The following is a 70,955-nucleotide window of genomic DNA, read 5'->3' as shown; positions in this document are numbered from 1 at the left end:
AACTCTAAGTGTTAGTTAATCAATCGTTTTGATGGTAAACACATTGTACGAAATTAATTTCAACGATCTAACCGTCAAACATGTTTTTATATGCTTCAAGATCACATTCACCAAAAATGGCAAAAAACAAACATGAAGATATCAAGTAACAGAAAAAACCATTTCAACGGTTATAAATGAAAACTCACGATTTAACGGTAGTTTTAACTCCGATTTTGATGATTTTATACAGATACATTTCTTACCCCTAAATGAATACAATGAACAAATTCGATCGTCAATTTAAATTATTGACAGAAGTGGATACTACAAAATATTAAGTTATACTTAATGAAAATATAATTAAACTCTAAGTGTTAGTAAATCAATCGTTTTGATGGCAAACGCATTCTAAGAAATTAATTTCAATGATCCAACCATCAAACATGCTTTCATATGCTTCAAGATCCCATATGCCAAAAATGAAAAAAAACAAACATGCAGAGATCCAGTAACATAAAAAACAATTTCATCGGTTATAAAAGAAAATTCACGATTTAATGGTAGTTTTAACTCCGATTTGGATGATTTTTTACAGATAAATTCTTTGCCCCTATATGAATACAATGAACTAATTCGATCATCAATTTAAAGTATTGACAGAAGTGGATACCACAAAATCTTAAGTTATACTTAATGAAAATATAATTAAACTCTAAGTGTTAGTAAATCAATCGTTTTGATGGCAAATGCATTGTACGAAATTAATTTCAACGATCTAACCGTCAAACATGTTTTTATATGCTTCAAGATCCCATACGCCAAAAATGGAAAAAAAAAAAAACAAACATGCAGAGATCCAGAAACAGAAAAAAAAAATTCAACGGTTAAAAGCAAAAAATCACGATTTAACGGTAGTTTTAACTCCGATTTGGATGATTTTTTACAGATACACTCCTTGCACCTATATGAATACAATGAACTAATTCGATCGTCAATTTAAAATATTGACAGAAGTGAATACCACAAAATTTTAAGTTATACTGAATGAAAATATAATTAAACTCTAAGTTTTAGTAAATCAATCGTTTTGATGGTAAATGCATTGTACGAAATTAATTTCAACGATCCAACCGTCAAACATGTTTTTATATGCATCAAGATCTCATACGCCAAAAATGGCAAAAAACGAACATGCCAAGATCAAGTAACAGGAAAAAAAATTTCGACGGTTATAAACGAAAAATCACGATTTAACGGTAGTTTTAACTCTGATTTGGATAATTTTTTATAAATACACTCCTTGCCCCTATATGAATACAATGAATTAATTTGATCGTCAATTTAAAGTATTGACATAAGTGGATACCACAAAATCCTAAGTTATACTTAATGAAAATATAATTAAACTCTAAGTATTAGTAAATCAATCGTTTTTTATGGTAAACGCATTGTACGAAATTAATTTTAACGATCCAACCGTCAAACATGTTTTTATATGCTTCAAGATCCCATACGAAAAAAATGGAAAAAAAACAAACATGCAGAGATCCAGTAACAGAAAAAACAATTTCGACGGTTATAAGCGAAAAATCACGATTTAACTGTAGTTTTAACTCCGATTTGGATGATTTTTTTCAGATACACTCCTTGTCCCTATATGAATACAATGAACTAATTCGATCGTCTATTTAAAGTATTGATAGAAGTGGATACCACAAAATCTTAAGTTATACTTAATGAAAAGATAATTAAACTCTAAGTGTTAGTAAATCAATCATGTTGTTGGTAAACGCATTGTACGAAATTAATTTCAACGATCGAACCGTCAAACTTGTTTTTATATGCTTCAAGATCTCATACGCCAAAAATGGCAAAAAACGAACATGCAGAGATTAAGTAACAGGAAAAACAATTTCGACGGTTATAAACGAAAAATCACGATTTAACGGTAGTTTTAACTCCGATTTGGATGATTTTTTACAGATAAATTCCTTGCCCCTATATGAATAAAATGAACTAATTCGATCATCAATTTAGAGTATTGACAGAAGTGGATACCACAAAATCTTAAGTTATACTTAATGAAAATATAATTAAACTCTAAGTGTTAGTAAATTAATCGTTTTGATGGGAAACGCATTGTACGAAATTAATTTCAACAAGTCAACCGTCGAACTTGTTTTTATATGCTTCGAGATCGCATACGCCAAAAATCTCAAAAAATAAACATGCAAAGATCAAGTAACGGGACAAAATATTTTGACGGTTACAAACAAAAAATCACGATTTAACAATAGTTTGAGCTCCGATTTTGATGATTTTTTTTTTTGACAAAAATATTTTTGATTTAAATTTTAATAAATATTGTATTGAAATTCTAAACAATAAATAATAAACCCCAAAAGTATTCATCATTATATACTATATTGATTGATACCCACCAAAAGTATTCATCAATCTTGAAGGACCAACCAAAAGTATTCATCAAAAGTATTCATCAATCTTGCAGCGATGAGAGTGGTTCATTAAAATAAACAGGAAGACAAACTCCAGACAAGTCCTTCCCAATCATAATCGACCATAAGCCAATATGCTTCTCTTTCGCCTTGGGTTCTGGCAAATCATCCCTCCTTTTCACATATGGTTATTTAATTGTTTTGATCTCCTCAACTCCATGCAATCTACTAGAAAAGAAAGAATCTCTTTCAAATATAAAACAGGAAGCACTTCTTAGAGCATCTGAAGACAAAATAATTCATATCAAATTATGTTTCTTTACTTAATAAAAAAGAAAGATTCTCTATCGTATACCTTTTCCCAAGCTTTCTCATATGTGAAAACAATGAGTTCAACAAAATACTAAGATAATGGAAAGATAACTGACCACTAAATCTCCCATTCCCCTGTCCGTATGACTCACGCTCCTTTGTTTCATCCACTACTGTAGTTTCCAGCTCTATTTTTTTTGTCTGCAAAAGGAAATTTAGATAGGGATTTACTTTCCGACTAGCAAGATTTCCACCACCCCTTATTGCAACACATGTATAAAGAAGCAACTTAGTGATTAAATGCATTGAAATACCTCTAATTGCCTCAATGACTCCAACAACATCACATGTTTACGCTGAAGACCCTTCATCTGATTTTGAAGCTCTGACACTTCTAAGAGCATAATTGACTCGCAATCTTTGATCACCGACTCACCAATTCCCTCCTGTGCTAATCTTAGTCTTAGTTTCTCTGTCGAAACAACTATATCTTCCGAAGGTACCAAATCATTGCTCGTAAACACTCTAGGGAAAAGATCTTTAGCACCGAGCAGTGCCTCAATCCATGTAGCTCGGTCCTCTCTGGTCACACACCTCATGTGAAGAGTTTTAGTTCATGTGAATATGGAAAGTCGTTCATCATCTGATTTGTTGGCACGAATTGAAGAGACATGTAAACCAGATTTTGAATCGCTAAACTTCTTCATATATACTATTGATGAGGTGCTAATAAACAGATTTTGAATCGCTCCCAGAGAAAGGCTAGAGAAAGATGCCTAAATGCAATCAACAAGACTTCAAAGGATCAATCATGGCAACGAGACAACAACAAGAAAGCATCAAAATTTACGTGATTAAAAACCATTGGACCAAAAGTTAAAAAAAAAAAATAAGAAAGGGAAAATTTGAAACAAAAGTAACACCACCAATATATAAATAATCAAATTAGTGCAGAAAAGTTAAACCAAACAGATCGTAATCGAAGACGAACATAAAGGCCAAGAATACCTACATTTTCAATGCTTAAGGTTGACTAGTAGAGACAATCTTGTTTGAGAAAACAGGTGAACTAGGCAACCTAAAACACGATAGATCAAAGTAACTAATGTTTTATGCAAGTTGTGTCACCTTTTTGTTGTTCTTGTACATTTAATTGAGTTCTAGCATCCAGCTTTACATATAATCAACTAAAACCCAAAGCAAAAAAGAAGAGGCCATAATCCCTATTGATCCTTGAGCTGAAATCGCTGGACGATTAATCAGCTTGAGAATCCCAAAACACAACAACCCAAGAGGAAAAACCATTCAAAGAAGGAAACCCCACAAACAAAACAAGGAACAGATAGAGGGAAGTTGAGTGCATACCAGCAAGATGTGAGAGGTGGGTCTTGGTGGGTTTTCTTTTCTCTGTGAGCTTTGGAAACAGAGCGTCAATGGAGAAACAGAAATGTTATATGTGAAAAGGAGCCAATATTATCCTTCATAATCGACCACAAGCCAATATCTTCAAGATTAGTCCCACATTTGAGCTGCTTAAAATAGAAATGTTATATTGCCATAATTTTAGGAAGTGTAAGTGTGGGAGTCTAAATACTATGAAGCTACTATATTTACCTTTTCAATGGCCACTTCAATACGTTTCAGCAGGTCCCTTGCACTGGTTTTCTGTGAACCACGCAAAATGCAGATACCAAAATTTAAAATCTTCTCAACATCATCCCGAGAATCAAGAGATTCGCAAGCAAGTAAAAGCCTTGTGACATATGAAACCAAATCTTCCTCCTACAATAGTATTCAGAATCCAAGCCAATGCTTCCTCCTACAGTGCCAGCCATGTAACATCACAGGGCACAATCAATGTGGGCAGCATGCCCACATATGCTACCATTATGCATCAATGTTTCGCATCGAATGTAATCATAACGTGCACAGGACGAGTTTACAGACTTGCAACAAAGAATGCAACAGCAATCACGGCAGAACTTAGTCTATGTGGACATCTAGACCTGATCCAAATGAAGTGAATCCAAAATGAACATGTCAATTCATAATAAAAGCAAATGATTACATGTTAAAACAAAATGCAGCTTCAAAACTGAATGAGCATAAATACTAGCATATCTGCATAAATATAACCTGATCCAAATGAAGTGAACAAACATAAGTAAATACATAGAACTCTAAATAATTTAGTCTATGTGGACATCTACACCTGATCCAAATGAAGTGAATCCAAAATGAACAGGTTAATTCATAATAAAATCAAATGATTAAATGCTAAAACAAAATGCAGCTTCAAAACCGAATGCGCATAAATACTATCATATTTGCATAAATATAACCTATAACGAGTATAAATAACTTGTACTTCGTTGTTCAGATTGGTAAAAAATGGAGAATACCTTCAAACGATCACGATCAGATTCTTCCCGTGCCTTTTTTAGTTTGACTTTGCCTCTCCTCAGCCCCCTGGTTTTTTCCTTTACAAGTTTATATTAATCCTCATCTGAACTACAGTAATAACTCTCGCTATCCTCACTACTATCATTTTCGGATTTCCATTCGTCCTCATCTTTGTTTGCCTCTTTCGGTGCATTGTATCGCGGCAGATCACCAAGGTCAATTACTTCAAATGGTTCTAGGACAACATTAGTATCCCGTAGTGTTTCTTCACCAATTTCTATCAAAGATGAAAACTGTTGGTCAGCGACGTTGTTGTCGTTGTCATCACGATCTAGTTCTGGAATATCATATAGCCCTCTTCGATCAATCTTCTGAACAACTTTCCAACCATTGCCGGCTTTAGGGTCGTCTAGATAGAATATTTGTTTTGCCATAGTTGCCAAAATGTATGGGTCTCATCGTACCAACATTTGGTAGTGTTTACTGATAGTAAACCATGGTCTCGCTTAACACTCGTTCGGTTATGTGGGTTTGTATCAAACCAAAAACACTTAAACAGTATCACTTGACATCTGTCTTTGTAAAGCAATTGTATTACACTAGTTAGTTTGCCATAAAAATCAATGTCTTCACTATCGTCAGCACCCGGGACGTGGACACCACTATTTTGAGTACACAACTTGTCATCACGTGTTGCCCCCAAGAACTTGATCCCGTTGACATGACAACCTGAGAACAATTCAACGTGAAGCGGTCCTCTCGCCAAGTTATATAATTCTTCATCGTAAGATGGTGAATTCAATTCCTTCAATTTTTCATCTAATATAACATATACAAAAAGTTAACATGTTAGTGTAACCAAATTTAAAGACGGCCATGAACAATTTGGAAAAAAAATGCTCAATTCAATACACATACAACTTACATGTTTGTGAAACCACGAAGGAAACAATTCACGGTGCTTCTTGGCATATAAATGTGAAGGATGTTCCCGCTTCATCAACTGTTCATGTTGTTCAAGGTATGGCAAAGCCTCGTCACAATTGTTGAGTATGAACCAATGCGCTACCTTCATGTCCTTTTTAGTAAACGATTCGCCTTTTACAGGATCGCCGAATGGTCATGCAATTTGGGCAAAAACATACAGTTTCTCTTTTCTGACACCACTGTCATTATTGCGTTGAGGGCGATTGAAAGCTGTCTCAACATCTTGAAGATACATTCCACAAAAAGTAAGTGACTCATATGCGACCCATGCTTCCATAAGTGATCCTTCGGCCTTTGCCTTATTTCAGACAGACTTTTTCAACTCACCAAGATATCTGGACAAATAAAAGGTATGATACAAATTATTCAAAGCGTTCGTTGATCATGAATCTGTTATATATATATAACATATTCATATATATATATGCTTAATTAAGCACCTTTCTATTGGATACATCCATCGACAATTGACTGGTCCGGCAAGCAATGCCTCATCTTGCAAGTGAATGATCACGTGAATCATACTTGTAAAAAAAGTTGGAGGAAATATCTGTTCGAACTTACATAAGACGTTCACAATGTCGCCCTGCAATTGTTTAACATCTGACTTCCGCAAACACCTTGCAGTTAACTGTGAAAAAAATCTCGACAACAACACTATTGGTTTCACCACATCAAGAGGCAATAAGTGTCTAATACCAACCGGTAGAAGGCGTTGGAGTATCACATGACAGTCATGACTCTTTATGTTTGAAAATTTACACCCACTTACGTTCACGCAACGCGAGATATTGGAAGCATACCCATCTTAAAACTTTACAGAAGAAATAAAGCTGAAAAACTCTTTCTTCCCATTCGGCTTAACTATAAAAAAAGGATGGCCTTTCTTCAATGTACCACCAACTTTCTTCATCCACAAGGATGATCTAATGCCCATTCGTTCCAAATCGAGGCGAGCTTCGATTGTGTCCTTCGTTTTTCCTTCAATGTCTAGAATTGTCCTGACCAAAGTATCAAACACATTTTTCTCAATATGCATAACATCAAGATTGTGTCTCAATTTTAACTTTGACCAATATGGGAGCTCAAATAACATACTTTTGGTCTAGGCTTACTAACCCCTTTGCCAAAATGACCAAATTCTAAACGGTTTAACTGATCCAAAATCTCATCTCCGAACCATTCTCTTGGTCTTGGTTGAGTCACTTTTGTGCCGTGGAAAGCTTTACCGTTGTGACGCCACTCGTTGTCCCAAGGGAGCCATCTATGATGACCAAGATAACAAACTTTTCTCACATGCCAAGACGATGTTACGTTCTCCTTGCATATTGGACATGCCAAATAACCTTTAGTCATCCACCCAGAAACCATTGCATACGCGGGGAAATCGTTTACTGTCCACATCACTGCTGCTCGCATGGTGAACATATGCCCAGTAGACTTATCGTATGTACGAACACCGTTTTCCCATAAATCTATTACCTCATCAACCAATGGTAGCAAATAAACATCAATGGACTTTCTTGGATCTTCGGTAATTAATAGAGTCAACATCATGTATTCTTTTTTCATGCACTTCCAAGGTGGCAGATTATAAGGAAACACGACGACCGGCTAAGTGCTGTGGGTTTGGTTTAGAACCCCGAACGGATTAAATCCGTTGGTGGCAAGTCCCAATCTATGTTTCGCGGGTTAGCTGCAAAATCAAGGTACATCCGATCAAATTCTTTCCATGCCTCTCCATCTACAGGATGCCTCATCACATCATCATTTACCCGTCTTTCTTTATGCCATCTCATATCGGTTGCCGTATGCATCGACATGTACAATCGTTGCAACCTAGGCTTTAATGGAAGATAACGCATTACTTTTTGTGGAATCTTGGTTGGCTCATTACATACAGGGCATTTATCCAACTGTATGTTCTCCTTATAGAACAATATACAATTATTTACACATGCGTGAATTTTTTCATACCCCAATCCGAGACCCTTCAACACTTTTTGGGCACTTTTATGATCTTCAGGTAAACAATTGTCCTTTGGAAGCATCCTCTTGATAACTCCCAAGAAGTAATCAAAACACTTGTTTGACAAATGAAACTTGATCTTGCCATGCATCAACTCCACAATTGCCATGAGCACCGAAAAGTTCTCACAACCCGAATATAATTCTTGTTTGGCATTTTTCAATAGTTTTTCATAGTTTTTGAATGCCTCACTGTCCATGGTTGGACGACTGTCATCTCCCCCTTCCTCATTGGTGTTGGTCGAGGCGTATGGATAAACGTCATTTAGAATATCCATAACTTGTTCATTATGATCCACATTAGATTCAACAGTCTCCACTCGTGTCATATATGAAGACGAAGGTTGGTCTAATCGTTCTCCATGATGATACCAAGTAGTATAGGTCTCCATCATCCCATTTCTTACTAAATGAAATCGAACATTTTCGAATGTCTCCCTCATTGAGTTGTTACACCTCCTACACGGACATCGGATATGAGTTGAACCTAGGTTGTGTCTAGTTGCGAATTCAATGAACTCATCTATTCCATCAAAGTACTCAACAGCACATCTATTATGATTCTGTATCCACTGTCTGTCCATTTTGTCTGCAATCCCAATAAAAGAACAAGAATTACAACAACTTCAACTATTGTCTTGTCACCTTATTCCTCCGGTAAGAGCCTTATCCCATTCAGGAATGCACAGTTATGTGCCATAATCTACGATTCCAATGGATGAAATTTCGACGCGGGCAAATTTCGACAGCATCTCCTTACAGTTCTTCAAGTGCACGCCGTAGATACATAATATCCACCGTGTACTCGAAGAACATCAGGAAATGTTACCAAAATTTCCACTATCAAAACCTAATCCGTGAACCGCAAACTACAACACATAACTATGCATTCCCAAACTGTCCAAAAAATGGGACAATTCAAGAATTAATTGGACCACAGTCATGCTTTTGCATCCATGCACGAAATCCAAGTAATTCTCAAACGGGAAACTAAGCTTTTCTTGAAAAAAGTGTACGAAGTTAAGTAGTATTAACTTCGTACAACACAAAACAATTTTGTACGTGATGTACAAAAATATGTGCATACAAATAAATTAAATCACAATAACTAGTGAAACTAAATAAAATAGATACAAAATATTAATACTTCTAAACTATAATGTTGATGGCCTTAGTTTTTATTTGTTTATACTAATTATATCATAGAATATACATATTCTAGTTAGTTGCACTCGAGTAATTTTGGTGGTGAGATAAATGTATTGTTAGAATATGAACACAAGTGTACGCGTTTTTTGGCTAGATATTGGTTTTAAAAAATCTTATTGAAAGATGTTTTGGTTGTCTTCAAGTTTACAAAGGATTGAGACTGAAAATGAATCCTGAATTTCTTACTTGTATTAAAATTGGAAGACGATATTAATTTTCTACAAGGATTTAATAGGAGAATCATAGCCATTGTTTATCTACATAAGTATGGCATGCTCACAAAAATCAACCCCCTCATTATTGAACTAAAACATGTTGTCTTAGCATTGAGAATTTAATAGTGATGATAAGATTAGCTTTGAAGTTCATGCCTTATGTAGGTTTTCTATATAATTCTTAATTACCTGCGGTGCATTGGATTTACCCTCAATTCAACCGTATAGCACAAATTAAGGAAATTTCAAGGGGAAACCAACATTTCTTACAATTTCTTCTATGTAAATATATAAGTTAACCCATATGCAAAATTAATAAAGATTACTAAAGGGCATAGCAAGTAGGCAAAGGTACCTAATAGGTAAAATTAATAAAGATTACTTCAAAATTCAATCTCACAAAACTCAAACCATTACCAAAAAAGGGCATAGCAAGTAGGCAAAGGTACATATACAAAAATCCCATATGCAACATGAAGAAAATACCTTCAAATTCGTTCTTCAATGATAATCGTATACAAAAATTCTGTACAAAACAAATTTAGTAGTTTTAGTTTGAATTCTCAATTCAAAGTTACATATACAAAATCAAATCGCTTACCGGATAGAAAAAGATTGAGGAAGGGAGAGAATTGGAGAAGGTTTTAAAGAGAGATGGGGGAGGGAGGTAGCTGCTGCAACTAGTTTGCAGTTTCTACCTCCCAAACTGATTAAGTGAAGTAAGAAAAGGTCGTTGACTTTGCGCGACGCCACCTACGTCACGCAAAACAGCTTTGCGTGACGCATGTTCACCTACGTCACGCAAAGCTGTTTTGCGTGACGTAGGTTGCGTGTCGCAAAATTGTTTTGCATCACGTAGGTGAACATGCGTCACGCAAAGTTGTTTTGCGTGACGTAGGTGGCCTTGCGTCGTGTAAAGTCGATAAAAAAAGCGGTAAAGCTATCTATATTTGGCGCCAAAATCTTGCGAGACGCACAAAACGTCGTGCAAACGGCCTTTGTGCGACGGCAAGTTGCGCGATGTCGGTCTCCGTCACACAAAACAATTTTGCGTGACGTAAGTGAACTTATGTCGCGCAAAACACTTTTGCGTGACGTCAGTCTCCGTCGTGCAAACTGCCGTATCGCAAAGGTCGTTTGCACGACGTTTTGTGTTTAACGTCGTGCAAACATATTTTACGTGACGAATTTGGCTGCATCACGCAAGTTTTCGTTGAGCAAAGTGTTTTTTCTACTAATGAACCATTAAATGGAATACGCTCAGATCATCGAGCATTTTTCTTATATATGGAACAATATCTCACAGTTTTTGCGCATGTATAGTTGCGTGCCTGAAATGGCATTATATATGGAACCATATTTCACAGTTTTTTAATTTGTTACGACGGAGGGGGAGGGCGTCAGGTAGTCGACAGCCGGCACTCCTCGGTTACGTCGAATCCTTATGAAAATGAATCCAGAACGAAATCGCGCTAAAGCTAGGACATCACCCGTAAGTGGCGCGTTGTGTGGCCCGAGCACGGTGATAAGTGAGCAAGGGTCGCTGTATCTCCGTCGGCACCCGAATGCAGTGTTAAATGAGCAAGGGGGACATAGAAACTTCTTTTCGAACGACTCCACTCAAAGTTGTTTGGGAGCATAAAAGAAGTACTTTGATCCTATTAGACGGGGGAGGGTGAAGAAGCTAGAACGGAAGGGTAGAGTTCAAGAGAGTAGAATGCGTTTAGGAACGTGGAATATAAGAACCTTAACGGGAAAATCTATGGAAGTAGTGGAAGTTATGGTGAGGAGAATGATAAATATTATGTGCCTACAAGAAACTAAGTGGGTTGGTCTTAAGGCAAAGGATCTAGAAAACTCAGGGTTTAAGCTTTGGTATTGTGGCACAAATAGAACGAGAAACGGTGTTGGCATCATCGTGGACAAGACCTTGACACAAGATGTTGTCGATGTCAAGAGGGTAGGAGATAGAATCATGGCAATCAAGATTGTAATAAGACAAGAACTCATCAATGTGATTAGTGCATACGCACCTCAAGTAGGATTGGATACGAGTTCGAAGGAGAAATTTTGGGAAGACCTTGGAGACTTGGTGCAAGGAATTGCTCAGACGGAGAAGTTATTTATAGGAGGAGATTTAAATGGACACGTGGGCAGGGAGACAGGCAACTATGGAGGTTTTCATGGTGGCCATGGTTTTGGGGAGAGAAACAAGGATGGGGAAGCTATCTTGGATTTTGCAATGGCATATGATCTCTTCTTAGCCAACACCTTCTTTAAGAAGAAAGAAGAACATGTGATTACCTACAAGAGTGGGTCGTCAAAAACACAAATAGATTTTCTTGTAATGAGGAAAGGGGATCGTATAACTTGTAAGGATTGCAAAGTTATACCGGGGGAGAGCTTGGCTAATCAACATCGCTTGTTGGTGATGGATGTACATATCAAAAGAGTGAGAAAAAAGAACAAGACTTGGAAGTGCCCAAGGACTAGATGGTGGAATCTAAAAGGAGAAAAACAAGTCATTTTCAAAGAGAAAGTAATCACCCAGTGCGTGTGGGATAGAGAGGGGGAAGCTAGCCAAAGGTGGGATTCCATGGCTAGCTGTATCCGAAAAGTAGCAAAAGAGGTATTAGGAGAGTCCAAGGGCTTTGCGCCATACCAAAAGGAATCTTGGTGGTGGAATGAGGAGGTATAAACAAAAGTGAAGGCTAAGAAGGAATGTTGTAAAGCCTTATACAAGGATAGGACTGATGAAAATGGTGAAAGGTATAGAAGAGCGAAGCAAAAGGCGAAGAAAGCTGTGAGAGAAGCTAAGTTAGCGGCTTATGACGATATGTATAAGTAACTAGATACCAAAGAAGGAGAGTTGGATATCTATAAACTAGCTAGAGCAAGGGAAAAGAAGACAAGGGACCTAAACCAAGTGAGGTGCATCAAGGATGAGGATGGAAAGGTTCTTGCTACAGAGAACGCGGTCAAAGACAGATGGAGAGGTTATTTTCATAATCTTTTCAATGAAGGACATGAAAGGCGTACTTATTTAGGGGAGTTGAGTAACTCAGAAGAGTGTAGAAACTACTCCTTTTATCGTCGAATCAGGAAGGAAGAAGTGGTTGTAGCTTTGAATAAGATGAAGCATAGAAAAGCAGTGGGCCCAGACGATATACCGATCGAAGTGTGGAAAGCCTTGGGAGAGACAAGTATAGCATGGCTCACTGACCTTTTCAATAGGATTTTGAAAACGAAGAAGATGCCAAAGGAGTGGCAAAAGAGCACTTTGGTGCCTATTTACAAAAATAAGGGCGACGTACAAAATTGCATGAACTATAGAGGTATTAAGCTATTGAATCATACAATGAAGCTCTGGGAGAGAGTCATTGAGCATAGATTGAGGCAAGAGACACAGGTTTCGGACAACCAATTCGGGTTCATGCCAGGGTGCTCAACCATGGAGGCAATCTATCTCTTACGAAGATTGATGGAAAGATATAGAGATGGGAAAAAGGATTTACACATGGTCTTTATAGATTTGGAAAAAAAATTATGATAGGGTCCCAAGAGACATTCTTTGGAGGATTTTAGAGAAGAAATGAGTACGAGTAGCATATATCCAAGCTATAAAGGATATGTATGAAGGAGCAAAGACTGCCGTAAGAACTCATGAAGGACAAACCGAAAGCTTCCCCATAACTGTAGGATTACATCAAGGCTGATCCTTAAGTCCTTACCTTTTTGCGTTGGTAATGGATGAGTTAACAGGACATATTCAAGATGATATCCCTTGGTGTATGCTTTTCGCAGACGAGATAGGGTTGATAGATGAAACTCAGGAAGGGGTAAATGCGAAGCTTAACCTTTTGAGAGAAGTGTTGGAATCTAAAGGTCTTCGCCTAAACCGATCAAAGACAGAATATATGGAGTGCAAGTTTAGTGCAAATGGAGGCCAAAATGAGTTAGGGGTGAGGATCGGAGATCAGGAAATACCAAAGAGCGACCGTTTTCGCTACCTAGGATCTATCTTGCAAAAGAACGGAGAATTAGATGGAGATCTCAACCATAGAATACAAGCTGGATGGATGAAGTGGAAGAGTGCATCTGGCGTGTTGTGTGATCGTCGTATGCCACTAAAGCTCAAGGGAAAATTTTATAGGACGGCAATAAGGCCGGCGATGCTGTATGGCATAGAATGTTGGGCAGTGAAGCATCAACATGTACACAAAATGGGTGTAGCGGAGATGAGGATGCTTCGTTGAATGTGTAGGCACACGAGAAAGGATAAGATTAGGAATGAGGATATCCGAGGTCAAGTAGGAGTAGCCGAAATTGTAAGAAAGCTGAGAGAAAATCGGTTACGGTGGTTTGGACATGTGCAAAGAAGGCCTACTGATGCTCCGGTTAGAAGATGCGACTACGGGACAGAGGTTCAGGGCCGAAGGGGTAGAGGAAGACCTAGGAAAACTTTGGAAGAGACTCTAAGAAAAGACTTAAAGTAATTGGATCTAACGGAGGATATGACACAGGACTGAGCACAATGGCGTTCTAAGATTCATATAGCCGACCCCACTCAGTGACTTGGATTTTTCAAGTCTCCAACCGAGAAGTTTTCCTCACTCGGGAAATTAAGGGAACACTACCTCAACCTACCTGCTCCACTCACAAAGCTTCAACATACAAGCTTCAACAAAAGAAAAATTCAAAGAACTTAGTGAAGAAGGCTTTGGTGTATTTAACACAATACGTTGAAATGAAACAAAGCTTATTTATTGATATCTCCGATAATTTGCAAATATGTACATATACATGAGTCAAAATAAACAAACAAGAGGTAGCCTTCACAAAGGTTGCTTAGGAGAAGTCTCAGCAATCGGTAGAACCCCAGAAAGAGAAGGCACCGGAGGGGGATCATTTGGAGCCTCAGTACTGGACAGAACCCTAGAAGAAGGAGGCATCAGAGGTTGATCATTTGGAGCTTCATTATGCGGTATAGCCCTAGAAGATGAAGGCAATAAATACTTTTGGAACAAACCCACAAACCTCTGATGATCATGTAAAATCTGACCATCAGATTCCTTCATCTGGTCAAGCTTCCTCTTCATGTTTGTAGCATAGTCATGTACGAGCCGGTGCAACTGTTTATTCTCATGCTTGAGCCCTCTAACCTCCTGTTTGAGACTCATCACTTCAGCCCCTAATGATTCAACTTGGCGGGTTCGAGCAAATAGGCGTTGGGCCATATTAGACACAGAACCTATTATCTTTGGGAGTGAGAAGGCTCCGGGCCACTACCGCAGCGGTCATATCATTCTTCATCACGGAATCCCCAACGATAAGAGGACCAGTAGGGGATAAGAAGGATGGGTGCCATATGTTGTTTGGATAAGGCGTGGCTGCCTCTTCAACAAGGTTTAAGTCAAAACGACGGTCGGAGGGGCCAGAAATTTTCAAAGGTGTTGAAGAGAGAAGAGGTCGGACAAATCAAAATCTTAGAAATGCAAGAAGGGAGCTTCTATTGGTGGAGATTCAAGTGTGCTTTGGAACTTAATGCCAGCCTCTATAAAATTTTGCACTCGATGGAGCTTCAAAAATCGAAGAGGCGCCTGCTCAAAAATCGAAAAGGCATTTGCTTTCTCAAAAGCTGGGCTGCCCAGAGACCACGAGGGCTGATCTCAGAAATTGAAGAGGCATTTGTTTTCTCAAAAGCTGGGCAGCTCAAAGACCACAAAGGCCGATCACAGAAATCGAAGAGGCGCTTACTTTCTCAAAAGCTGGGTTGCTCAAAGACCACGAGGGCTGATCTCAGAAATCAAAGAGGCACCTGCTTTTTCAGCCTTGTCAGCACCTGTCATATGCACACTCAACTTTGCAGAAATTATGGGCATTCTATCGAAGATTTCTGGTGAAGTAGAAAGCACGTGAATGTTACTGTTCAATCATCCACTTTCCACACGCAACATCAGCTCACGGGTACCACAGATAACTTTGCCAAAGATCTTTGACAAAGTTTAGAGACGTGAAGCTTGCAGCTCCCATTACATCGCTATGACCAAGAAGGGTAAAAGAATAGCAAAGAAACAAGACTAACAAAGTTTAGACACATAAATTTTGAAGGTCTAGCTACCATATTATTACCCACAAGGGTAAAGGAACAGGACCACTGCTGGATAATTGGAAAGTCCCTGTGTGTCAACCTCTGTGCTCCGTGGCAAGGTAGACTAGCAAACAGGCCCAACCTTTACTCACATTCGAGAAAACACTCTTAACAAGATTGCTTGCTTCAAGATCGAAGAGGCACCGCCCTCCAAATCTCGAGAGCCAGACTCCCAACATGATTACTTTCTTAAAAATCGAAGAGACACCGCTCTCCGAATCTCGAGAGTCAGACTTCTAGCAGGATTGCTTTCTTAAAAATTGAAGAGGCACTGTTCTCCGAATCTCGAGAGACAGATCCCCAACAGGATTGCTTGTTCGAAAATCGAAGAGGCACCGCTTTCTCAACTTCGAGAGCCAGATCTTCTTGGATAAAGCTTGTCTGTAATCTTCACACCGTTTTCTCAACTTAGAGAGCCAGATCTCCTTGGATAAAGCTTGTCTATAATCTTCACATGCAACATCAGCTTTCCAGATATCACAGACCACTTTTTCAAAGTGCTCTGACAGAGTTAAAACACGTGAAGCTGGCAGCTCCCACTATCGTGCTATGACTAAGCAGGGTAAAGCAATAGTATTACTACTTGTTGTTAGGGAGACTCCTATATATGTCGACCTCCATCCTCAACGGACAGGCAGACCTGCAAAAATGCTCAACCCTTCCTCATATCTGAGAGGGCACTCCCAACGAAGCCTCTCGAAATACTCAGCTTTCTTTCCCCCCGAGAATACCTCTGCAAACAAGCTACACCAAAGCAAGAATATCTCATATCATCAGGGTTAAAAGCAAGAATATCCTATATCATGCTTTTTCCCTATCTTTTCCTTTAGCCTTGTTCTTACCTGCAAGACAAGGAGAAAGAGAGCAATCAGTCAACACTTGGAATCAAGCTTCCAGTCAGGAACTGACTGCCTGGAACCCCTTACCTGATTACTTACCTGGCATTGCTCTCAAGTATTCATCTTCAACATCTTATGCTTCCAGAGAAGATACCACATATGCCTAAGGAATAGATAGGGCAAGTGAGAAGGATACAAGGAAGCATGTGGAGACAAGCGTAACAGAACACATGCCGATACATCCACTACTTTGTCAACAGCAAAAGTATCTCATATCAGCAGGGTCGAACGTACTCTAGATTTGATGGACTTGTTTTGACCCTCAAATTCTTCAGTCGACCTTATACTCTGGAGGAAACTAGAAAACCCTCCAGCCCAGTTCAAGAATAAGCCTGTGGAAAGTTACTTCTTCAAAAGCAAAAGTATCTCATATCACCTCTTCTCATTTTCTTCTCTTTATCCTTCATGCTGCCTGCAAGATAGGGAGAATGAGAACAATCAGCCGGAACTCGAAATCAAACTTCTGATTTGGGACTGATTGCTTGGAGCTCTGATTGCTTACCTTGTCTGTCACCTTTTTCAGCAGATCCTCTAGCTCGGCGACTTGGGGGACTCCTACTACATGGTTTGTATCGCGCTTGACCAAGCCTGAAACTACAAGTAAGCTTCAAGTGAAATTGATACATTATCTTGTGCATCTCCACCAGTTAAAGATACCACCCCTGGATGGAGGAAGGGTACTTCCAGAGAAGATGCCACATCTACTTATGAGACAGATAAGGCAAGTGAAGACGATACTACACTTCGGTACTTAGAAGTTTCGTGATTACGAGATCATTCTCCCACAATATTTCCTAATGTCATTTGTACTAAATCATTCACTGGTACTCACTAAATGAGAGCTTGAACCTATGTACTGTGTAAACCCTTCACAATTAATGAGAACTCATCTACTCCGTGGACGTAGCCAATCTAGGTGAACCACGTACATCTTGTGTTTGCTTTCCTGTTTCTATCCATTTACATACTTATCCACACTAATGACCGGAGCAATCTAGCGAAGATCACAAACTTAATACTTTCTGTTGTACCAAAGTCCTCACTGCTTTTGTGCATCAACAATCCGTAAGTCCTTACCTTTTTGCGTTGGTAATGGATGAGTTAACAGGACATATTTAAGATGATATTCCTTGGTGTATGCTTTTCGCAAATGATATAGTGTTGATAGATGAAACTCAGGAAGGGGTAAATGCGAAGCTTAACCTTTGGAGAGAAGTGTTGGAATCTAAAGGTCTTTGCCTAAGCCGATCAAAGACAGAATATATGGAGTGCAAGTTCAGTGCAAACGGAGGCCAAAATGAGTTAGGGGTGAGGATCGGAGATCAGGAAATACCAAAGAGCGACCGTTTTCGCTACCTAGGATCTATCTTGCAAAAAAACAGAAAATTTGATGGAGATCTCAACCATATAATACAAGCTTGATGGATGAAGTGGAAGAGTGCATCCGACGTGTTGTGTGACTGTCGTAGGCCACTGAAGCTCAAGGGAAAATTTTATAGGACTGCAATAAGGCCGGTGATGCTGTATGGCACAGAATGTTGGGCGGTGAAGCATCAACACGTAGGTGTAGCGGAGATGAGGATGCTTCGTTGGATGTGTGGGCACACGAGAAAGGATAAGATTAGGAATGAGGATATCAAAGGTAAAGTAGGAGTAGCCGAAATTGAAGGAAAGATGAGAGAAAATCGGTTACGGTGGTTTGGACATGTGCAAAGAAGGCCTACTGACGCTCCAGTTCGAAAATGTGACTACGGGACAGAGGTTCAGGGCCGAAAGGGTAGAGGAAGACCTAGGAAAACTTTGGAAGAGACCCTAAGAAAAGACTTAGAATACTTGGATCTAACGGAGGACATGACACAAAACCGAGCATAATGGCGTTCTAGGATTCATATAGCCGACCCCACTTATTGGGAAAAGACTTTGTTGTTGTTGTTGTTGTTGGTAGATAAGAACTAATTAACTAAATTGTGTTCTAGAAATAAGATAAATCCGAATCTGTTCATTGATTGATGACAGTAGTGGATAACGGTGTTTGTTTCCATGAACAGCAATATTTCGGACAAATGGATATAATCTGTATAAATAGTACTTGATTAATAGCTCATTTTTCATATCTAATTCTCTCTCTCTCTCTCTCTGTCTGTTAAGTGATCTCTTCATTTCTCTCTAATAAGTTATTTTTTGTCTCTCTATCTATCTATCCATCCATTTATCTAGCTCTATAGAGATGGAGATGGCTGACCAGAGAGCAGAAAATAACGTCGTCTCCGGCCAACCGCAGAATATAGTATTGCAGACTTCGATCCCCCAAAGAAACCTAAGACAAAAAAAGTTCGCTGTTGCTTGTGCCGTTTTGGCTTCAATGACGTGTATCATACTAGGTTATGTTAATTGTTCCTTAAAACTCATGTATATCGTTAGTGGTTGTGGTTCTCTAATGATAAACTCATTCTCCACTTCTGTTCTTATTTGATTTTTAATATTATCTTACTATTGCAATCCACCATTCTCAATTCCTACTCTTTTTGTTTGGAAGAAACTTCTCCACTTGCGATGCATGTTAGTTTCAATTTTATTTACAGATATTGGTGTAATGAGTGGAGCGTCTCTATTCATCAAAGAAAACCTCAAGATCAGCGACGTTCAAGTCGAAGTTCTTAACGGTACTTTGAATATATACTCTCTCATTAGCTCCGCCCTGGCTGGTAAAACCTCCGACTGGATTGGACTGCGGTACACCATAGTACTAGCGGGAACAATGATGAGTCAATATTTTATTATATATTTTACCCTATTCTTAGTATTAATTTATTGATTATTTTGGTAGAATTTTGATACTTTGCTTTATATTTTCAACATAGGTTCGACTTCATCTGGAACAAAACATGACCAAACGGACGAATTTTAGAGTGATTCAAATTGGAGGACGTTCATGTGTTCCTTAGCTTGTTCGTGTCAAAATCTCAGAAATTTCTACCAAACGGTTATTTTTTGGAACGAATTTTAGAGTGATTTAAATGAATGAGCAATACGCGTTGCTAGAAAGTGACATTTCTGGGCTTAAATTGCATTTTTGGAGCCCAATATGACCTCAGATTGGTTCGTGGCCTTTTGGAGAAGTGTTCAGAATAGTCCAAGCTTTAAATCCAGCTATTTTGGGCCAGTTTTGGAGCTCATTTGGATCCAAAACGTGGATGTGCAGATTTTTGGGCGAATTTACCAAGTTAATTTAGGATTATGTTTCCTATTTTATTTCAATTTATTAGGTTTCCTAGTTTTATTCTAAGACCTTTTAGGGTTTTATTTTGTATTAGTATAAATAAGATATTTAGCCATTAGGTTAAAAGGTGAGAACGGACGCAACATTGGAGAGGGGAGAGAACGCAATATTTTGGCTTTAGAGAGCTTTTGGATTCAAGTTTACTTTCAAGGTGTTTTTTATCCATGTTATTAATAATATTTTGTTTTATGATTGTTCGTAACTAGTTTTGTTTGCTAGGGCGAGGCCATGAGCTTTAGCAAGAATATGTAGTTTCTTTTCAATTTACTTATGATATTATGCATGCAAGTTTTGAATTATTAATCACTGTGCTTTAAACTATCTAATTGTCTTGATGATTGGCCACCATTAGGATATTTAGAAAAGTAATTTGATGCAATTTTGGCTAATGGCTGTCCCTGAAATTGGCTCTGGCATCTTGTGATTAATATGTGTAACTTCTTAGAATGGATGACACGTTTTAAGAGTTATATGGTTTTTCAAAAGGTTTTCACAAAACTTCATGAGTCTTGCATGTTCACATTCGCTCTGGATGCCACGGACGGGTTGCATGTTAGATATATGTTCTATGTTGGAGGTTCCAAGTAGGGCATACTTTAGGAAAACCTAACCTTCAAAATATGCATGTGTAATTCATAAGTAATTGAAAGAACTACGTAGGATTGTGAAGGTAACGGCGGAACCCTAGTGCTCAAATTTTATTTTCAAAACTATTTTCTTTTGTTTTATTTATTTTCCCAATTTATTTAATTGTTTTTAATTAAAATCGTTTTTAATATTTTAGATCATAAATTCATCTTTTTCTAAACTTTGTTTTCAAATAATTAATTAAGATTTGGTTTTAACATAAATTATTCATTCAATCCCTGTGGAGATCGACCTTGGTTGAGCTGCTATACTACGATAACCTTGTACTCTTGCAAGTATTTTAAAGTGTTTTTATCCCTACTTTTGCAGGTGGTAAAATCCCTATCAAACAATCTTCTTCGTTGGAGCTCTCCTCATGGGCTTCGCCCCCAACTACATCTTCCTCATGTTCGGGAGATTCATTGCCGGAATTGGAGTTGGTTACGCTCTTATGATAGCTTCTATCTACATCGCCGAGATTTCTCCAGCCTCGTTTTGTGGCTTCCTCGCATCTTTCCCTGAGGTTTGTTTCGTTACCACGTTATATTATCATATAATATAGTAAACTTTTTTTGTTATTAGCCAAGGTAATATGTTCACATAAATATAGGTATCTAAGTATCTGTAAAAGTAATGCTAAGGAGACCACATTTATATCACATTATTGTAACTTTAATGTGACAATTTATGTATATAATCAAGATTCAATAAGATAAATGTATTAATTGATGTGGCATTTATACATCATTTGCCACATCAGACGATACACAAATATAGTACAAAAATGTGGTATCCCTAACAATTTTCTTTGTAAAGAATAATGCTCAATAAAAGATTGAGTAATGATAGGCCAACTACATATTTATATCACATTTATGTATCATCTTATGTGGCAAGTAATGTATGCAACTAACATCGAATGTGATAAATTTATTTATTGACGTGACATGTATACATCACTTGTCAATTCATATAGTACACAAATGTGATATAAAAATATTCTCCCTAGATTTTCCTAAAATATTTATTGTTTCGTAAACCTCTCACGTGCATGCATGTGGAGTTTATATTAATAGAATTGATCATTTTGAAAAATGTGTAGGTGTTTGTTAACGTTGGTATATAACTGGGTACGTATCCAATTTTTCCTTAGCCAAGCTCCTAATCCACTTGAACTGGAGGATCATGCTCGGCATCGGCGTAATTCCATCAGTTTTCCTAGCCCTTGGCGTTTTAACCATGCTTGATGTCGATGCAAATTTCCCCTGTCTTCAGTCTTAACGAAAATGTATTTGCAAAACAATCAACACATTTGATTAAAGACCCAAGCCTCACTCGCCCACAAAGTGGGGGGGTTAGATCAACGGATCTCCGATGTCTAAGTTAGTTTCTCTGAGAGAGTAAAGTGTTTAGGGCTTTTTTAGTGTTGCAAAAGCTCACAAAATTTGGTAGAATATGAGGTATTTATAGGGCTAGGGCCTTGCAAAGAGTCATTTCTCGTTGTTCTTCTTCTCCGTGCCACACCAAGGTAAGAAAATTTTGAATTTTCTTCTTCTTGAATTTTTTGGGAGTCTTGGGACTTCAAAAATTGGCTTGGCGAGGGCCGTGGGTGTGGGTAACACATGGCATGGGAGCCTCGGGGCTGCTTGGTGGCGTGGCATGGGTCGGCTAGCCTGGGCCAGGTGGACGGCTCAGCTTGAGCCAAGGGGATTGGCGTGTTGGGGTGCGGGGAAACCGGCTTAGGTCGGGTCTTCAAGGCTGTTGGACACGAGCCCATGCAGGCGAGAAGAGAGGGAGAAAGACCGAAGTGGGCTGGCTATCTTGCGTGCGCGACCTAGGCCAAGAAACCTGGGCCTGCCTTGGGGTGCACTAGGCACGAAAGAAAGAGGGGAAAGGGGCGCGGGCCTCTCCCCATGCCGTATCTTTTCTAGGAGGTGATATGCTCCATGAAATGCATGCCTGCTCAGTGTTCTCCAAATGCAATTCGTGCAATGCTGGGGTTCTCGAACTTGAGTAGGTTCTTTGATCTTGGCTTGACCATAACTGATTTCTGGTACTTCTTTAAGATTGGCAACAAGGAAGGTGTAGGGCAACTGCGGTCTTGCCATAAGCTGCTTGATGCTTCTAGCAAAGGCAATCATGAGTGGGCGAGAGACACATTGGAGGTGAGTGGGGAGTGAGAGTTTGACTCTTCTCCTGAGATTCGTGTCCCAACTACCTTTATCAGTGGTAAGTGAACTGCTTCATTCTTGTCCTGCTTGAATTTTTTGTTGAGCTGCTCCGTGACTTCAATTTGTCCTTCTTACTTTTAGGGATGGCAATTTTAATCGTTAAACCCGATAACCGTGGATAATCGTCCGAATGGAACAGATTTGGGTATGGAAGTTTGGGTATATTATGGATATGGGGAAACACCGTTTATATTATTCAGTTATGGTTTTGGATATGGTTATAGAGGTCCCCAAACCGTATCCATAACCGAATCCGACCCGATTAGTAAATAATATAATTTATATATAGTATAATAGTATTATATATATAGATATATGTATATATATGTATATATGTATATTTATGTATATATATGTATATATGTATTTGTATATCCATTATTCACCGAACCATTACCTTGAGGATACAAAAGTTGCATTTTGTAGGAAAGTAAAGTTTTGAATCAAAATCAATGCGAACTCAATGGTGCTTGTGGGAGATATCAAAGACAAGCCAACATCATCAGTGTTTTTATTTTAATACTCAACAAGATTCATTCATTGGATCATTTTATACATAAAATGTTTAATGACGAAATTAATATCTACTAACTTATAATGTCTCAACTGAACGAATATATTTTTTGTATTGATGAAGATGGATATACCTGTTAACCAATGGGAAATCCGTTACCCGATAGGGAGGGTTATGGATAATACCCGATGGTTAATTTGCGGTTATGGATATGGTTAATTTTTGTGGTTATGGGAATGCATATATCATTTCCGTACCCAAACCAAACCGTTGTCATCCCTACAAGTGGCCCTTTACTAGGGATGACAATTCATACCGTTAAACCTGATAATCGTGGATAATCGGCCGAATGGATTGGATTTGGATATGAAAATTCGGGTATATTTTGGGTATGGGGAAAAACCGTGAATATTATTTTGTTATGGTTTTGGATATGGTTATAAGGGTCCTCAATTTATATTTGTCCCCGAATTCGAACCGAATAATATATAATATTAAAGTATTAAAATACACACACACACACATATGTATATTTATTATTCGCCAAATCCCTTAGTTTGAGTGTAAATATAAAAATTGCATTATGTGAGTTGCCTTTTGTGGGAAAGTTCATAAGTCTTGATATGAATAAAAATCTATGAGAATTCAATGGTACTTATGGGAGATATTAAAGATCAGCCAACATCATCAATGTTTAACTTTAATTTTTATGCTCCACAAAATCCATTCATCAAATCATTTTATACATCAAATATTTAATGACGAAATTAATATTTACTAAATTATCATGCATTAATTGAACAAATATATTTTTTGTATTGTCAAAGATGGATATAACTGTTAACCGAAGGGGAATCCGTTATTCGGTGGGTATGATTATGGATAATACCTGATGGTTAATTTGCGGTTATAGATATCGTTAATTTTCGTGGTTATGGGGATAGATATAGTATTTCCGTCCCCAAACCGAACCATTGCCATCCCTACTTACTTTGCGTAGATTCGAAATTTGGCTCAACTCCAAAGACTTCAGCAGATATGAAGAAAGTGCACGGTGACTTGGGTATTCCTGCTAAGTACCGTAAGTGGTGTTGGCTGCTCAACCCTCTTCGTTGGGAAAATGATGGTCTGCCCTCGAGGGAAGAGATAAAGCGGATAAAGGACGAGGTGTTGGCTCGCCCAATAGTTGCTGTAAAGCCTGCTGCCAATAGTGGTGGAAAGAAGAGGTCTTCTTCACCTGCTTGTGAACCTTCGGTTGAGAAGAAACCAAGGACTTCTTCAGTTGCTTGTAGGAGCTCGTCTGCTGCCGAGAAGCTTATCATTATAACTTCCCCAAGAGGGCGAAGATGACTGTTGAGCCTAAGCCTGTGAAACCTACTGCTCCAAAGGTAACCGCATCCATTGCTAAGTGACTTGCCTAGGGAAAGAGTTTGGTGGTGCCTCTAGTGTTTGGGTTTGTATCGAATCATCCATCATGAGCTAAATCTGGCTCTACTTCTGAGATGATCATCGCTATGAAGAGCAAAAAAGTGGATTTCACTGCTAAAGTGGCGTCAGAGCCTGTTCCTTATTCTGCCGTGACTGACTCGTCTGCTAAGAAGGGGAAATCTGCTCACACGGGAAATTGTGAGAGATCCATTGAGTTTGAGGCTGGAGAGTTTCCCGAGGTTTATGCACTGCTGAAGGCTAACTTGCTTGAGGACGTCGATGCATGCACTAAGTTTGTTGATAGTGTTGGGAAAGTTGTCGTCCACTCAGACTCATTTGCGAAGCGTCCTGCCTATTCGAGGAGATCTTCCCTTATTGATACAATGCATAAAACTTTAATCCTAGCTGCTGAGTTTATGCGCGTTGATCAGGATGCTGTCAAGTGTGCTAAGGAGGCCGAAATGCCTTTTTGAAATAGTCTGATGTCTCTGCCCCCACTTCTTTGCAACTGGAGATCGCTCATCAGGAGGTCGCCCATTTGAATGTTAGGCTTGGTGTGACTCAGGCAATGTTGGAAGCTGCAGAGAAGGAAGTTAGTCATGTTTCTCCGATGGTCAAGGACCTTGAGTGTGTCAATTCAGAGCTACGATCTACTTGCTTTGCCAAGAACGAAAAGTTTATCTTTATGCATGTTGAAATGTCTCATCTTAAGGAGATTGCTAATAAACTTGAGTCCAAGAAAATGGATCTGCAAGGTGCGCTGTCTGCTAGCAAGAACCTGAAAAATGAACTGGATGAGCTGCAAGGTGCTCACACTAGGCTTGTTGAGGAGAATGCGCAGTTGAAGAATGTGAAAGTTGGTCATGAAGTGGTGCTTTCTTCTTGTCAGGCCGATTTCTACAAGCTTGGCTATGTAAACCATCTTCAGGGTAGGCCATCAGATTATGAGTTTTTCGAGAAGGACTTCGAGACTTTTTCCATTTCTTCAGTTGATTTGCTTGATTTCTCGTTTGAGGCTGCCATTGGTAGAGCAGCTGAGGATCTAGCAGTCCAGGCGGGGATGGCTGAGGATGAGCTGATGGAAGCTTTAGCAACTAGGAATGGCACGGCTACTGAAGGCGTGGCAGTTGAGCAATCAGTGGTTGCGCAAGCTACTAAAGAGTAGTCTTTTTGCTTAGACTTAGGAGTTTTTTCTTCTTTTCCTCTTTGTTCTGCTTTGCTTAAACTTTGTTGGCCTTCGTGCTGGTTTATCAATTTGCTAGAAATTTAATAAACAGCTCTCATTGTCTTTTGCTTCATCCTTCTTTTTTGCCATGTTATTTGCGAAGCTTTTCTCCGTAGGATGGGCAGTTGAGTTAGCTACTTCGATTGAGCAGTTGACTCATGCAGTCACTTTAGGCTTCAGTTTTGGCTTTGGGGCTTCTAGAGCTTTGCCTGCTTGAGGCGTTTTGCAAAACTTTGCCGTAGGACGGGCAGTTGAGTGGGCTACTCCGATTGAGCAGTTGACTTAATTGGTCACTTTAGGCTTCAATTTTGGCTTTGGGTAGCTTCATGAGCTTTAGCCCTCCCATGACGTACGGCAAGATTTTTGACTTATAAAGCCATCGGCCTAACTCGTGCTTCTCGTATGAAGCAAATGAGGTCCGTGTAGCTGCTATAGTCATGACACTCGACTTTGTGGCTTCTTAAGCTTTGGCCCTTTCGGGGCGCATTGAAAGACTTTTGACTAATAGAGCCGTCGGCAGGACTCGTGCCTCTCGTAGGAAGCAGAGGAGGTCCGCGTAGCTGTTATAGTCGTGACACTCGACTTTGTGGCTTCTTGAGCTTTGGCCATTCCGGGGTGCGTTGCGAGATTTTTTACTTATAGAGCTGTCGGCCAGACTCGTGCCTCTCGTAGGAAGCAGAGGAGGTCCGCGTAGCTGTTATAGTCGTGACACTCGACTTTGTGGCTTCTTGAGCTTTGGCCATTCCGGGGTGCGTTGCGAGATTTTTTACTTATAGAGCTGTCGGCCAGACTCGTGCCTCTCATAGGAAGCAGAAGAGATCCGCGTAGCTGTTATAATCGTGACACTCGACTTTGTCCCAGTAAAACTTAAACCATAGATCGTCAACCGGAAGTGCTACTTGTAGGTAAGCAGGCAAGTCCGTATAGTCATAGCAGGTGTAAGTCTCAGCTTACAGGCTACCTTGGGCTTGTAGCCATGGGGCCGTCAGTTGGGCGTCTTACTTACATAAGCAGACGACCCACGTGACCACTTCAGGCGTCATCCATGGCTCTTGGAGACGTTTTTTGGCGTGAGGTGTAGGGGAAGTCGCTCATTAGAGACCATATCCTTCCGAGTCGCATCTTTGATCTCGCAAGTTGCTTAACTAGTATTGCAACACTTTGAAATCAAGCCACTCATGAAGATTTGCACGTCGAGGATGAACCATATTGTCACGTGAATTCTTTCATGGGCAGAGGTCCTGCACTTAGCATCTTTTCCGATCAAAGACCCGGGATCCCGCGGAATTGAATCTTTCAGTTGGCTAAGTCTATTCTAAGGGAAAAACTATCGTGGCCAATTCTGGGAGTCGTCCAACGCAGGTAGTCGCTGCATTCAAAGGGACCTAAGTAGTCATACAACCCATCCACGTCTAGATATTCCAGAGTGGCTTACCCTCTCATAGTAGATAGCTTACCCTGAAGGGTGTAGGGGAATTAATTTACCTTCTCGTGCTGGAGAGCTTACCCTGATAGGTGTCGGGGAATTAGTTTACCCTATCACGCTGGATAGCTTACCATGATGGGTGTATAGGAATTAATTTACCTTTTCGCGCTGGAGAGCTTACACTATGTCTGCGGAGCAGCAGGAGTCTTCTGTTTTGTCACAATGTTGGTCAGCTTGTTTATGCATTTGACTCAGGCTTGTCAATAAATCCTTCAATCTTTGTTGAAGATAGAGGCTTTTATTAACTTTGCTCATAGGCAATAATGGCATAACAACTGATAATCCTCAGCATGCGAGGTCTTATTTGTCGAGCTGCTTGAGTCTTTGAACTTTATCTTCTTGAACAGGGTCCAAGGAATGATGGGAGGTCACACGTAGTACTTTCTCAGGTTGTAGGCATTCCACAGCTTGTCGACTTCTTTGTCGCTCATAGTGGTGAAGGTATAGCTGCCTATTCCACTTACCCGGCTGATTTTGTATAAACCTTCCCAGATGGAAGCCATATTTTTGGAGCCTTCCTGTCAGGCAGTGATGAAGGCTTTTCTGAGGACTAAGTCTCCTGACTGGAACTACCAGATATTTGCCCTTTTCCGCCTTGAATCTCTTGACTTAAGTGCGAAGTGACTCATTCAAGTCCTTTTTCATGTTGAAAAGGTGGTCAGACTTCTTACTGATCAAGCGGTAAGACGAATATTCCTTGGAGCATCGTGGCAAAGATTGTGCACATGAGAGTATCATTGTAGGCGTAAAGGGTCATGGCACTTCGGTAGTGCATCAAGTGCATGTCCGGATCTTCATCTTTCCTAAATAAGATGAAATGTGGCAGGTTGAACTTCCACGGTGGCTCCGTCTTATCGATCTTGTCTGTAAATGGTGACCTGCTCAGGTTGGCCACGTCTCTACGGAGGGCATCGTCAGTAGTGTCAATGCGCAGGAATCCACGCAGCTGCTCTGCTACAAGCCTTTGTACTTCATCATGGATTTATGCATGGTGAGGCATTGGAGCCTCCAACTGTCCCCGGTGTTGACCTGCCGATCCATGTTGCTCTTTCCGCTCATCTTGCTCATTTGTGTCACGGTTGCTGTGAAGGGAAAATTATGAGTTTTCACAAATAAGGATTTCAAAATGACTAACATGCATATACAAATCAAATTTAATATACGAAAGCAGCGGAAGCATTTATAACAAATTAACAAAGCTATAGTCATGCAAATCCCCTTCAAGGTTCATAGGTTTATATATAATGCATCATTTAATTTTAGAGAAGAACAAAGTGAAGGTTTAGTCTAATACCTCTTGATCTAGACTTGAGACCAAGGATGGACCACCTCCAAGCCCTTTGTTCCTTGAACTCCTTGAGCCTAGCTTCCCTCCTTGCCTCCTCCACTTTGTTAGAATGAGTGCTCCTAGGTTCTCTTCAAGTTTCCAAAGTAGGAAACCTTTAAAGATCCTCACCCACTAGTGTAATGAGAAGGATGAAGGAATAACCAAAAGGGTGAAAGATGTGTTAGTAAAAACACCCCTAAGGTGGCCGGCCTTTGTAGTGTTAGAGAGCTATTTTTCTTTTGCCTATTTGTTGTTTTAACACTTCAAAACCCCTTTTGAACAATATCTCTATAAAGTTCCTCATATAGACAAAAAGAAACCTAGTCAACCACTTGACTAAATATCTCTCCATTTCCACTTAAAGTGGCCGGCCTCTTGTGTTGGATTTGGGCTTTGGCCTTTTATATATTTCAAGTCATCCAATGCTTGAATAAAAGCCCAATGGGTTTAGGCCCAATGGGTTTAGGCCCAATGGGCCCAATTAAACCCGAACATTTCTTTAAGCCCAAAACGATCTTTATCGCTTTTATGATTTCTTTAGACTTTCTAAATTAATCACAACACTTAATTAATCCAATTAATTATTTCCATCATCCATTAGTTACTCACTACAATAGTGTATTGGTGAACAATCTTTTAGGTTCTAATTAGCAAGGCAGTGAGGTGATTGGCATCAATCCAATTGATTATATTTAATTCAATCACTTAGTGAATTAAAACTTCATTTTAATTCACCTTTCTTCTTTGACGACTACATTTAATCATCTAGAAGAACTCACAAGCTATGAGTGACATCTAACCATATGTCATAGCTACCCAAGCTAATGTAGAAGTTTATTCGGAGAACCTATTCAGTTGGAATTACAATGTAATTTGATCCTTCTCTAAAACAATACTCTCAATCACATCATTAGGGTATGGATATATTATGTCAAACCCCTAATGTGATTATTCCTTCTTATATGATTCAATTGAGTCGTATAGGAACGCTTTCCTTTATTACGCTCGATACTTCGGCCGAAGATTCCAGAATCATATCTTAGAGTATTCTTCCTCTCTTATCGAGGATTAGAGATTCCTTGTTACGCATACACTTGCCTTCATGACTAAGTGGCTTAACCCCAACTATGCCGTTGACATTCTGATAGAGTGACTTTTGACATAATCAAAGATCAAGTACTTAACCACAGGACAACGATGATGCCTCAGGTCAAAGGACTACTTACATTATTCCAACCATTAGAGTTATTTGCTTGACATGTGAGTAGACCTCCATGCAAGTACTCTCGTTCGATTGTGTTCAGTGAACTCATTCCCTTAATGAGCACCTACATACTTGTCTTAGTGTCACAACACGAATGGGATGAGACTTTCCATCCTTCCAATTGAAGCGGACACAGTATGTACCGGTCTACGCATTGTCAGTATCCCTCCGACAATCCAATGACCAGGAACCTTTTTGGACATTTGGTTATGTGAAGAAGGTCTCTGTAGTCTAACATCATTAGATTACTTCTTCAATCGATCCATTGTCCATGGATACACTATTTAGGACATATATCGTTTATTGAGATAGTCCTAATTAGTATCTTTGCCATTTGATGTATAAGAGTCATCCATACATCGATTCAATTGTCCTGAAAGGTTTCTTCCAAAGATTGACTTTCAGGGCATATTTCCAACATGCTGTGCACGCAATTCATGTTGTGTTGCTCATCATCGCTCTTGGCAAGGGCTGCCAGTGGAACTTGAGTTGGACTATTCACGTGCTCTTCTCTGGTCAACATGCGGCTGCCTACTCCGTTGCCTCGTAGGAGGATCTCCTTGTAAGCCTAGCCTCATGTGGACATTTCACCGAGAATGTCATGGGTGCTCGTTGAAGTGTGGACCTAACCTCGAATGCACACTGACTTGTGAGCCGAGTCAAGAATTAATGTTTCCCTGTGCATTTAGGCAGAAGAATACGTTTCCCCATAAGCCCAAACGAGAGTGCACACTACCCGAACGCACGGTTCGTGATGGGTTGAGCGGTCATTTGCCTGGACGTTGCTAGAATGAGTCACGTTCTTCCGTCTTTTCCCTGCTTCAGGACACCTCATCTGGGGTGCGCGGCTTCTCGATGCGCTCAAGGCGTTGGTTCACCAAGGTGGTCTGTTGCGCGAGGGCGTTCGTCAAATTGGCAACATGCTAGGGCAGGTGGTGCTCGCCATTTGGATTGGAAAAGCTTGGATGATGGGCATCTCCATGTGTGGTGGAAGTATAGTGGACTGTAGGTACAAAGCTTGAGCCCAAAGCGGGCAGTCCTGCAAAAAAGTGTGGTCTAAGTAACCCTGAATGGATCGCAGGACCGGTGGTCAGAATCTGGACTGGAGATGGCCTCGGAATGGATTAGGTCGCGGGCCAGATTATCGAAGCGGGTCGAGGGACGCGTTGGGCCAGCGCCTGCTCGCCTTAGATCTGCATGGTCGTGGGCCCTCAGGGCCTTTGGGCTGCCACATCTTGGCCTGCTAGCTGAGTGGCTTAGGCTTGGGCCCGTTGAGCTACCTGGCTGGTAACAGCTACCGAATTCTAGGCTCGGGTTCGGGCCTGCTATGTAACAAAGTCTGCTGCTGCATTAGGCTGGGCCTCCTGCCCAGGGCTTGCTGTGGCAGCTGCTAAGTTATGGGCCTTCTACCCATGGGTTTGGATGCCGTGGTTGCTGGGTCACTGTAGTTATGGGCCTCCTACCCATGGGGCTCCTCCTGCCATCACGTTGAGCCTTAAGGATCTCCGTTATGGGGCTATGTCCTCATTTCTACTCTCCGGTCCAAATCCTTCCACGTATAAGGTTCATTTCGTCGTAGTTTATGAATTTCCTACCATTGTATCCTTTCTCCAGGGATTGATCAAGAAACTTTTCTAGGAAAAATTAATTGATACAACGTGTGAGAAATTCAACGTAAGAAAATTCAAGAAACTAATACGAGAGGCTTCTTTGAGTATTTTGAATTAGCTCTCAATGAAAGCACCAATTTGTCGATGCAAATTTCCGTCGTCTTCAGTCTTGACCAAAATGCACCTGCAAAAGAATCAACACCTTTGATCAAAGACCTAAGCCTCACTCGCCCACGAGGTGGGGGGGGGTTAGGTCAATGGATCTCCGATACCTAAGTTAGTTTCTTTGAGAGAGTAAAGTGTTTAGGGCTTTTTTAGGGTTGCAAAAGCTCTCAAAATTTGATAGAATATGAGGTATTTATAGGGCTAGGGCCTACCATAGAGTGTTTAATGGAGAGATATTCTCTAAATATTCCCAAGATATTTAATAGGAAATAATATATTAAGATAATGGGTAATTATCCCTATTTGATTTAAATTGTGATTACTTTCTTGATTTGAGTTAATCTTGAATTAGGAATGTATTAAAGATAGGATTTGGGTAATTAATCCTTATCTTTAATTATTTACCAATGGCAGGTGAGTTATGGGCAGTTGTGTTCTGCTGATGAGCCCTCCAGGGATGTGAGCTACGTGTGGGAGCATCTGAGAAACCTGCCCATTTATTGAGGATAATCTTGTCCTTCTTGAATGAAAGTCCACATGTCGCTTCTAGAATTGTTGAGATTATTTTAGGCTCCACTCCTGAGTCGCCACGCTGGCTCGTCATGCAAGGGAGACTCGGAGACGCCAAGCGAGTCCTAAATAAAACATCATATTCTGAAGAGGAATCGCAGCTTAGATTAGACGAGATTAAAGAAGCTGCAGGAATCCCCAAAGACTCAAAGGATGAGGTCGTTCAGGTTTCTAAACGCAACCAATTAGGTGAAGGTATATGGAAGGAATTGCTCCTCCGTCCCAGGCCGTCAGTGCGCCAGATTTTAATAGCAGCCCTTGGTATCCACTTCTTTCAACAATTGTCGGGTATAAACTATGTGGTTTTGTACAACCCCAGGATCTTCGAGAAGGCGGGAATCACTTCTTACAATGACAAGATACTTGCAACTGTGGCTGTTGGATTTGTCAAGACCATTGCAATCTTGGTGGCAACATTTCAAGTTGATCCATTCGGACGTCGTATTTTGCTTTTGAGCAGCGTGGGTGGAATGGTAGTTTCTTTTATGCTGCTCGGTGTGGATCTTACGATCGTTGATCAATCCCACAGCAAGGTCCCATGGGCCGTCGGGTTGTGCATCACCATGGTACTGTTCATCGTTGCTTTTTTCTCCATCGGGTTGGGACCCATCACGTGGGTTTACAGCTCTGAGATCTTTGATATCCTACTCAAAATAACTTCAATTTGTATGAAGCATCTATTAGAGTAATTTTCATTAAGACCGAAAAACTTGTTTGGTAGTGAAATTGAAAACTTTTGAAAACTTTTGGTTTTCACCATTAGTGAAACATAGATCTTGAACAATCCCTCTAGCCTTTATATTAGATTCTGAACTTCTAAAAATAATAATGCTAACGTCCTTATCTGGTCAAGCATGAGTTCCAATTCCTGGAGTAATTCGCATCTATCATAACTCATCTTGATCCTTGGTAATTTTAATTCATTTAAGACTCGACCGAGCCACGCCTGAGCATAATCCTTCAACAGTCCTGCTCCTATAGGAACTCGATGGAATTAAAACTCTCTTGGGCCAAAAGCCCACTGGCCTAGAATCATTAATGGACCGCAAATTATGGCCTTTCAACTCGGCTGGCCCATTCTCGGCTTCAGCCTGCATTTCAGGTCCAAACAGTTAGTAACGCAATATATGCCCCCTGTGGAAGATACAAAGCTATCTATATATGTGATTAAAGAAACAAAAAATTAAGAATACTTTGCACAAAATTAACCCTCGCTGGCACTACATGGGTAAATCAATGATTAATTACCAAAATAGTAACCTTTACATGGGTGTTGGATTAAAAATATAAGAAAACACTAAAATTAAATCTATTTCTTGGTAAGTTGAAGAAAAAATCAATTGGTCTTCATACAACAGCGGAACTGTAAGAACGGATCTCCCGACACAAAGTTGGAATTTGTTTTGCTTTAGTCCGTAACTTACTCGTTTCGGAATGTTTATAAGGGGAGCCTGCATGCAGACATATCATCAGTTAACTTGGTTCTTACCCACCTTCCTTCGTAAGATACAAATCATCACAAATCCAAATAAACGCAAGTTAGCAGAGTACTGGCGAATTGTTAAGCACTTGAGAGCTTGTGTTCTGAAAACAAAAGATCCAAATCCTATTCCCAAAACAAAAAACAGCACCTTGGTGAATGAATAAAATTCTCAAGTAATAGCATATTCTTTCATTGACAAGTGATCTCTCTGTGTTCTGTCTGTCTATTTGTCTATCGATCTCTAGCTAGCTCTAACAATGGAGATGGCTGACCGGAAACCTCAAAATACTGAAGCCTCAGGCCAGAAGACTATTGCGGACTTTGATCCCCCCAAGGCCCCGAAGACAAAGAAGTTCGCTATTGCCTGTGCCACTTTGGCTTCAATGACTTCAATCTTGCTGGGCTATGGTAAATTTAATTGTCCATTTACCTCATGCATGTGGATTTTTCTTTTGGTATTTTTTTCCTTTTCATGTGTGTTATTACGTTGTCTGATCTCCGCGTGCAATGCACGTTGATGTCATTTTTACATACAGATATTGGTGTGATGAGTGGAGCGTCACTCTTCATCAAAGAAAACCTGAAAATCACCGACGTACAAGTTGAAGTCCTCAACGGTACTCTGAACCTGTACTCCCTCATCGGTTCCGCCTTGGCAGGAAGAACATCCGATTGGATTGGCCGACGATACACCATTGTCCTCTCTGGAGCCATCTTCTTTGCTGGAGCCCTCCTGATGGGATTTTCCCCCAACTACGCCTTCCTCATGTTCGGCCGATTTATTGCTGGAGTTGGAGTTGGTTACGCTCTTATGATAGCTCCTGTCTATACAGCCGAAATCTCTCCAGCCTCATTCCGTGGCCTCCTCACATCTTTCCCTGAGGTCTGTTTCTTTGCTTGATTATCTCATTGTATAATTAATCCACTTGTAGGAAAATATGAATCAATAAATTTGATTTGTTTCAAAATATGCAGGTGTTTGTTAATGTTGGTATATTACTTGGGTACGTATCCAACTATGCCTTGTCCAAGCTCCCGATCCACTTGAACTGGAGGATCATGCTCGGCCTTGGCGCAGTTCCCTCTCTTTTCCTCGCCGTCGGCGTCCTAGCCATGCCTGAGTCACCACGCTGGCTCGTCATGCAGGGGCGACTCGGAGACGCCAGGAAAGTCCTGAACAAAACTTCTTGTACCCATGAGGAGGCTCAGCTCAGACTAGACGAGATCAAAGAGGCCGCTGGAATCCCAAAAGAGTCCAACGAGGATATCGTTCAGGTTTCGAAGAAAAGCAAAGGTGAGGGCGTATGGAAAGACTTGATCGTTCGGCCCACCCCAGCTGTCCGCCATATTTTGATCGCGGGAGTTGGTATCCACTTCTTCCAGCAAATCTCCGGTATTGACTCCGTCGTGTTGTACAGCCCCAGGATCTTCGAGAAGGCTGGAATCACTTCCTACAATGACAAACTACTTGCAACCGTAGCCGTTGGAGTTGTCAAGACCATTTTCATCCTGGTCGCCACCTTTATGCTTGACAAGTTCGGACGTCGTCCTTTGCTTTTGACCAGTGTGGGTGGAATGATCTTCTCTCTCACATTGCTCGGTGTGGGCCTTACAGTCGTCGATCATTCCCACGGCAAGGTCCAATGGGCCGTCGCTCTGTGCATTGCGATGGTAATGTTCAACGTTGCGTTTTTCTCCATCGGGCTTGGACCCGTCACCTGGGTCTACAGCTCAGAGATCTACCCGCTGCAGCTCCGCGCGCAAGGGTGCGCTATGGGAGTGGCCATGAATAGGGTGATGAGCGGAGTCATCTCCATGACTTTTATTTCATTGTATAAGGCCATCACGATCGGTGGCGCCTTCTTCCTTTATGCCGGAACTTCGTCGATTGCTTTTATATTCTTTTACACAATGCTGCCAGAAACACAAGGCCGAACCCTCGAAGATATGGAGCTCTTGTTTGGCAAATACCATAAGTGGAGACAAGCGAATGCCATGCTCAAGAAGAAGGAAGCTGCTGAGAAAAGCCAAAGCGCTTAGGAATAATAGGGCAACAAACTCTTACCATATTTTTCATATTTACGTTTGTACGACTCTCTAATAGAGATGAGAAACACATGTTGATGGCCCTTCCTCTATTAGAGAGGTAGTACAAGTGTGGAGTGAAAATTTTGGTAAGTGAATGCCCTAGGTTTTTGTTCTAAGTTTTCTCTTATGCCCGAACGTTCTTGCAACGGGGCTGCTCATTCCGTCGCCTCCCTTTGTGTTCAATAAAGGAGGCGTTCGTCTTTGGGACTTGGTTGCTCCTATTTAGCTTTTCAATGTACTTCGTTTCGGATGTAAACGTTTCAATCCGTACTTAATAAAAGCTCTATTGTTTCAACAAAATACACACACAAAAATGCAATGCTTAATTGCTGAATGTACTTAATGATGGTTGTTTATCATTATAAAAGTTTTTACTTTCAAAATTTTATTGGTGTTTCGGTGATATGTAGCTCAAACTCACTCTTCACCTTATCTTCTTAATTTGTTTAAATAAAAAGATCTTATATGGAACAAAGAGATAAATTTAAGATGAAATGAACTAGACATGCATGTTTATACAAGGATTGTTCTTCTTCTAAACACGGGGCTTATAGTACCCTTGCATCGAGATTTAGTGTTTGATTCTCCTTCTTGTGGTTTATAACTCGAGTAGTTAAGAACATGATCTAAATAATTATTTATTGTCTACTATTCCAATTCCCCCTCAATGTAGTTTGTATAAAAGAATCATCACTTTAGCCCTACTATAGTTCCTTCTTCTAATTCGTTTTCCCCATTGACAATTATTACTTGCACCTTTTTTCAGTAAAGTGCGGATGGACATGCAAAAGAGTGCGAGGCTGATTCCCCTTCGTCCAGTATTTACCCTAAACTTTAGCCAAAAAAAATGACCATGACGCATGAATTTCCAAGTTTTAAGCACTAATACGATTGGCATATATAACGGTGAAAAAAGAGAGAAGGATTATGTATAATATATCTCAAGCACTAACCCGTCAGTAAGCTAATTCAGATGATTATTGAAAAATGCTATCTAATAAAGTTCATTCAAAACGAAATCGTTTGATTAATAGAGGTTGTTATTTGGTACCATATTCTTCAGATAGACGGGTGCACAAGTGGTGCATCATATTGAGTACGGGCTCAAGTTAAGGTGTAAAATTCACGAGCGGCATTACTTGTACAGTTGTACTTGCTCCCGTTATATTTCTTACATCGGTTATGTTTGCAGCCGATAAGAAAAACTGCAAAAGATGCAAATACTTGCTTGAAAAGCAAACAATAAAGCTCAAACAACTGGAGAGTGAATGCTGTGAGGCGATGTTTATGGTCGTTAATCTACGATGATCCGTTAATGAACTCAGGTTACTCACTGCGACTAAGGAACTCGACATCACTATATAATTTACTGATCATAACGCACTGCATATCTTATACATAAACGACAGTACTGTTTACATATCAATCGTTAAAACATATATTCAACGTAAATAACTACGACCACAAATAGGCTGGGACTTATGGAATTCTTGTATGACGCATACGTGTTTGGATCAGTTATCCGAGCTATGAGCTTCCAAATGCAGTGTCATTTACCTGTTGGAACAACAACAATACATAATACGTCAACCAAATACTAAAAGATTTCAATGTCAGAACTCGATGTTTATCATTTAACCGTCCGACTAAATCAAATAAAATTTTCTTTAACCAACAAGAAGTTGTAGCTCACCATTGCAAACTTGTCCGGTATCTCATGAAATCATTAGTTTACTTTCAAACTATTAGAAGAGACGATAATTAATTAGACAATCCAGACGAATGCCACTTACCATAGTTTTGGCGCACGGTAGTGAACCTATAGATGGCTTTAATAAGGGAGCCATATTTCATACACTTCAATTCTCCCATGTGTCTGTAAAGCGAATATGGGACAATCAGTTCAAGAAACAAAATGTGTGCAAATAGTCAATACATGTAGGGAAAAAAAAAAAACAGGAATCACACAAGACAAAGGAGATAAGTTTCTGAGTCTACGATAAAATAAAATACAAGTCTAACATGCAGCTGTGCCTGTATATGGATGACCTAGAGACAAAGATTACCCAGCCCAAAATGAGAAAAATTAAGTTAAGGATTGCTATTGAGAAACAACTGACAATGTGGTTGCCAGCCCTATTTAGAATAGTTATTTCAGGCCAAGAAAGTAATTACAAAAAATACTTTCCGCGTCTAAATATGCAAACGGAGGGTCTAGCCCTTTAGTCTCGTCAAAGTCCTGGAGCCAAACAAATGGGACACCCACCTCCCCACAAAACTCATGTAAAGGTCTCCTAATCAGGGTATAGGAAAAAACAGGCAAGAGACACTATGGTAAGTACTAACAAATAACAATGAATCTGATAAGAAATTTCCTTAAGGCCCCTTTTTGTTCTTTAAAAAATCATTTCCTATCAAACAGGAGATAAAATTAGATCCACTGCTAACTTACAGCTACGTAGCTCTTGCAGACAAAACTTTTGGGATATTTAAATTAGGACATACTGCAGAAAAGAACCTTTGACATAAGTTTCGTATGCTCATTAAACAGGGCAAACATTTTGTTAAGAGTCGACCAGACGAAAATCTTGAAAATCCCAATAGACAGACTATAACAAAATGATTATTACTATAATACGTGTGCACACACACACATGGATATGTACCTATTATACACAAAAAAGCGGGCTTAAAACTAGGTATTCTCTTCAGCTCTGGTCTATTGTGTGGTTTACTCCATCCTTCCCATACCATCGCTTTATGTTTAAGTTTCCGTAAATATCAAGTGCACATATACAATAAATTATATAACTAAATGCATCGCCAATTTGCTTAGAAATACTCACATGATCTCAGTATACCGGATTCTCCATGCAGGGAAACCAAGGTGGCATCTTGCAGGTCCATAAACTAATAGCAGGTCAGGGTCTGGCCCTCTGCAACCTGAAGGCAGAATACCATAAACACCCAGAAGGTCAAATTAAAATTTTCAGTAATCATGATTTTGACTGTTGACGAAACTGACAGTAAAACATACCAATAGCTTTTAGTGCCTCGTCCATGTTAGGTTCTGTAAAGATTTTCTCTTCATGATTTCCAACTAAGTTGGCTAATTTCAAATACTTTGCAAAAAGTAAGTTAGCTGCTTTGGTCACAGCTTCTTTTCCATCAGAGAACGACGAAAATTCCAAAGCCATGCGCTTTTGGTCAAGTAACCCTTCATCACCATCCTGCACATAATGGATGCTAAGTTGGTTATAAACTTTGGTCTTGTCATAATGCAATATATGTTCATTGTGAAAGACACAAAGTACATAACATATGTAATTAAAGAAACACAAAAGAAGACTGCTTTGCATAAACTTAACCCCCTGCGACTACATCATAAACCAATTACGAATTACTAAGGTGGCAGGTTCATACAAGCATCACCTAAAAAATATAGTACAAAAATAAAATGAGATATTACAATTAAAATAATTGCTTGGTTCGTGATCATGATAACCTGAACTGCCTCCCAGTATGCTAATTACTTCGATCAATTTATGGTGGCAAAATGTAGAACAAGAAGTAATTTAGGGACAGAATACAGCACCTCAAATTCTGTTGCATTCTTCAGTTTATTCAAGATGGCTCCTTTTGATTTCTTCAAAACTCCTAGGATCAAAAAAGAAAAAGAATTAGCGAAGGTTGGAATACATATATCACATTGTTGCCTACCAATGGTAGAAGGCATCTGCCATCAATCAGAATAAGAAAGCACCATTACCTTCCGTATCATAAAGGCACACACGCTTCACGCCAATAGCTTCTAGCCACTGCAGAAGCTCAATAACTTTTGAAGTTTGGTAAGCTTCTTCACTTTCTATCACAATAGCTAGGTACTTTAGCTTTCCCAAATCAAGGGCTTTGTAGTTCTTGAGTACTCCACCAGAAATAAGATAGCTTTCGAACACAAAAGCTAAATCTAATAGAAAGTACCATATGCTAACAAAAAGATGTAGAATATGCCATAGGAGCACAAGCCCAAGATTGCCAATCTGCACCAGCCGCAACCAAGGATTAACGTTGACTTTAACATCAAAGTAAGCATTTAAATATGCACATGAATCAGCCATATTCATGTAAAGTGCCCCAAAAACAACAATTAATTCCACTCTCAAAAAGAACACGTCCTTTTTACGCTCATAATCATCCCATAAGAATCACTAGATTAAAACTCATTAACATTACAATTACATGACAGAACAACAATATTAGTTACACAGAGTTGTCATCCAAAAATAAAGCTTCAAACAAAAGAAACTTGAATGGACTTACTTGAGCAGCACAAAAGGACACCCTCTGCATTTCCATCTGAAAATCCATCACTCTGAAAAAAGAAAAACAAAAAATCAATTCAAAGTTCAAACCCACTTAAACCCAGCAACCCAAATATTATTATAAATCTAATCAGAGACTAATCTGAAATCCATAACATCTGCTTCCGGATAAGAAAATGGCTTTTATTATCTGAAATACGATATCAATTGCTATTATAAAATTGTATACGAGGTTATATCGCCTGACAAACTGAGTTACAAATTCGTATTGGAAATGTGAATTTTAATGAAATAAAAATTTTAGGAGGGTTGAACCCCTAATCAAGTTGACCTCAAGTTGACCTTGAATTTGACTAAGATGGGTTTCTTCCCTAACTCCCGCGTTCATGTTTTGGATGAATTGGCGGGCTCAATCTCTAAAAGCTAACATCTTTCTAAACTTAAAAATCCTGGTAAACTTTTGGCAGAATTTTATTGTTTTGTCGTCATTTCGATATAACAATACATTCAAGCAAGTTCAAACTTCCGGAAGAAACCCAAAATTCGAACAAATAAAAAAAATCCAAAATTCGAACAAATAAAAAAAATCCAAAATTCATGCTTATGAGCAACAAATATACAAGGGAAGAAGTGAAAAGGGTAAAACTGATTTTCATGCTTATCAGGATTAAGCTACAAATCAAACCTAAAAATGAATCTTAACTAAACCCCGAATTCCCAATTAGAAAAAATAAAAAATAAAAACAAAATAGGAAAGAAGAATAGGTAGATTACGATACCTGAAGGAGTAGGTGAGTGAAGCTTTGAGGAGGAAGCTACGAACCCTAAATCCCAATTTACAGAATCGGTGATGATTTATCAAGCTTGGAAAAACAAGACTCAGAGAGGAAAGTGAGGAGTTGCTGTGTGGAAGCAAATTGAAGCTTCACCAATATATAGAGGATGATCGGAGAACCGAACCCAGAAGAAGTGTGTGTGTGTGTGCGCGCGCGCTGGGTTTTTGGGTAGACGATTTGTGGTTGCTGGGTTTTGATGTGGAATTTGTGGATTGTCATGTTTCACGCTTGTACATGATTTTTTTGGTTCACTCAATTCTGCTCACGTAAATCCCTTCTTTTTTTCTGTTCAGGTTTTTTCGTGCCGTCCAACAGCTTTTGAGATGATAATTTTTTTTAAATATAAGTGGAATTAAAATATATTAATTAATGAATATCTGCTTTAGAGAGGGAAAGATAGTGAAGATTTCTGAATTGGAAAAGAATTAAATTGACGAGAATCAAAATTTAAATTTTCATAAAATATAATTATTAAAAATGCTTTGAAATTAGAATAAAAATAGTAATGATTTCACAAAATTATTTGGAATATAAATCAATATAATTACTAAAATGCTTTTGCACCAAATCAAATAATTTATATGCTAGTTTTTGTAATACAATTTTATATATAATATATCATAGTATAAAGAAATTTAAATTGCTTTTTTGTTTCATAGACACATTAAGAGAAAGTGTGATAGGCGTGAAAAACTAAAGATATCCAAAGGGTTTTGATGGGTTAATACGAAGGGCAATCTTGAAATTTTAGAAATAAATAAGGGTACATTCTGCATTACCTCAACAACTTGAAATTCAAATACTACCAAATTGTAGGAGTCTAATTGCTCCAAATTTTGGAGTTAAATTTCAAAATTTGTGTGATTTCCACTAATTTTTTTTTAAGGAAAACTAAAAAAAAAGACTTGAAAACTTTGAATTTTAATGATAAGGACAAAATAAAAGGTAAAGTGAATAGTATCAAGATTGACTTTTTAGTGTAAAAATGTGGTTTTTCGTTAAAGTGAACAGTATCAGGTGCTTTTCGTTAAAGTTCCATTTTTTTTTATTCTCCAATATTTGATAAAGAACGAAATAGCCAGTAATTAAAATTTAATTCTGTTTTTTATTTGGATTACGTTCATGTAAACGTGTTGCTAGAATCGTCTAGAAAAACAACAATAAGACACGGCCCCATGATCTTTCATATGGTACGTGGCACAATTACATGCGCTTTGCTAGAACATAAGAGTTCTTATTATAATACCGCCTGCATCCTTGTTTGGTATGTTGAATTGGATTGAAATAAATAATTTTTTAATTTCAAGGTATATTGGAGATGAAAGTGAATAGTTCTTCGGTTAAAGAGACTAGGAAAATGTCACATGTGATGCATGCGGTGGGAAGGAGTTACATGCGTAAAAAGATATTAGAAAGGTGTGATCATTTAGTACTACGGTTTAGTGGTATTCCTCTTTACTTGTGAGTGAGAAGTCTTTGGTTTGATTCTCGCCAAAGACGAATTTGAACAACATTATTACTAGCATATTATGAGACTAAATCCACCTCCTCTCTCTTAGATAATACAGGGTAAGAAATCAAATCACTTTCATACCTATTGAGCTGAATCTTCAGAGAATCTACCATCAAAAGGAGTTGACGGATGAGAATGTGCCGCACCAGCAGCAGTTCCAGAGCCATGTTGAAGTTCTATAACAAGCCATCGAACTGCTTTACTCATCTGTTCCAACCGAACCGCACTAATGGGTGGCAGACCAGTTGCGCTGTGCCCACACTTCCCAGCCACCAAGCCAGTTGCCTCATCCACCAGGCACTCTGAGCCAATCCTTTGCTTCACAGACTCCACAAACTCCTCTGCTTGATCACAAGTGACTCTGAAAAGTTCCCACTTCTGCTTAAAATTCTCAAGAGCAGCATCCGTGGCTGCTGTTTTCTGGCCACCAGAAGTTTCCTTGGATTCGAGCACATTAACTGCTGCAACAACGAACTCTTGGTATGCACTATTTAGGGAATCTACAATGCTGTCCATTTTGAGGCTCGTGCTTCCTAATGAATAAGGTACAAATGTTAGGAAACTATGAACTACTGACGAAAGCTAATAACTTGCATATATGAAGATAACTAATATAGAAATACTGGTTACTTATCGCTTTATACTCATGCTGAAACAACAATACAATGAAAGAGAAAAAAAAACTTTAATTTAATCTCTTTTTATCTATATAATTTGAACAAGAATTTCGTGTTAAATCACAAATCCTATGTCACTTCAAACCTGGGTTTACATTACATACATTCAAATAACAAAGCCATTAAATGCAGAAACTAAATTCAAAAAGGAAAACATTTTACAATATGATGGTAACATACAAAGACCGATCAACTTTCACAAATCTCATAAAATTAAACAGAAAAGCAACCCAATAAAAGGAGGATAGTCAACAATGCTTCCTTTTATGGGGGTTTCCACACATACTTGTGAGGAATGACACATTATTCGGCAAAACCAAGGACAGTCAATAATGTTTCATGTTACGTGTCTTACATTTACAGTCTTGTCGTCAAAACGTATAACATGACACAATATTCAGACAACCTTACCCAAGCAGGACTTAACAAGGAAAAGGCTAAAGTAATAGCTGCTTTCTTTTATGCCACCAAATCTGTTATAAGATCACCAATTTTATGTTCTGAGCTATGTACCAAGCATGGTTAGTACACCATTAACTACATAAAACGAATACAGGCTATTGCGCATACAGATCAATGAATAGATTAGCAAGGAATTGAGTAATTAGATCACCGAATCAGAGTCCTACCAATAGAGTAACAAAGAACGCCTTTAAAAAAGTAAAGGAACATCAGAAGCCTAAGTTTAAGCTAATCACGACGATTTTACATACAGACCAACGAATCATCCTCGTGTACCTATACTTTGACATATGACATACCAACATGTCAACAAGTTTGTGAAAATACACAGCAACAAGGCATTTCGTCTCCGAACGCTGGATATAAGGGTCAAAAAACTATTTTATAAACGCAACAATCCGCGCAAATACACTACAGCTCAATACTCCTGACTTCCTTATTCATCCTCACCTCAGAGCTTCCCCATTTCCTCCAAACAAAAATACAAATTCAATCCCTTCTTCGACAAAAATACAAAGCAAGTCCCATAGAGATCTAAGAATAATTTAAACTCAAATGTTAATAATTACCAGTAAATTCGAAATGCTATTTTGATATCTCAGGGGGTGGGATTAAGAACTGAAGACATTATTAATTGGTGTTTAAGCGAAAGTGCAATTATTTATATCCGAAAGAAGACCTCTTTATCATTTGTATTTGGAAGAGAAATACACAAAAATCGAAACACCCCATTTTCTTACTTTTAATTCTCTGTTTGAAAAATCCCAATTTTTCCATTTCAAATGGATCCAAGAAACATTCTAGTAAGGGATCAGAGACTTTGATCATCAATGAGTTGTAGTGCTACTGCCATTATACTAATGTGCACAAATACTCACAAAAATTAGATACGAGAAAATCATAGAGCTTTCAACGGATTAAACAATAATAAAGTGGATATGATTCAACAAAAAAGCTGGGAAAAGTAAAATATCATACAATCTCAGCAAAAAAACAAAACATACGAAACCCTGAACAACGAAATTGAGAGAAATGACATTACCTGGTGAGGGAGCTGCCGATTGTTATTGAAGATTCAGAAATTCGAAGAAGCGGAAATATTTACAACTGAGAAGAAGAAACAAAGAAATTCAGAAGAGATGAAGAAGAGGGCTTGGATTCGATGGGCTATAGGGAGTGTTCATTATTTTGTTTTCAACTTATTTTTAGCTATCCAACATAAAACTCGTTTTTAATCCTACTTTTGCCCTTGCCCTCGAACCTTAATAAAAGCCGTGTATTATTTTTTGAAACTCAAAATTTGTTTAGATCTGCTTTATTTCTGATTTTTTATATGAAGTTCATACGTCAATTTTTAATCCACTTTAGTGTATTTGACTTCTATTTTTTAACAATTAAACGATATTATCAATAATAAAAAGAAGAAGGTGTACGTAACCTCTTACTTATACGGCAACATATGACAAATTTTGAATTTCATGAAAAAAAAATTGACAAATTTTAAATTTTTAAAAATAAAATGATATTAAATAGAATTTCACGGTGATTAAAAATAAGCCTCTGTTTTTAAAATTGGACAACCCAAGCTATTTGGCAAAATATGCGACTTTCTTATGAGGAACTTAAAAGAATTTTAATTTTTTGGGCCATATAGGTATAAACATGTTTTTTTTTCTTTCTAAGAACTAAGTATCCAAAATTCCTTAATATTTTGGTGTGATTTCAAATTAGTCTTTAATTTTTTTTTAAATTTCAAAAGAGTACTCAACATATAAGAAATCTCACTTCTGTTAACTACCTACATAACATTTATGATTAGATTTTTTATAAGGCTTGTTAGCCAAAATGGTTTCTGAGATTGTCATAACTCCTCACTTTAGTTCCTGTGATTTGAAATGTATGGGTAGAAATGGTTCATAAGTTTGTCCACCAGCAATTATTTTGATCATTTCATGAAAAAATCTATGTTAAATAATAACCATACTAACAAAAATACCCTCAATTTAACAAACAGTGGACCAAAATAATATAACAAAAATTAGGGCATTTTGGTCATTTTATCTGTATTTAGAGAATATTTTTCATAAAATGAAAAAAATGATTGACGATGGACAATCTCAAGAACTAGTTCTACTGATTTTAAATATCAAAGAACAAAGTGAGGAATTATGTCAATCTCAGTGACCATTTTAGTTAAAAAATGTTTTCTAATGACATTATATGAGTTTAACTTTTGAGATTTGTGTTGTAAATAACTTGAGTCAAACATCATCGAACGATAATTAATAAGATGTAAGCAAAAGCGGACTCCATTTGGTGATATCTTACCAACTTGTCTCAATGGGCTTGTGACTTTGAAATCCCCTCACCAAACAAACATAGCCTTCAACTGTTTCCTTGTTCGATCAAGTTGAAACATTGAACACCCTAATCCAAACTACTTACAGCAAGATCACAGTATTCATGGAGCAATTTTGGTCCTTCCGGATAACATCGCGGCAGTTCAATTGAACCATGCATTAGGAAAATGCTTTGAGACCTGCAAACTCCAAATGGCGAATCGCACTTTACTGGAACGGGAAACCGACACCATTTCCTGTTATATTTAAACAAACATTACACTTCGGCGCTGTAGAATGAGAAACCAACTCCCACTCCAGTCATGGGTTCCGGCCAAACAATCGCGGCCCCAACGTAATCATGGATTCCGGCCAAACAATCGCCGCCCTAAGGTAATCCAAGTTAGGATATGGTTTGATAGAACAAGGGCAGTCCCAACACAATGTGAAAATGGACAGCGGGAAATGCAGAGAATCTCACATCACATAATGGTAAAACTGACAAGGAAGATAGTACAAGGAAAATACATATCAAAATCTTGACGCAGCAAGCAGCTTCAAGGAAAAACTGTGATATGGGAAACTAAGTTGATGATGGTTGCCACCTCCTGACCCAGTCCGTCAAAGTCGTAAGATTTGTCGAAATGTCTTGAATGCTATCACTCTTCAAAGGAATCACGATATCCTGAGGGTAGCTCTCCTTTGCCTCCTCGAGCAGAGTTTGAAATATTTCACATTCAATATTGTTGGAGAGCTTCGAATTCGAATACCCTCTGTCACATCCAAAAATCCACAAAACGGGACACTCGTAAACACACGGCTGTCAACATGAAGGAGATAAAACAGAAAAGAAAGAGTGAACAAAAAAACCTACCTTCGAGTCAAACGGTCATACAGGACAGTGTTGTCAGTCTGAAGCACAACCACAAGATCAAACCATCTCTCGGGGAAGAAATCGCAACCATGGTAGTCCACTATGTTCCCTCCTTCCTCCATTGTATCCTCAAGCTCATCGCATACCAGGTCTTCATTGATGACGTAACAGTCTAGCTCATCATCCCAGCCGTCATGAAGATTCTTCGCTTTCACCAAATCACCCACATTGATGTGGCGGAGCTGCGTTGCCTCTGCTAAGGCGGACGATGTTGTTGTCTTCCCAGTTCCTGGCGTGCCCGTCACCAATATGTTTGGCCTTGTCCTCACCATGACTCTCTAGTCTGCTTGAGGGCAAAGCCTAGATTAGAGGCGGATAACCTAATACATAATTAACGATAACATTTTTCAGTCCTATAGATAAATGCAGTAACAAGATTCGCAACACAACAACTATCAGATCTTCGAAAACCAACACAAGCAAAATCTTATAGTCTCAGCACACCAACTCAACGAGAAAACCATTTGTTGCTAAATATCACAGAGCTATAACCAGTGGTGTAATAGTCAGAACTTAAAATCTAAACAAAAAAGAAACCCACAAACAATTAAATTTAAGGAAACTAATGAAAAAAAGACTTAAATAACTTTTAGATTTAAAGATAAAGATAAAATAAAGAGCGAAGTGAATAGTTCATCATTGATTTTTTAGCGTAAAAACGTAATTTTTCGTTAAAATAAACCGTACCTCGAGCTTTACTTTTCGTTAAAGTTACTTAAATTTAAATTCAAACTTCCGGAAGATACCCAAAATTTGAACAAATAAAAAAAGATTCCAAAATTCACGCTTCCGGAAGAAACCTAAAATTGAATCTTAACTAAACCCCGAATTACCGATTAGAAAAAACAAATAAATGAAAACAAAATATGAAAGAAGAACAGGCAGATTAACGATACCTGAAGGAGCAGGTGAGTGAAGCTTAGAGAAGGAAGCTACGAACCCTAAATCCCAATTTACAGAATCGGTGATGATTTATCAAGCTTGGAAAAACAAGATATATAGAGAAAAGTAAGAGCACTGAAGTAAGGGTAAATTGGTAATCTTCCAATACAAAACAAGGGTAAATTCGTCAAAAAAAGCTCTATAAACCCTAAACCCTCACGTCGGCCCCTTTCTTCTTCCTGCGGTCGACATAGCGAGAGACGAACAGCGCACAAGCAGCATCCTTTGTTCCCTGCTTTTCGCCTAAACTCTCTGTAAGTTGTACTCGTTTTCGGATTTTAGTTTTGAATTAGGATTTTTTTAATTTCAATTTAGCTTTCTGCTACTATTAGGGTTATACATTCGGGATTTTGATTTCAATTTTGCGTCTGTGGCGTTCGTAATAGTTCTATACCCCAGAAATTTTAAAATAAATTAATAAATTTCTAAACTTTCTGCCTAATTGTTCCAAGTTGGTAATTTTAATTTTTTTTTTCCGGACATTTGCATTGAATTGCTTCAAAAGTAAGAAATTTGCACCCTGCACCTTGAGGGCTTGATATTTCTTTAGAGGTAAAAATGTAGAAGCAAAACTCTACGATGTCGGAGAGTGTCGAATGCGTCGGGTTGTCATTGAGAATGTTATTAGTGGTAAATGGTTTAATCTGAATTTGTTGTTCTGGCTTCTGCTTTCTTTTTTCATTTTTGCTGTTTGGCAGCAGGATTTTGTAAGAAATGGAACACGGGTCGTTGACTGATCCCAGCCAATCCACATTTTCTTTGGTTGACGAGGATCACACATTTGCAAATGCCGTCAGGTTCACCTTGAACCAGGAGTAAGTGCTTTCCAATTGTTTTAATAAACATCTGACTATTTCTATTGGGATCACTAATCTTCTTCTTTGATGTTTTAGCTCTAATTTTACTTGTCTAAACATCAAATGTACTGAATCCTTATCAATTTTTTTTCCTCTGAAATAGAATTTGCTTTATTGGTCTACTTTTTAAGTAGAATGAGCACAGTGGAAAATGCTTTGAAAGTTTATTGGAACAAATCTTCCGAGTTAGTATAAATCTTGCCATAAGATAGGTTTAAGTTGAAAAGGATCATGTAGTAATAAGCAGTAATGGTGGTAAAAACGGTGTAATGACGATATGCTCACCAAGCTGTAATGTTCTGTTGCAGTCCAAGGACAAAATTTTGTGGGTACAGCATTCCTCATCCATCGGATAACCGAGTTAATATTAGAATCCAGACAACAGGTAACACATCCAGACCTTGTCATGGACTATTACAATGATTTTTTTTTTTTTTCTCCATCAACCAATTTTTCCCATAATTGCAACCTTGCGCATATTTCTGGTTTATTTTTTTCTTCTTTAAGATAGAGATATCATACTGATGGCTGCATGCATTTGGTTTTTGCTTACATTAGCAATGTGACAACAATGTTTTCACTTAAGCAGCCTCCAAAATACTCAATTTGTTGTGCCTTTGATACTTTGCCAAATGCCTAATCATATCTGTGTATTGGAGCCGAGTTGTGGAGTCTGAACCAAATAATTAACTGGAGCAACTTTAGTTCCTATAGAAACAGGTGTTTGATTGGTCATCTTAGTGTCGTCGACTCTCTTTTAATTTTTCATGGAGTTCTTACTTGAATGTGTATGTGAATCGCCCTATTTCCATCTCAAGATTGATATGTTTGGACCCATAATATAAGTGCTTTGGTGGGTAAGCATCACCATCTAACCTTGGGTCTAACGGTGGTGGTGATGGGGGATTGAGAAAGAGGGTTTCCAACTAGGTTTGGTTATGGGTTCGACCCCAACCAATTTATCAAACTGTAGCCGTTGTCTCTTCCAGGTAATTATGATGCAAAACAAAATTACCTCCCCATATCACTCCATAAAAATTGAAGGATCTCGCTTGATGTTTCTTTATGGAATTAGTGTTTTGGAATCAGTCGCTTGGTGTTTCTTTAAGGAATTAGTGGAGTTTCTAATGCATAAAACATTTGGTGTTTGATGAAATTTTACAGGTGATGCAGCAAAAACCGTATTCACAGATTCATGTCAGGATCTCATGGTGATGTGCCAACACGTGAGGAGCACTTTTGACAAGGCTGTTGTTGATTTTCGAATGAGTAAATCCGTAAATGGCATGGATATCGACTCAAATAACTAAACCTTGACATTGGATTGAAGTTGCCAAACCCAATGGTCGGACCAGATTGAGAATGAAACGTTGGGTGTTGCAGGTTTTTTGTGTCTTTAAATTTTATGAGGGTGTTGCATATGATGTTACTCGAAAGGCAGTAAATTCAAATTAAACATGTTTCAAACAGCGCGTATCTAACACTTGTAGATACATAATATTTTCGTACCCTTTTCCTTGTCTATTTCTGGTAAATAGGTTGGCATGCTTTCTGAAGCCAAAACTTTCATCGGATTTCACATTTCCATTGTCTTTTCCGTCATTGATTGATGTACTACAGTTTTGGAAGCAGAGATGCGGACTTCCGGCAAAGTGGCCGTCCATAAGAACATCAATCTGGCCACTCTCCTTCCACTTATCTGCTGCATATTTCACTTGTATGGCGCTTTTGTCATAGTTAAGTTTTGTGGCAGGATGCTCCTTCATTGTCTCCAAATATATCAATGGCTCCAAGAAATCCGAACACGTATCAAAAACATACAAATTGTTCAGCCTCAAATTAAAACAAATTTTGATCTCACATTTCGCTACACATCTAAGAGAGCTTCACTATAACTATACAAATTTCAAAATTTAAACTCGATAAATAGGGTGATGAGTGTGGTGACCAAAACTATTTATATATTATGGTTGAGTTTTCAAATTGGATGGGGAAAAAGGATGGTAAGAGTAGGTTGTCACTTGTAGAAAAAACTACTTGCGTGATAAAATTTTAGGCGACAAACAATATTTTGTCGCCCAAGGATGGTGAAACAAATTTTCTATTTGGATGATTTTAAGGTTGGAAGTGGTTACAAAGTTGTTCAGAAGATTGATTATGCCTCCGGTTAAGATCCTATCCCATTCAAAAATGTACTTTCTGTGTTGCGGTTTGCATATCACCGGACTATTTCTGATCGTAAAAAATTCTGCAGCATCTCCCCAGGGTTCCCCAAGCGCACTACGTGGATATTACAGACAAATATCCACTATGCACTTGAAGAATAAGATACAATCGAATTTTCTACAGCCGAAACTTAGCCAAGTTCATCGCAAACCCTAAATACATACTAGTGCACTCCCAAACTATCCAAAATGGACAATTCAAGATTAAGTTAGATCACGGAGCCACATATTATGCCTGCACGTGTGTCCAACAAAATCTCAAACAGGTCTAAGTATATTTCGATTTTATTATACGAATTTAATCAACATAATTAACTTTGTATAAATGGAATGAAGTTATAACAAGTTCCACACCCCGAATTCCTACACTAATGCTGCACAAATTAAGTTTTCCTACTCCACATGTATTTCAAAAACAACACCTACAAATTTCACATCCTACATAATTCAACAAATACAATTATCACAACTAAATAAATTCATGCTTCCTACTAAAAACTAATCATAAATAACACATTTGAAGGAAAAAATAATGACAAACTCAAAATAAACTAACCTTCAAATATTTCGAAGAGGAAGAGATGGAGTGAGATACAACGGGGGAGGGAGGACGGCCGGGGGGCTGCAGAAAGCACATCAACGAAAAAAGGTGAGGGGGAAATGGGGGAAGAAGGCAGCAGAATCTGAGCTAAAAGGTAACCTACATCTTACCGACAGAAGCAGTCGTCGCGAGAATTCAAATACTTCGTCTCCTAACTATATATTCCCCTTTTTTTTACACATCACCTCTAGACTTTTCTAGACGACCAAAAAATATTACACGACGAAAAGGTCCGTCGGTTAACTACAATTTACGCGTCGAACAAGTTGTCCGCCCCATAAAAACCTCATTAAGTTAGCGCCAAATTTTTTCTTTGGCGCCAATTTTTTCCCAACAAAATATGGTTTACCCTACGAAATTTCTTTTGTCCCTCAAAATTTGGTAGGGCAAGCCGTACTTTCTCGTAGTGAGAGAGAGAGTAAACTGAAATGCCATTGTCAGCAAGTGATCATGTTGGCTTCTTCAATCCGGGAAGCAAGTTCTCAATTAGGACTTGCAGAACGGTCTCGATCAGGGTTTGTTTAGGTTTCAAGTAAGATTAGCATATAGGTATTTTTACAAAATGTGTTTTATCCCAATTGTTTTTGGGTTAGACAAGGCACATCTAATTTTCAAGTTAGGTGTAGCAAAATAAATATTTGGTTCAAATAAAATTTCTCTTTAGTAAATATGACTCATTTTTCCGCTCTTCCACACTGAACCTAGCTCTTACAGATGGTACAAAAAGATGCTTAACGTCCATTAATCTGGAGGCTGCAATCTTCTTGTTATTCTTACGTACTGAATAACATTGCAGCCTTGTCATCACAGGAACTTTTTGAAGGTCTTACTATTGAGTTCACTACTATATATATATCATGTTGCTTATGATTGTTTTCACCACAGATCTTGGTTTGTGACCTCATTACATCGTATAAATTCTGCTTTTGTGATAGAGGTGGCAATTGTATCCTTTAGCATTACTCCATGATATATATTGCACCTCCAACCAAGAAAAAATGGTGCCCATAAGTCAATTTTCTATCGTCAACGTAGCCAGCAAAATCTGAATATGTATAGCCTAAAACCTCAAGTTTCTCAACGTTGCAATAGATTAACATAAAAGCCCGATCGAGTTAAAAGGAAATAATGAAACACCTTCTTTACACGTACCAAAGTTCCAAGTTCGTTTCCTTCTCTAATCTTTTAGAGTGTATGCACACCAGCTATCCCTTCCTCCCATAAGCGGATCTTAGTCCCATAAGTTAGGTCGAGTGCACGAGTCACTGGAATCTCTTGTTCCGGTGGTTATATATATATATATATATATATATATATGTGTGTGTGTGTGTGTGTGTGTGTGTGTGTGTTGAAGCATATCCTCATTTAGGGGGTTGTATTCAATTAGGAATCTAAGGCTGTAATTATAAACTCCCACAAAATTTATGTATTTTAAATATTCACATATAAGTGGATAGATGCATATGACTAGAATACACCAAAATCGTCTAATTCATTGAATCTTACAAATTCACTGTTTTGGATACACTCTAACACTAAAAACACTTTCAAAGCCATTCATATATGACCAAACTTGGATTGAATCCTTAAAAATCTGAATTGAATACGATTTGAAAAACTCATTTAAAATCATAACGGGATAAAAATCTGAACTGAATACCAGTTGCATTTGAAAAACTCATGTAAAAAACATAATTGAATACGATTTTACAATCAAATTGAATTCTTTTCCAATACACCCCTGAATCTTTGTTTCTGCTCCCTGTGTTCCCTTTCTCTCTCCATCTTCGTACCCTAATCTGATTTATTCATAATTAAGTCACCCACCATAGCTAAGTTTATTGCAACAAAGAATACAATTTTTTCGTACCAAAATAAATTACTAAATTAAATCATCACAAGGTTCTAAAGCCAGATGCAGGAATTCGAGAAATAAAATTGGACGCTAAATTTTTTTATGTACATCAAAGTATTGGAAGTTAGCGAAAATGGAAATTAAAAAACTAACCGGCATAGCGAAAATGGAAATTAAAAAAACTAACCGGCAATCCAACAGCTATACTGAGAAGTGAAATTTTTATTCAGTCCAGAAAATTAAAAAACAAGAAAGCAAACTTGAATGAAATTAAAAAAACACAAAATAAAAGAAAGAAATATGTAACCAGAAACTAATTAATACAAACCTCTGCAACTAAATCAGGCTAACAAAGGAAGCAACTGATAGATTCAAAGATAGAGCACTCACGCCCAGTAGACTCTTACCTCTCTCATTATTTATCGATCAAAAGGTCCATTGGGATCGAGTTGTTTACACAAACCCAGATAGGTAAGATAAAGAACTCGATCTTTGGCACCGGTTCGATGATTTTTGGTGTGCTTACAGAAATATTTCAACTGCTCAAGCGTGCAGCAACCAAGCATCTGCCCCAGCAGCAAAAACAGCCAGTTAATCACCTTCTTCTTCTCCCCTATGATCGGTTTCGCGCTGTTCTCTTGTTTGCAAAACTTGCATGCAGGAAGAACCGGGTTCATCCACACACTCGGTGCCCTATCGCGCATCATGCTCTTGTTACCAGCAATAAAACTCCCAACCTCAAGAAACTTTTCCTTCAGATTATAATCCATCTCATATTGTCGTTCACAACGCTTGCACTGCACTTCACCAGTGATGGTAACGATTTGCCTTGAATGCAAGTATTCCAGACTGTGAACCATGGCCCGCCTTGTGGTAGCCCACGGGAATGGAGCCGGGACAGTCTCGCTCTTTCCCTCCCTCGGACCTTGAGTAGGGTTCCGCCGTGCACGCAGATGACGAGATGTGGGAACTCCGGGATTGGGCAAGGGCATGGACGGGGAGGAGGAAGATTGTAGTTTAGTCATGTAAAGTGGGTGTGAGGATGAGAGTTGGAGAGGATGAGATGAATGTTTTTGAGGCATTAGGGTTTGTATGAACAAGGGCGTTGGCTGCACTGACAGTGACGGCGATGATTGTGGTGGCACCGGCAGTGGCAACGATGCTGGTAGCTGTGTATCTACCGATGGCATTAGACGAGGTCTTGATTGAGGACGATTAGAGTTGAGCGAGAGAGCGAGCATATCGTTTTCTTCTGCTTCGAAATCGGGGCCAACATCTTTGTTGTTGTTCTTTCTCTTCTTGTTGTTTTCTTTTTCATTGTTGTTGTTCTTGATATCTTTGTCCCTGTTCTTCGTCATAGCTTTCTCGTTCTCTTTCATGGAGAAAAAAGTTTAATATTTGAAAAGAGAGAAACTCGAGTGAAAGAAAATATTGAAATAGTAAAATTGAGTTTGCACGTGTACTGATATTTATTGAGATAGAATTAGAAAGAGGAATTGAGATAGAGTTAGAATGCTATTCAAATTTTGAAATTAAAAAACTATTCAAATTCGATTATGGTTAGGTTTTCTTAATGGTGGCCATTATAATCTTTTTACATGATTTTATCGATGCCTAGTATTTTTTATTTTTATTTTTGGAAACTGGTTTTTTTATTTATTTTTGTTTCAATATAATTTTTAACCTATTTTATAGACACATCTGTTGTCCTTGAAAGAGTTATTTAGTAAGTAAAACGCTTACTTTTTGGAAGAGAGATTTTATAAACTATTCTGGATGCGGTTGAATTTCAAAGTTTGTCTAAAGCCAAATATTGTGACATTGTACAGTACAAGGGGACTAAATTTTCGTTGGTATTTTTAAAAGAAAATGAAATAAAATTCCTGTTGGTTTTAGTTAAGATTCAAAGATTATGTTTTAACTATTGTTCAAATCCTATGAATCTTGGACCTAATTGATGATTAACATTGATTACACACGGTTTGATGAAACATGCATCCTCTTTGGGTATGAACAATTAAAAGTTTTCGTGAATAATGATATGTAAGTTTGACTAGTTTCCTTATATCCTGTCTATTTTGAGCATGAAACTTATTAATTTTTTTCATTTGGTTCGAAAACTTATTAACTAAAGTTTGATTGGGTTCGACTAATTTTTCAAAAAACTTATCCTGAAATACGATGTTAGGACTAATAAATCATTGATAAAAGGCTCCTACGAAAAAATAAATAACGCAAACAATTGTCATACTTAACTAGCAGAGAGCACACACTTTGTGTGTATGAATTTCTCTTAATAAGTGCATATTTTTTTAATATTACATAATTACTGTTTTGTCCTCCTTATGTAACTATTGTGTATCAAAAGTGAGGGTAAAATTGAAAAAATAAGTATATGATTGTCATTTTATGAAAAAAAGAGGGTAAAATAGGAAAAATATTGATATGATTGTCATTTTATCAAAAGGTACAAAATTACCATTTTGCCCTCCTTTTGTCAATAGTGTGTATCAAAAGTGAGGGCAAAATAGAAAAAAAAAGGGAAAAAAATTTGACAATGAGGGTTCTCTTAATAGTATAGATAATCAAGGCCAAAATTCAAGCGGATATTATTTTAGAATCAGCTCACAAATATGAACGAATATATATTAGAATCAGTGCCATAACCTAAAAGCAGACATACTCTTTTTTGACATATAAAGTTATAAACTAGTTACACCATACAACTATATTCTAGTAAAATTTTCCAACCTGCCCACATCTTAAATGGATAATTTTATATAATTTTTCTTCCCCTTAAAAAGATAAGGCAAGAAAGGAAGAAAGAAGTTAGCACTGAAGTAGGACATGGCTAACGCATATCGGCAATGATAAAGTGAGATTGTAGTGTGTATTTAGACTGTAAGTGCAGACGATGAGTTTTTTCGTAAAGGTTTGTAACTTTAGTTATGAATTGTGTTACTTACAATCACCCATAATCTCTGGGTGTACAATATTAACAATATATAGATACACATATGGACATTATTATAGATATTGTTATGGATATCATATAAATAAATATGCGCACATGTCAACTTGATATTTACATCATTTGAATACAGTCTTACACTATTCCAATGTATAGGGCAGTAACATATATCTCAATATAATAGTGTGATGTTAGATTGCTATATAGGATAGGGTAATTTAGACATATCATCTTATTAAACTATAAGTATAAGAGCAACAACTAAAACTACAAGTGACGTTTACCGCAATGACAGAAAGTAATCATGCATATACATCCTAGTGCGATTCGACCCCATTGATGCCCCTCCCCCTAACAACAAACAATTTAACTTACTAACTTTATCTTTAATTGTAAGAAAAAAAAAATAACAAAAACTGCAACGGACCAAACCAACTAGTCCAATTCAACAATTTGATTCGGTTTTGGAGTCTATAGGACCGACCATGAGGATGGCCAAGTAAACGACGAGGCCCAAAATATATGTTATATATCTTATAAGTATCTTACAAATAAGATATATAATTATTTTTTTATCAAATATCCATGCCTTAAGAATTTTGATCAATGTGTTTTGGTGCATTAGACCATGTTAGCTTTTTTTTTTATTTACCAAATTAAAATTAACTAGTCTTTATATGCACCTACTTCTGCAGGTGCAAAGACCTTTCTTTAATCATGTGACTTACAAACCCTTGATTCACTTATCTATGCAGATTTTTTACTTATTTCTTATTTCGCTTGAGTTTGGAATGTGTGAGAGGTTTTTAAGTATTGCAATAATAGAACAACATATTAGAAAAGAAAATTAGAATGATTAGTTGATCACATAGTACTTTAAACTTTGAAGTGGCCATGAAGGTTAGTGAGGCTCTTACTTTTCTTCCTTCTCTTGTATGTCAATTAACAACTCTCTCCAAAGTACAATCAAATAAAAATTTAGTAAGTTGTATTTGATACAATAGTAAATAGTTTTCATTCTACAACTTAAGAAAACAAATTTAAAATACCAAAAATTCATTATAAACTACAAAGAATGTATTAAAAAAATCAGAGAACACCAAGAATTATTCTGAAGGAAATATTGTGAAAAACTAAGTTCATTAAGCAACATAATGCATGCATTTAACGATTAAATGGTAAAAGCATGTTTCTATGCACTTTAAAACAAAACTTAAACCATGAAATTCAAAGCCTAATAGTTGTGGTGAACCAAGATTCAACTCAAGAACAAAGTGAGTTGAGAAATATTATACCTTTGATGAATCCTCTTTGCATGAGGAAAGGCTAATCACCCAAGAGATAGGGCCTTCATTTCTTGCTAATTGCTCCATGATTTCTTGGAGAATGATGGGTGAATGGATTCTCCAAAAGTCTCCAAAGTTAGAGGCCTCTAAGTTCCGACACCAAGGATGGTGAAGGAAGAAGATGAGTGACCATGGAAGACAAAATGGTAGCAATGTCTCCCATGGTGGTCGGCCTCTCTAGAGAGAAAGAGAGAGGTTGTGTTCTCTCATCTTTCCTCAAAGAAACCCTAAATGAAGAAAAAGATATAAGGATACTTTTATACCTCCCTTCAATGGAGTGACAAACTTGTAATAAGTCCAAAACCGCTCCCTCTCTAAGCAAGGCCCACCTCCCTATTGTTAGTGAGTTAATTGCCCATTTTGTTTTAGTTGTCACACAACTTAAACCTTATGTGCCTTGTGGACCAAAACCCTTTTGAGTGTTGTAACCTGAAACTAACTTAAGGCCTAAAACGAACCTTTCGTTCTTGATTAATTAACTTTTTAATTAATCTTTGCCATATACAATTAAACTATTTAATTGTCCTTATTCATCTTCGTTATATCATTCAATCATTACCTTACATGGTGTGCGATTTATTAGGTTCCTTTTAGCGAGGTAGCGGGTGAATAGAACTATTACTAATTGATTGTGAATTGAAATTTACTTTCAATTCTCCCTTTAGTGATTACACATCTTCAAGGCTTCCACAAGTCATGAGTGACACCTATCAGTATGTTATGGCTATCCAAGCTAATCAAGAGAGGTTGGAGAACCTATTCAGTTTGGGACTACAAATGCAATACGGTATTTCTCTAATACAATACTCTTGACCACATTGTTTGGTTTGATAGTTTATTCATGCCTACTATCCAATGTGATCCTCTTACTTATATGATTACCTTGAAGTGATTTGGAACGACTTCTTAAATCTCATTCATACTCTAGCTAGATATTCTTAATAATATCATAGAGTATTTTCCTTCAACGATTTGAAGGTTAGAGATCCCTTGTTTAAACATTCACTTGCTTGTATAATTAAGTAGCTTAACCCCAACTATGTTGTGGACACCCTTTGATAGAGTGCCTTTGACATAGTCAAAGATCAAGGACCTAACTATGATGCCTCATGTCAAAGGACTACTTTGCATTATCCTAACCTTGAGTTCTCATGTGACATGAGTATGAGAACTCTTTGTTGATCGCATTTAGTGGACTCATTCTCTATTGAGCACCTACATACTTATCTTGGTGTCAGTCGCACTATTGACTCGAGACCAGTCACTCTTCGTGAGAGAAGACATAGCACGTGCTGATCTTAACAGACCGTCAATACCCAATTGACAATCATATGGTTAGGAACGTTTAGGATATGTGTACGCGAGAGAATGATCTCATGAATCTAACTTCTTTAGATCACATTCTCTTAATTACATATTCCTTAGACTTATTATTCAAGCATATAACATGTATATGAGACGGCTTTAAACAATAATCTTTGCCTTTATATTAAACTAGAGTAGTTTAACATGTGAAATGTCTGTAAAATATCATCATAAGATTGGCTTTAGGCACATTTCCAACAATCTCCCACTTGCACTAGAGTCAATCAACTTGTCATCAGTGATGATACCTTTTCTGAATTCATTTCAAAATTAGCTAAGTAGTAGGCCTAGATAGTGGATATCTATATGTTATCCATAGAAGCAACCTTGGGATTAAAGACGTCACCATTATACATGATTCTCAATCATGTGGTTTAGTCTCTCAATTGTGTTCGGATCTTAATGATACATTGATTCTCTGGCTTGAGCTATCTCCCCATTAGTATCGTAATATGGGTACACAAGTGACATTTTCTAGTTGGAACCAAATGGAGAGTTCATAAATGATTTTTCCCATCCAAACAACATTGTTGTAAGCTTCTATATGGCGATATATTTTGCATGCATGATGGAACACACTAGAGTCATTACTTTTAGTGTTTCCACCCAAATATCTCTTTAGTCATAATAAAGAGATATCCAATTACCTTTTGTCATAATGAAGAGATATCTAATGATAGATACAATATTAGATTCATAATCTAATACGTTTACACTTCCATTCTTTACTCTAATTCTTCCTCATTCTTAAGGAATCTATCCTTTAGTATTCCTTAAATACGTAAGGATTCACTTGATAGTTGCCATTGTTCTGATCTTGGGCATGCACTGATATCGTCTTGTACCGATCTTGGTACAACTTATATCAACGTTCTGCATATGCATAAATGATTCTATTTACGCATTATGTTTCTTTGGGAGTCAAATGGTACATTCCCTTTTAGAAGAGAAACTTCCCAATCTAACATGAGTTGTCCTTCCATTTGAAGTTTATCATTTGAGAAACTTCCTACATCTATCGTCTATCAATAGGGGTTGAGATAATCCAATTATATCTCAAAATCTATCATTATAGTTTGGGTAAAACCCCTCAGGTTTGAGGGTTTATTACAATCTCATACAACATCTTTAAAACATTTCACTTTCATACCTCACGTATTATTTTATTTCAAAATAACACCTCCGTTAGATTTTCCATCCAATAGTCTGTTAAATGCTGACGTGGCTGCCACATTTGTGTTGATGTGGCTGCCACGTGGCAAAAAAATAATTTTTTATACATTAACAATATTATAATATTAACTCTCTTTAAAAATTAAAAAAAAAAAACACCAGAAAAACCTGAACCCAGTACCCTTCCTTCCCCCTCACTTATCTGTAAAAATCCCTTCCCCCAGAATAAGAAGAAACCAAACCCGTTCCCCGCCACGACCCACCTGCTATTCCCCCCCCGCGACGACGCACCGGCGACGAAGCATCTGCTCCCCCCCCCCCCCCCCCCGCAACGACCCATTTGCTCTCCCCCCGGCAACGACACACCTACTCTCCCCCCTCCCCCTCGCGACGACGCACCTGCTCTCCCCCCCCCCCCCCCCCCGGCGACGACCCACCAGCATTTCTCTACCGTGACGACCCACCTTCGACGATGAGCTCGCGACCCCCGCGGGCGACTGTTGCAGGTATTTGGGTTGTGGGTTGTGGTTTTCAGGCAGTGGGTTGCAAGGGTTTCTAAGAAAATTAATGGAAAAAAAACAGATAAATGATTAAAGGTGGGGGCTTTGAGATGGGAGAGGTGGAGGGGGATATGGGTTTTGGGGGAAGGAGACGCATGGAGGCAAAGGGTGGCGGGGGAAGAGGCGGGAGATGGGTGGAATTCGAAGTTCAAACCCTAGAGAGGGAGAGGGAATGAGGGAATTGAAGAAAGGGTGACAGGGAGTGTGTTGGGGTTGGTGTGGAGGAAGAAGAAGAGTGGGAGAGATGGGTAAGGGGGTGGGGACAGACGGACGGACAGGAAGGAAGAGATGGGTAAGGGGGTGGGGGTGAGATGTGGGGAAGGGGATCTGGGTTCAGGTTTTCTGTTTTTTTTTTTTTTTTTTTTTTTTTGTTAAATAGGCTTAATATTATAATATTGTTAATGTATAAAAAATTATTTTTTTGCCATGTGGCAGCCACATCAGCACAAATGTGGCAGCCACGTCAGCATTTAACAAACCATTGGATGGAAAATCTAACGGAGGTGTTGTTTTGAAATAAAGTAGTACGTGAGGTATGAAAGTGAAATGTTTTAAAGATGTTGTATGAGATTGTAATAGACCTCAAACCTGAGGGGTTTTTATGTAATTTATTCTTATAGTTTAGTATATAGACTAAGTCTCCCGTATACATTCTATCATTATAAAATGTTTAAAGTCATAACTTTATCAAAGAAGAATTCCTTTCATTTTCAAAATTAATATATCATATATATGTTCAAATTTAGAAAAAATGATTAACTCCCACTAATCTTTTGTAAACCTGGTAAACGAAGGATTCATTTACATCTTTACGAGAAATCAAACGATTTGAACTTTTTTCATAAGACACTTGTAGTTCCCACTAGCTTACTAAGATTCATAATGGATGGATCTCTACAACTTACACAATGTACATCTTGATAATGATTTCGGAAACCCATGTTATGTCCAAACATTAAGTCACCGTTTAGTCGTAGCAAGCAGTCTTCGAATTGATTGAAACAAAGACTACGTCAAAGATGATTTCTTCTAAGTCAACCAATCTCTTTGATTGTAGTCACCTTAAGCTACCAATTAGCTTTGAAGGTTTCACTATTTCGGGTCAAATGGTATTATATCATTTCCTTGAGTATATGTCATACACACACTTAATATAGTCATAAGGATCTCCATTCTTATTTCTTTCAAATTAAGTGGTGTAGATCCATGACATGGTCATATTAAGTATCGATTCTTCATGACTAAAAAATAGCAATTGTCAAGCAAGTAAAGAAATAATCTACTCCAATTGTAGACATCTGGAACTCTACAGGTTTGTAAACTGAATTGAGTGCTCACCATAAACAATGTTGAAACAAAAAAAGGGGAATAAAACCCAAAAAACATTTTGATTAGACCATTAGGAACTTTCATGCTTTCGGCAGCAACCATGGAGAAACAATTTTGACGTGTAATCCTTAACCATATTGAAACCAAAAAACTCGAATAGTAAATTAAATTCGTTTGGATTCCTGCACACAAAAGCCCAATATGTAAAATACAAGATATATGAAGTTTTCATTTAAAAAAAAAAAAAAGAGTTAAACGGAGAGCAATATGAACAACGACTAAATTTGTCATGACTCATTTGTGGTGATAAAATTAAATAATTTATGCACCAGGTATACTCGTGATTACAAAAATTAAAAATTTATGCATAATTCTTAGCTTGTAATTTTATGATTGAGAAAAAAATTAAACGAACTTATACATTTTAACCTTTTGTTATACAATAATACATAGCCTAACACTCAATTTTCATGTACACACCAGTCAAATGTTATCTCCAAGTGTATGCAAGAAGATGGTTTTTGTGCCATGTTGAGATCAAACTTTAAGAAAATTGCAACATGCAAAATGTATTTAACATGTTTCAAATTAAAGAGAAAAAAATATGAAGGTTGAACAAAATGAAAGGAGATTCTATGCACCAAAGGAAACAACCAAACACGAAGAACCCAAACCAAACGTCATCATCTTACCATACATCGATCGAACAACAAACGAAATACAGTTACCTTAAAATTTCATAAAGGACAACCAATATTAGAGGCGAAGATAAAAAAGCATATATACCAATCTTACCGTATACTTCTTCGCCAATTGAGCACTCAAATCTTTTCCATGTGAGTGTGGCAGAAGATGGAGAAGTTTTTTGCTTCTTCACTGGACGTTTGTAACTAGAATTGAGAATAATTTGGAGAGAAAACGAACGGATGGACAGATACTATAAAGAAGAAATGAATAGATATGATTATACTATTGGTGAATTGCCAAAGCAAAACGTGGAGGAATGAGAAAGATGTGTCTTTTAGTAATACCAACAAACATTATCTATATATATAAAGTGAGAAGGATAAGAAGGTGAAACATAAGAAGGATAAAAAAGTGAAACATTCAAAATGTCACAAAATACCCTCACTTCATACACAAAGTTAATCTATCTATATAAAGTGAGAATGATGAACAGGTCAACATTCAAAATGCCAAAAAATACTTTCACTTCCTACACAAATTTAATAGATAACTGCTAATAGAAATAGGTTAAAAATGTAATAATGCATATTCTACACTGCGTCATAGCTTTCTCGTTCTCTTTCATTGAGGAAAAAAAAAGTCTAATATTAGAAAAGAGAGAAACTCAAGTGAAATAAAATGTTGAAATAGTAAAATTGAGTTTGAATGTAGACTAAAATTTATTGAGATAGAGTTAGAATACTATTTAAATTTTGAGATAAAAAAAGCTATTCAAATTCGATTATAGTTAGGTTTTCTTAACGGTGGACGTTATAATCTTTTTACATGATTTCATTGGATGTCTAGTCTTTTTTTTTTTCTTTTTTTTTGAGAAACAAAACATTAATTAGGAGAGAAAGAAGCCCCGGGAACATCCAAGGCCTCTAGAGTCGTACAACAAGATATTGACGGCTTTTGAAGGAACATAAACACCCCAAACATATAAATTATTACAACTATGCCCAATAGAAGTGATGGCATCTGTCCCAAAATTTGCTTCCCTAAAACATAATTTTATTTTTATATTTTTGGAAACTAGTCTTTTTTATTTTTGTTTCAAGATAATTTTTAGCCTATTTTATAGACACACGTCTACTATCCTTGGAAGAGTTATTTAGTAAGTAAAACACTCACTTTTTGGAAGAGTGATTTTATAAACTTATCTTGGATGCGTTTGTTTTCGAAGTTTGTCTAAAGGCACATATTGTGACATTGTAGATACAAGGGATTATCTTCTAGTACAACAAAGGTAAATTTTCCAACCAACCCACATCTTAAATGGAATTCCCAAGGCATTCATTTCAAATAGGATAATTTTGTATAATTTTTCATCACCTTAAAAAGACAGGGCAAGAAAGGAAGGAAGAAGTTAGCACTGAAGCTGGACATGGCTAATGCATATTGGTATATGATAAAGTGAGAGTAAAGTGTGTATTTAGAGTGTATGATGTAGACGATTGGTTTTTTTTTTTTTTTTTTTTTTTTTTGTAGAGGTTTGTAACTTTAGTTATGAATTGTGTTACTTAATTCACCCTCAATCATTGTGGGTGCAAGGTAGACCTTTTGGTCAAATAAATCTTCATAATCTCTAGGTGTACAATATTAACAATATATAGATGCACATATGGACATTATTATGGATATTGTTATGGGATATCATATAAATAAATATGGACACATGTCAACACAATATTTACATCATTTGAATACAATTCTTACACTATTTCAATATATAGATTAGTAAAATATTATCTCAATACAATATTGTAATGTTATATTGCTATATAGGATGTGGGAATTTAGACATATATATCATCATATTAAATCATAAGTATAAGAGATAACAAAAATTGCAAATAACACTTTATTGTAATGACGGAAATCAATTATGCATATGCACTCTAGTGTGGTTCCAACTCTCAGCGATGCCCATCCCTCTAACAACAAACAATTTAACTTACTAACTTTATCTTTTGTAATAAAAAAAAAAAAAAAAAAAAAAACTTTAACGGACCAAACCAACTAGTCCAATTCAACAGTTTGATTCGCTTTTAGGGTCTAATAATGCCGATCTTGAGGATAGCCGGGCAAGTGACGAGGCCTAAAATATATGTTATATATCATAAGCATCTTACAAATAAAATAAAGTAATGCACGTATCTAAACCGTGTGTGTGTGTGGCAATTTTTAGTGCATTTCCATTTTTATTCTTAACAAACGATATTATATGCACTAAGGGAGATATGAGGTGCTTAGTCTCACAATGGGCTAAAAGACGAGAATTAAACTTAAGACTTCTCACTTACAAGTGAAAAAGAATACCACTAGACTGTAGTACTAAGTGACTAGTGTATTCTATTTTCAGTTATTAGATTTAATGCTCAAAATTTGTTTTTTTTTTATTTTTTTTATTTTATTTTTTATATCAAGTATCCATGCCTTTAGAATTTTGATTAAGGTGTTTTGGTGCATTAGACTACGTCAACATTTCTTTATTTACCAAATAAAAATAACTAGTATTTCTACACTTGCTTATGCGAGTGTGAAAGACCTTTCTCTAATCATGTGACTTACAAATCCTTGATGCATTTATCTATACAGATTGTTTTACTTATTTCTTATTTCACTTGAGTTTGGATTGTGTGAGAGGTTTTTAAGTGTTGCAATAATAGAACAACATATTAGAAAAGAAAATTAGAATTATTAGTTTATCACATAATACTTTGAACTTTAAAGTGGCCATGAAGATTAGGGAGACTCCTACTTTTCTTCTTGCTCCTGTATGTCTATTGGCAACTATCTCCAAATTACAATTCAAATAAAAATAATAGTAAATAGCTTTTATTCTATAACTTAAGAAAACAAATTTAAAATAACAAATCCCTTATGAACTAAAAAGAATTTATTAAAAAAAATCAAAGACACCAAGAGTTTCTCCTTTACTTATTGTTTATACCATACTTAGGGCCTCTGTATTTAGACCTCGTATAAATACTCGGAGGGCTCAAATGTAATTATGTAATAAAGTAAGGGGCTTATATGTAATAAGTGAGGATCCCTTATTCTATAAAATGACTCCTCACCCTTACAATTGGAGGAGGCCAATTCCTAAGGCTCCTCACCCCCCTCAAGCTCTCACTCTCTCCCTCAGAGGCTCTGAATCTCTCTCCCTCACTTTTCAGATAAATACATAATTAGTGTGGACTTAGCCCAAACCTTGGGGTGAACCACGATACATCTTGTGTTATTTACATTTCTTGCAGATTTATGGTTGGATTTACGTTGTTCCAAGACCTCCGGTTTTGTGCATCAACATTTGGCGCCGTCTGTGGGAAACGACACGAAGAGCTATGTCGGTTCTCTTTCATTTTTTTTCATCTCACCACCGTGAAACCTCACCACAATATCCCCCATGAATCTACACAACCCAAAACACTGATCAATAATCACAGTTCAAAGTTGAGAGAGAGAGAGATGGCCAATCTCAGAACTCCAAGATTCCAGTTTCTGTTGGCTCTGCAGTTCCTCATGCTAATACAGTCCCAGGTGCTCTGCTACCAATACAAAGTAGGAGATCTAGATGCTTGGGGAATACCAACTTCTGCAAATCCACAAGTCTACACCAAATGGTCAAAATACCACCAATTCAAGCTTGGAGATTCTCTTTTGTTCTTATACCCACCAAGCCAAGACTCGGTGATTCATGATTGGGAAGACGAGCTGCTTGCTTCTTGAAGTTCCATGATTTCAAAAAGGCTCCTTGCTCGCCCAAAGCTCGCCCAAAGCTCGCCTATGCCCTCTCTCTCCACCCCTCGCCTAAGGTTGCGATGAAGGAGTTTATCAAGAAGGTTTTGGCTAGATCCATATGGCATCATTTCGTTATGGCTAATATTGGAAGAGGTTTTGGTTTGTATGACATTTCCAAGTTTATTTGTTTCGACACACTTCTCGAAATTTGGAAGATGCTATGGTGATATTTTCCATGATCTAAACAAATAAACTACACTGGCATTCTCGTGCTGATGCACAAATCACCTCAACTGCATCATCACAACTATTCTACCATCTCAGCGGTTGCAGTCCTCAATTCAAGGTATTATTTCAACCAGTGAGACCACACCCCCTCCAAGGCTCCAGTCAGCACTCTCGCTACGAACGGAGTCCACGTCACAACCGCGGAAGGCGGCCACAAGTGAGGAGGTGGTTGATGTTCTCCCATACGGGGTTGATGATGATAGGTATGTGGCTAGGCACTTTCATATGAAGTATGAGCTCAGAGATACACTTGGTCTTGGCGGTTTGCCGGTCAAGTCAAGTAAGACTGAAAATGCTCCGAGGAAGTGTGCAACTGTTGGGACGGTGCAGATCCCACAAACAAGGAAATGAAACGAGGAAACAACAGTGTCAGCAGCCAACCAACCCCAAGGTCCCCAATTGCTCGACTTCGACATTGTGATGAAGCTTGGAGGAACCGTGGACGATACTGAGACGGTGAAGGGACTGGTTTTCAATAAGAATGCGAGCCACGCTACTGATGGGCCGACAATGATGGAGAAGATGATGAGGTTACTGTTATGGTGGAGTCCATGTTCAACCATGCACCAAACCTGTTGCATCTACTAGTGGAAAATAGGAAGAAGTTAAGTTTTTTTTTTTTTACAATATTTCTGTTATCTTCCTTTGTGTTGTCTGCCACATGCCAAAAGGAATAAGATAAAAAGAAAGAAAAACAAAGAAAAAGGCAAAGGAGGTCTGTAGCTGATGCCAAAGCAAAAGTAGAAAAGAGGTGAGTCTCATTGGAGCGGGGAGATCAAGAAAAGCATAAAAAACAAAAGCAGAAAAGAAAAGAAAAAAAGAAAGCAAAAGCAAGGAATGAACACTTCACCAGAACGATGTGATTTACTTTTCTTATTTTTAAATGATGTAATTTATTTTTCTTATCTTCCGGAGACATCTGTATAAACCCCATCAGAGGATAACAAAAAAAAAAAAAAGGAAAAGCCCAAAATAAATGGGCTGGCATGTTGTGGAGGGCGAAGGCCCATAAGCCCAAAATAGCTCCAACCAAGCGATCGAAAGTACGCCCAACACTCCACAGTTATTCGGCAACCTGCCGCTATTACCACCAACCAGGTGATCAAAAGTACGCCTAATACTCCAAAATTATTCGGCAACCCGCCGCTATTACCACCAACCAGGTAATCAAAAGTACGCCCAGTACTCCAAAATTATTCGGCAACCCGCCCCTATTACCCCAGGTGATCAAAAGTACGCCCAGTACTCCAAAATTATTCAGCAACCCGTCGCTATTACCACCAACCAGGTGATGAAATGTAAACCCGTACTATAATATCATTTGGCAACTAGCTATTCATGCCACCAATCAGGTGATGAAATGTACAACCCGTACTCTTCTTCATGCCACCAACCAGGTGATCAAAAGTACGTCCAGTACTCCAAATTATACATGAGCATTGCTCATGTCATTCATACATAAACTTTCATGAGCATCACTCATGACAATCATACATAAACATTCATGACCATCGTTCATGTCAACATTCATGAGCATCACTCATGTTAACATTCATGAACATCACTTATGACAACATCCATGAGCATCACTGATAGGAGCATATTTATGCGACTGAGTTAGCTTGTTCTCATGCATTTATGTTGTTATTTCTTAGTTAATTATGTATTTTAAGCTATTTTTGTGTGTTTGTAGGTCCATAGGCCTTATAAAGCAATAAAATGCATTTTGGAGCAGTTTTGGGCTTTGAATGAATAGCACATGCATGGAGCAAGGTGGATGGACAAAATTGAAGACTAAAGAGGCTAGGAATGTGTTAAAGAGAAAGAAGAATTAATGTAAAAATGACAAAGAGCTCAACCACAAAGGGGTGTCACTCAACCATTCACCTTTCCCTCATTGCCGTGCACCACCATTGCACTCCCTTTGGATTCCTATGCCATGCATCATTATCCATGTTCCCTCCATTGACTCATTCCACTTCCTTTCCTTTGTCTACCATGTGCACAATATCTTTTCACCTCCTTACACTCATTGATTCACCACTTACTCACCTTTCCACCCATGCCATGCATAATCACCCTTGTCCCATTCATTATTTCAGATTTCATGCATCATTACATTGAATCACACTCAATTGCTACACCATTCCTTGTTCCCTCCATCATTTCAGATTCATGCATCATTACATTGAGCCATGGTGATAGATTTAGGCTGCTGGGAGCCGTGAAGTAGGTAAGAATAATTAAGAGTCATGGTGACAAATCTAGAGCTGCCGGGAGTTGTGGAGTAGATAGGCACGACTGTAAGCGCAGAGCTGAGGCTGGCTTGGGTCAGGTTGTGCACAACAATTGGACCACTAGATCTATAATGCTCGGCTATTAGTGATATGCTTCTTCAGTATTGAATCGTCTAGAGTGTTGAGAGTAAGGCCTGCCTCCAGTTCTTGGTAGTTAGGCTAGTGTGTCATTCTAGTACTCGTCTGCCCTCAGCGAGCCATTAGGCTGAGCTGCTACCTTTGTTGAAACAAAAGTAATCTTTGTATTCGATAATTTATGTGGGATAGTCCCGTCTGCTCGATCTTGTTAATGAATGGTGACATACTTATGTTGGTTATGTCTCATCGGAGTGCCTCATCAGTAGCTTTATTGGGCTGGAAATCACGTAATCGTTCGGTCAAGAGCCTCTGTACTTCTTTTTGAATTTGCCTTTGTTGGGGGGTGGCAGAGCTCTCAGCTGCCCCAGGTCTTGACCTGTTGGTCTAAGCTGAATTTCTATATGTTCGGTTTGTTTATGCCGCAGCTGCATATGGTACGTTCATAGCAGGCGAGCGAATTTCTTGCAGGATACCGGTTGAACTTAAGCCGAATTGAGTGACTATTTCTCTCCGTCCGTCGTGCTGCCTACTCCGATGTGAGGTGGATAATACTCCTTGCGGGCCTAGCCGCGACTGAACATTTTGACTAGAAGGTTGCTCATGTTGATTATTGGAATGTAACCCCAACCGTGGGTGTATGCTCATCCGTGGGCCTAACTGAGAGTGCACACTCATCCGCGCGTTAAGACGAGAGTATACGCTGTCTCGGAGGCCCAGTCGGGAGTGTACACTACCAGAACGCTCGATTCGTGACTGCTTATTGGGACGCTGCTGGAGAGGTTCATCGTCTGCCCTTGTCCTACTTTGGGACACCTCGTCTGGGGCACGTTGCATCTTGGTACGCTGCAAGAGCTGATTCACTAAGGTTGTCTGTTGTGAGAGGGCATTTTTCAACTCTATGACTTGTCGAGACATGTGTTGTTCGCAATTCGGGTTGGAAAAGCTTAGACGAAATGTGTCTTCTTAAGTAGTGGAAGTGTGGTAGACTCTGGCCGCGATATTTGAGTTGGGAAATGTTAAATCCGTAGAAAAATGGGGTGAAAATGCCCCCAGTTCAATCGTCAGCCTATAAATTTGAAGCTGGGATGGTTGAACCGGTCTTGGGCTGTTTGGGACACCACGGGAGTGAGCTGGGCCAAGGAAGTGGGTTGGATCTCCAATTGGGTCGCGGGACCGGGTTGGCCCGTTAGCGTAGGTTGCCCCACGTGCAGTGGGCGTGAGTGTTGGGCCTGTTTCCTCCTCGACGCAGCTTGGGTCGGCTGCTGTGCAACGAGGGTCTGGGCATGCCAGGCTTCGGCTGCTTGCGTCTGGGCCTGGATTGCTAAAGTGGCAACAAGCTAAGCTGCCTTCAAGGCTTTTTTCTTTTGGGTCGTGGCTTACTCAATATGGGCTAGCTACCTTGTGGCATGGGCTTGGCCCTGTTGCTACAAGGTGGCTTGCTTACCGTGGGTGACCATAGTGGTTACTGCTATGGTGATGCCCCGTGGTGGTGGTGCCATTACACTCGTTGTCGCGTTGAGCCTCGTGGATCGTCGTGGTCCAAATCCTTGAACGTAGCAAGTTCTATTCGTC

The 70,955-nt window shown here is 38.3% G+C and overlaps 7 protein-coding genes, 1 long non-coding RNA gene and 1 pseudogene across 11 annotated transcripts; 3 read left to right on the top strand and 6 right to left on the bottom strand.

The window, feature by feature from the left end:
- Positions 1–7,774: 7,774 nt before the first annotated feature.
- On the bottom strand, positions 7,775–8,752 carry LOC126584227 (uncharacterized). The gene has a single exon (XM_050248679.1). It carries the CDS (start codon positions 8,750–8,752, stop codon positions 7,775–7,777), a length of 978 nt encoding a protein of 325 aa, XP_050104636.1.
- A 10,117-nt stretch (positions 8,753–18,869) lies between these two features.
- LOC126584226 (polyol transporter 5-like) lies at positions 18,870–33,058 on the top strand (annotated as a pseudogene).
- Positions 33,059–33,830: 772 nt separating this feature from the next.
- On the top strand, positions 33,831–36,242 carry LOC126587542 (putative polyol transporter 1). The gene is made up of 3 exons (XM_050252617.1): positions 33,831–34,260; positions 34,389–34,735; positions 34,828–36,242. Exons 1-3 carry the CDS (start codon positions 34,110–34,112, stop codon positions 35,890–35,892), a joined length of 1,563 nt encoding a protein of 520 aa, XP_050108574.1. The 5' UTR covers positions 33,831–34,109; the 3' UTR covers positions 35,893–36,242.
- Positions 36,243–37,280: 1,038 nt separating this feature from the next.
- Positions 37,281–41,394, bottom strand: LOC126587545 (uncharacterized). Its single transcript, XM_050252619.1, has 8 exons — positions 41,042–41,394; positions 40,261–40,312; positions 39,710–39,980; positions 39,536–39,597; positions 38,978–39,170; positions 38,787–38,883; positions 37,734–37,816; positions 37,281–37,497 (listed from the first exon to the last, which is right to left on the bottom strand). Exons 2-8 carry the CDS (start codon positions 40,306–40,308, stop codon positions 37,490–37,492), a joined length of 762 nt encoding a protein of 253 aa, XP_050108576.1. The 5' UTR covers positions 40,309–40,312; positions 41,042–41,394; the 3' UTR covers positions 37,281–37,489.
- A 1,110-nt stretch (positions 41,395–42,504) lies between these two features.
- LOC126587547 (mediator of RNA polymerase II transcription subunit 32-like) lies at positions 42,505–46,438 on the bottom strand. 2 transcript variants are annotated; one of them, XM_050252624.1, is made up of 3 exons: positions 46,079–46,438; positions 44,793–44,857; positions 42,505–43,144 (listed from the first exon to the last, which is right to left on the bottom strand). In XM_050252624.1, exon 3 carries the CDS (start codon positions 43,125–43,127, stop codon positions 42,693–42,695), a length of 435 nt encoding a protein of 144 aa, XP_050108581.1. In that variant the 5' UTR covers positions 43,128–43,144; positions 44,793–44,857; positions 46,079–46,438; the 3' UTR covers positions 42,505–42,692. The 2 variants fall into 2 exon arrangements, with proteins under 2 accessions (XP_050108581.1, XP_050108579.1); XM_050252622.1 differs by lacking the exon at positions 46,079–46,438 and having other exon boundaries at positions 44,793–45,025.
- Positions 46,439–46,555: 117 nt separating this feature from the next.
- Positions 46,556–48,044, bottom strand: LOC126587546 (adenylate kinase isoenzyme 6 homolog). 2 transcript variants are annotated; one of them, XM_050252621.1, is made up of 3 exons: positions 47,920–48,044; positions 46,964–47,306; positions 46,556–46,862 (listed from the first exon to the last, which is right to left on the bottom strand). In XM_050252621.1, exons 2-3 carry the CDS (start codon positions 47,293–47,295, stop codon positions 46,673–46,675), a joined length of 522 nt encoding a protein of 173 aa, XP_050108578.1. In that variant the 5' UTR covers positions 47,296–47,306; positions 47,920–48,044; the 3' UTR covers positions 46,556–46,672. The 2 variants fall into 2 exon arrangements, with proteins under 2 accessions (XP_050108578.1, XP_050108577.1); XM_050252620.1 differs by having other exon boundaries at positions 46,964–47,343; positions 47,920–48,033.
- Positions 48,045–48,060: 16 nt separating this feature from the next.
- Positions 48,061–50,346, top strand: LOC126587548 (DNA-directed RNA polymerases I and III subunit RPAC2). 2 transcript variants are annotated; one of them, XM_050252625.1, is made up of 4 exons: positions 48,061–48,219; positions 48,664–48,780; positions 49,131–49,207; positions 49,987–50,346. In XM_050252625.1, the coding sequence occupies exons 2-4, from the start codon at positions 48,680–48,682 to the stop codon at positions 50,130–50,132; spliced, it is 324 nt and encodes a 107-aa protein (XP_050108582.1). In that variant the 5' UTR covers positions 48,061–48,219; positions 48,664–48,679; the 3' UTR covers positions 50,133–50,346. The 2 variants fall into 2 exon arrangements, with proteins under 2 accessions (XP_050108582.1, XP_050108583.1); XM_050252626.1 differs by having other exon boundaries at positions 48,077–48,219; positions 48,667–48,780.
- A 3,353-nt stretch (positions 50,347–53,699) lies between these two features.
- Positions 53,700–54,861, bottom strand: LOC126584225 (uncharacterized). Its single transcript, XM_050248678.1, has one exon. The coding sequence runs from the start codon at positions 54,859–54,861 to the stop codon at positions 53,923–53,925; it is 939 nt and encodes a 312-aa protein (XP_050104635.1). The 3' UTR covers positions 53,700–53,922.
- Positions 54,862–62,143: 7,282 nt separating this feature from the next.
- On the bottom strand, positions 62,144–63,148 carry LOC126587550 (uncharacterized). The gene is made up of 2 exons (XR_007611121.1): positions 63,043–63,148; positions 62,144–62,429 (listed from the first exon to the last, which is right to left on the bottom strand). It is a non-coding gene; the product is annotated as an uncharacterized LOC126587550 (long non-coding RNA).
- Positions 63,149–70,955: the final 7,807 nt, after the last annotated feature.

This window comes from Malus sylvestris, chromosome 10 (assembly GCF_916048215.2).
Source record: "Malus sylvestris chromosome 10, drMalSylv7.2, whole genome shotgun sequence".
Taxonomy (NCBI): domain Eukaryota; kingdom Viridiplantae; phylum Streptophyta; class Magnoliopsida; order Rosales; family Rosaceae; genus Malus; species Malus sylvestris.
Note: the sequence above shows the minus strand (reverse complement) of the source record. Positions and strands in the feature narration are given on the sequence as shown.

Coding starts and splice junctions, on each gene's coding strand:
- LOC126584227 (XM_050248679.1), bottom strand. CDS start 8,752: ATGGACAGACAGTGGATACAGAATCATAATAGATGTGCTGTTGAGTAC.
- LOC126587542 (XM_050252617.1), top strand. CDS start 34,110: ATGGAGATGGCTGACCGGAAACCTCAAAATACTGAAGCCTCAGGCCAG. Junction 34,261..34,388: donor TTCAATCTTGCTGGGCTATG/GTAAATTTAATT, acceptor TTTTACATACAG/ATATTGGTGTGATGAGTGGA. Junction 34,736..34,827: donor TCCTCACATCTTTCCCTGAG/GTCTGTTTCTTT, acceptor CAAAATATGCAG/GTGTTTGTTAATGTTGGTAT.
- LOC126587545 (XM_050252619.1), bottom strand. CDS start 40,308: ATGGATTTTCAGATGGAAATGCAGAGGGTGTCCTTTTGTGCTGCTCAA. Junction 39,598..39,709: donor GTGCCTTTATGATACGGAAG/GTAATGGTGCTT, acceptor TTTTGATCCTAG/GAGTTTTGAAGAAATCAAAA. Junction 37,817..38,786: donor ATCCGGTATACTGAGATCAT/GTGAGTATTTCT, acceptor TTCGCTTTACAG/ACACATGGGAGAATTGAAGT.
- LOC126587547 (XM_050252624.1), bottom strand. CDS start 43,127: ATGGACAGCATTGTAGATTCCCTAAATAGTGCATACCAAGAGTTCGTT.
- LOC126587546 (XM_050252621.1), bottom strand. CDS start 47,295: ATGGTGAGGACAAGGCCAAACATATTGGTGACGGGCACGCCAGGAACT. Junction 46,863..46,963: donor TATGACCGTTTGACTCGAAG/GTAGGTTTTTTT, acceptor TGGATGTGACAG/AGGGTATTCGAATTCGAAGC.
- LOC126587548 (XM_050252625.1), top strand. CDS start 48,680: ATGGAACACGGGTCGTTGACTGATCCCAGCCAATCCACATTTTCTTTG. Junction 48,781..49,130: donor AGGTTCACCTTGAACCAGGA/GTAAGTGCTTTC, acceptor GTTCTGTTGCAG/TCCAAGGACAAAATTTTGTG. Junction 49,208..49,986: donor TATTAGAATCCAGACAACAG/GTAACACATCCA, acceptor GAAATTTTACAG/GTGATGCAGCAAAAACCGTA.
- LOC126584225 (XM_050248678.1), bottom strand. CDS start 54,861: ATGACGAAGAACAGGGACAAAGATATCAAGAACAACAACAATGAAAAA.